This window comes from Apium graveolens, chromosome 3 (genome assembly GCF_009905375.1).
Source record: "Apium graveolens cultivar Ventura chromosome 3, ASM990537v1, whole genome shotgun sequence".
NCBI classification, from domain to species: Eukaryota; Viridiplantae; Streptophyta; class Magnoliopsida; order Apiales; family Apiaceae; genus Apium; species Apium graveolens.
In genome coordinates, this window is record NC_133649.1 from 13,316,444 (window position 1) to 13,388,532 (window position 72,089).

The window sequence follows — 72,089 nt, forward strand, 5'->3', positions numbered from 1 at the left end:
CCTTCGTCCCAAGCAAATAAGATCGAAACTTCTCAAAACCGTAGACAATAGCCAATAGCTCTTTCTCAGTAGTATAGTCTAGTTGAGCACCATTGAGGGTCTTACTTGCATAGTAGACCACATGAAATATGTTGTTTTTTCTATGTCCAAGAACTGCTCCAACTGTATAGTCACTTGCATCGCACATCATCTGGAAAGGTTTATACCAATCGGGTGCAGTTATGACAGGTGATGTGATTAAACTCTTCTTTAAGATCTCAAAAGCAACTAGACACTCATCATCAAACTTGAAAGGAACATCTTTCTCTAAAAGATTGCACAAGGGTTTAGAGATTTTAGAGAAGTTCTTGATGAAACGCCGATAGAAACCCGCATGCCCAAGAAAGCTGCGGACTCCCTTAACGGAAATTGGTGGAGGAAGGTTTTTAATGACCCCCACCTTGGCTTTTTCCACCTCAAGACCTTTACTAGAAACCTTGTGCCCAAAAATGATGCCTTATTGTACCATGAAGTGACATTTCTCCCAGTTGAGAACCAAATTGGTTTTAACACACCTTTTAAGAACGACGTCAAGATATTGCAAGCACTCATCAAAAGAATCACCGAACACAGAGAAATTATCTATAAACACCTCCACATTCTGACCAATCATGTCAGAGAAGATAGCCATCATGCATCTCTGAAATGTGGCAGGTGCACCACACAACCCAAAAAAAACCCTTTTGAAGGCGAAAGTCCCAAACGGACATGTGAAAGTAGTCTTTTTATGATCTTCTAGAGTAATGCAAATCTGATTATAGCCCGAATAGCCATCCAGAAGATAATAGTACTCATGCCCAGCCAATCTGTCAAGCATCTGATCAATAAAAGGAAGATGGAAGTGATCCTTCCTTGTGGCCTTGTTCAGCTTCCTGTAGTCCATGCAAACTCTCCACCCCGTGACCGTTCAAGTAGGAATAAACTCATTCTTTTCATTAGCTACCACGGTGATGCCTTCTTTCTTCGGCACACACTGAACTAAAATCAACCAAGAACTGTCAGAAATGGGATAGATGATCCCTGCATCTAGCCACTTAAGAATTTCCTTCTTCACAACTTCTTTCATGATCGGATTAAGCCTTCTCTGTTGCTCAACAGTAGGCTTGCTACCTTCCTCTAGCAGAATTTTATGCATACAATAAGAAGGGTTGATTCCCTTTATATCTGCTGTAACACCCCTAAATCCGGGGTTAAGGGATTTGGTCATCACTATGAAACCTCAATCCAAATTAACCTGTTTAATCAATAAATAAATGCCAGCGGAAGATATTTAGCATAAATGACCCCAAACTAATCCAAGATCTTTGAAGGTTACAGTTCTAGAAACAAGGTATCCAAATTCCATAAATAAATTTTTCACTTTCTTTTAAAACTCTTTTCAATAAATTCCAATTCAAAACCAACCCGCTAGTATAACTTCGAAAAGAAGTATACTAGGCCCAACTATAAAATAACACAATTATAATATAATATAATATAAACAACTTCATACAATAAAACTTACACTAGCCCGCAAACCCTGGACCAACCACCTTTCAAGAGCTTCTTCTTTGCTTACTCGAATTACGCGGCTAAATGGCGCAAGCTCATCCTCACTGGAGGTTAAATTTAAAAACAGGCAAGTATGAGCGGAAGAAATGCTCAGCAAGATCATTATAGCGAATATAGGGTCGTTTTGATATAAAACTGGCATCTGCATTAGAGCAGAACATTTAAAATCATAATTGCTGAATCATAAAATTTTAGTTGAGGAACCCCAAAATTGATTCCTTAATTGTATTCAAAACCATTTTGATATTTTTGAGCGAAATGCTTCAACAATACTTTGAATCTTGACGAGAATAAAACTTGTAAAACAGTGTTTATGGAAATATCGTAAACCACAATAACATGAAACAATGATTATGGATTGAATCATAAGCTTTACTCAAAACCGAACTCTTGAAATTAATACTTATTTTGCTGTCATATCAAATTAGATATCAATACGAACTTTGATGCTCACAACATCCCATACTGAAGTCAACATCAATCATCTATACTAATACCACCTTTGATATTTAACAACAACATAAGTATCAGCATAAATCAGAATCTGAATCAAAACTGCATTTTACCATTATTCCAAAATAGAAACAGTTGATAAATTATTTATTCTATGAATATCAAAAATGATATGATAATTTAGATTGGGATCATTGTCCAACGGATGTACTATCACATGTTGATCAGTCCGTGTGATAGCAAAGGTCATGATTCATAGAAACATGTCCCCAAAATACGAGTACTCAAACAAAAAGGCAATATACCTGCCTGTGGCAAAAATTGTGTCATAATATTGTATATGACACTTAGAAATAGCCCTCCGCTGGACCGTCCATCCCGGTCACTTACGCATTTATGATCCAATCTTAAAACCTTTTATTGAGAAGGGGTCATAATAATCGACACCCAAAATAATTTTTATTTCCCCCATTTACTTGGGCAGGAATATTCGCAACCAAATCACTTTTCTCAAAATCCAAAACATTTATACATCCAGTAATTTGATAAATAAAATCACTTAGCTATTCTGAACATATAATAGCAGAAGAGTGCTTGCATAAAAAGAATCATTTAACTCAACAATATGTAAAACATTTATCTATTCTGAACTGAGAATAGGAAAAGCAATACTTGCATAAGAAGATTTAAAATAAATATCACTTTAAAAATAAGTGATGATAGAGATACTTGCCTTTGGGTTTTTAGTAGTTAGTCACACTCGCAAAGACGCATCTATTCTGACATTCTGTCTCAAAACATCTCCGCCTTTATTCTACCAATCCTTTGGCCTGCTGCTCATGCAGTGCTGCAACCTAATATTCCATACTATTCAACTCTAGCCTTTATCCACTTTATCTAGTCCTGATCGTCTTGAAAGACTTGTATCTATAATTAGAAAATAACATTTTAATCGTCTACACGATAATTACTCGACGAATTGCGCGTCAAAATCCTATCGTCTACCCATACGATAGCCCACACATAGTTATAACAATCAATACAAGAACCTTGACCCACGTACGCACATAATTCATATATCATGTAAACACATATCACATAATTCATATCACATATGACTCAGTTCGTCAAAAGGTTCAACTCGATACGTTTAAAACTGAAATCGGGTCAAAAATATGATTTATTGATCAGCTACCGACTCAGAATGACTCACAAATCAAATGACCTTGTGATACAAAAGAAATTAGGTCTCGAAAGTATTTTTATTGAAAGCGGAACATTTTTCTGAGTCTAGACGCGTTCGTTTCGTATTAAAGGACGAACGGTTTATTTATTATAAATAAAATAAGAATAAAATAGGAATAAATCAATTAATAATAATATTAATTGATTTTTAAATACCAAAAATATAACTTTAAAGGTTTAAAAGTGATTTTTAGGAATTATTTGAATTAATTATAAATAATTATATTTTATTTAACTATTTATAAATAAAATTAATTGATTAAATGAATTAATCAATTAATTAAATCCTTAAATAATCAATTAAAATAAATTATAAATAATTAAAACAAATATAGATTTTTGAAAATAATAAAAAAATAATTTTTTTGAATTTAAAATAATTAAGAAAATAATTTTTAGAATTTAAAATAATAAGTAAATGATTTTTGGAAATTAAATAAATGGTTTTTAGAAAAACAAAATGAATTTTGAAATATTTTTAAATCAGAAAAGGCAGAAACAGAATTGGGAATGGGGGTTAGGGTTTTGAAGAATCAAAACCGGGTTTCAATATAAACTAACGGGTCGGGTTGGGGACTTCAACCGGGTCGCTAAGAACTCCGGTTGAATGTCGGCCGGAATCTGGGTTTGTCCCAAAAACCGGCGACTTCGCCGGAGTCCGGCGAATCCCCGGCGACACCCCAAACACCCCCAGAAACTCCGTTTCAATCAACTACCATCCCCAATACGTTCTGAACAAACCGAACAACTCAGTCACTTATTCAACAACAACAATTATTCAAAGATTTGATCAATCCAGCCAAAAAACCGAATAACCACGGCGATACTCCGGCCAGACTTCGAGTTTGTGCAAACGGAAACCAAAATTCATCATGTATAGCTCAAATTAAACCTTACGATCCTAGAAATTCATTCTTGTAATCACATCAATCCAACAACTAACATATAAACATAAAAATCGCTTAAAAACTTTCGAAGAACCCTTGAACTCGACAGCCAATTTCAGTAAACAAAAATTATGATTATAAACATGAATCGGATGGAAACCATATCAGGAAACTATTTACATCATTAAAAATAACATAAAATCATCCTACAAGAAACCCCTAATTCGGGACATGAACCCTAGAAAACGAAATTAAAATCTACCAATCCTCAGGTGATGATTTTGGTGTCAACATGACGGGCTCGATGAGAGCTTTAATTTGATATCAAGAACAGCGATAACGGATTCCTAAATCCTTCAAAATCAGAGGTTGAAGATGAAGAACAAAATCACACCCCCAAATTTTTGTTCTTGAATTTGTTTTTAATGAATTAAAAATGAAATAAAATAAATAATTTAGGCTATTTATATTTTCTGAAAAATAAATACCCCAAAATTAATTTAAGGTGTTTTTATTCCCATAATTAAAATAATTAAGCCCCAAAATAATAATTACGGGGAATAATTTTAAAAACAATATAATATAAAATTTGTATCAAAATTCCCCAAAAATTGCGAATAATTCTAAAATGCATAAATACTGGGTATCTGAAATACAATTGATTTTATAAAAATAAAAACGCAAATTTTGTGGGCTTTGACGTCCCGCTGGGGTACCGGTCCGTTTATTTTTGAAAAACTGAAACGATACCTAAATTAACAGAAAACCCCCAAAACACATAAAATATAATTAATTACACAAAAAACGAGATAAAATGAATAACGCAAATAAACACACGTCCAAATTACGGATCGATTTATATAAACGCATCTTAAACACGAAACAAGTATCTTATTGGATCATATCGGATCCGAAAATACATTACTTAGCCGTTAAGTAACTATAGAAATGATACAATTTAATATCAGATTTGGATAATTATCAAAATATGGCTTCTTATAAAACACTTTATACGAAGATAATGTAATAATATCCCGTCTTCCGAGAATACGGGTTTTGTTGATTTATCAAAATGTTCATCGTATCGAAAATTTTGCGTCGGGACGCGTACGGGTCAAACCGTAATCCGGATTGAAAAAAAAAATAAAACACGAAAAATGTCCGAAATTACCAGATTAGGTTAGGAAGGAGTTTTCGGTAGAGTTTCGGGTTGTAAAAACGTAAAAACGGTTGAAGTTGGACGATTCCCGACTTTATAAAATAGTTTTATAATTACTCAGAATATAATTTATAAATCCACAAATCACTGTAAATTCATATAATTACCCAAAAATTACTAGAAAAATATCACAATTATCTATATTTTATTCTGGACATATAAAAATTAAAATACTCAAAGAATATCACATATAAACATCCAAACATCACTTCTAATTATCATATAATTCACTAAAATTCACATAAAAATCACATAAACAACTTCAAATAATAATAATAATATCTGAAAATATTGGATATTACATCTGCTATAGTCCATCCAATTACCGACTTGAACTCTCTCAAAATTCTTAAGAGTTTTTCCTCATCACTACCTGAAAGGTCAGATGCAATAATAACAGGAAAAGTCGATGAATCACCTAAAAAACATACCTTAAGTATTCAGGAAATGGTTTAAGCTCAAGTGTAGGAGCTTCCTCAATAGATGACTTGAGGCGCTTTGGAGATTTGTTCAGCTCCTCCAATCCAAGAGATTCAAAAGGCATATCCAACCTTCGCTTCCAAGGAGAAATATTCAAATATTGCAACTGTTCATCACCTTCGTCATCTTCACTATCTGAATTTCCCAACAAGGCTTTCTCTAGGGCATCAGACCTTAGCATTTGATCAAGTTCTGAAGTAACCACAGAATTGACCAACTCCACTTTCAAGCACTCCTTGTTATCAGTAGGGAATTTTATGGCATTGAATACATTGAACGTCACATCCTGATCTAGTACTCTCATATTGAGCTCACCCTTCTGCACATCAATCAAGGTCCGGCCAGTAGCCAAAAATGGTCTTCCCAAGATTATGGGAATCTTTTTATCCTCCTCGAAATCAAAAATTACAAAATCAGAAGGAAAGATGAGTTTGTCCACCTTGACTAAGACGTCCTCCACAATGCCTCGTGGATATGTAATAGGACGATCGACCAACTGCAAAAGACAAATAAGTAGGCTTTGGATCAGGAAGTCCAACTTCTTGAAGATAGACAAATGCATCAAATTTATTCTAGCACCCAAGTCACATAAACATTTGTCAAATGACATTTTTCCAATGGTGCAAGGAGTAGTGAAGCTTCCAGGATCTTTAAGCTTCGGAGGCAACTTCTGTTGCAACACAACACTACAATCCTCTGTGAGAGCAACGGTCTCTAAGTCATCAAGCTTCACTTTCCGAGAGAGAATAACTTTCATAAACTTCGCATAGTTAGGCTTCTTTTCAAGAGCTTCAGCGAAAGGTATTGAAAGGCATATGGCATAGCCTATTTGTATATTCGAGGATATAACTCAACTCAAATAAGAATGTAATAAGTAAATAGTGGATCTATCGTCAGAGAGATCTCACAAAGTAACATCTGTCAAAGGGTTAAGAAACATTATTCATCTACAGACTTGAAGACTTAATTCACTGGAAGAAGCTCAAGAAATTGATCAAGCCTCAGTGATATAAATCAAGATTGTGGATTTAATCAAGTGACAGAGATCTCGTCAGGGTATCAATTAATTACAAGGATTTAATCTGAAGAAAATCAAGAGTATCAAGGTCAAGGCTTGAAGAAACGTCACGGAAGTTAGTCACTCATGAACCAGACAGTACATCGAGTGTCAACATTGAAGTGGTGGAATTGATTCATAATTGACAGTAATTTTCAGAAGATTTTCAGAAGAATGGTTGCTGCTCAAGATTAGTATTAATTCTCTATTAATTAATTAAGTCAAATAATTTAATTAAGAAAATAAATTATATCTGCAAAGATTAATTTATTGATTAATTGAATTAATTGATTAATTAATTCAGAATTAATATTAAGGATTTTCAGAATTATTATTAGATTAAAATCTATTAATAATTCAGTAAGACAATGTGATTTGAACTACTATGACAATCGGTATGACAATTGATAGTCATACCGAAAGTCTTGCTAGTTCATTCTGATTGTCTTGCTAGCTATTGGGATTGTCTTGCTAGTTCAAGAGGATAGTCTCACCGAAAGTCCTACCAGTTCAAATGGATTGTCATACCAGTTCATTTGATTGTCTTGCCAAAAGTCTTGCTGAGTAAACTGGATTGTTCTGTTTACTTAAACAACAAAAACACAGCAGAAGACATTCATGCAATAATTCAACAGAAAACACAAGTCAAGAACACAGCAGAAAACAAAGGCACAACATTTTATTTTTCATCTGCTTTATTCAAGATCAAAATTCTAGATTGAAAAGTTAAATCCAATCCACTAGAATTATTTATCTTGTTCTTTTGTATCAATCTAGCGGATTAAAATCCCTAGAACTTAATCTCAAATCACATTTAGCATTTGATCTTTTAATTGCAAAAATAGAAAAAGTTCATGTCGAATTTATTCTAGATTTGTAATAATTGATTTGAGATTAATCCCTTGTAACCGATACCGTAGTTGTAACACCTTTCAAGTTTAATAAAAGTTTTATTTAACTTGAATTTTGTTTCATATTTTTATTCCGCATTTTATTCGATTAAACGGTATTGTTTGCATTCAACCCCCCCTTCTACAAACAAATTGGGACCTAACAGGTATGTTGATATGAAGTTTCTTGAGCACCTGCAGAAACTTCGCAAACTGCTTATCCAACTTCTGCTTCTGCTGCCTTTTAGGAAAAAGAGGTGGAGGATAGATCTGTTTCTTCCCTGTATTACCCTCAGGAGGAGTGCGTTCCACAGTTTTCTTCCTTCATTCCACTTCTGCTTCCTTCTGCACTTCTTCCTCAGTCACAGCTTCATCTTCCAAAACTTGTGATTTTTCAAGAATTGCAACCTTCCCAGACCTCAATGTAATTGCCTTAACCTGCTCTTTTACTTCCTTCTTGCCTGGAACTTCCGTGTCACTAGGTAGTGAACCAGGTTAACGATTCAGCAAGGCATTGGCAATCTGTCCAATTTGATTCTCCAAGGTTTTGATAGAAACCGCTTGGCTCTTGCACATGAGCCTCAACTCCTCCAATTCAGATTTTTCATTCGACTTCTAAGCTGTAGTTGTTATCTTGGTGCATATTGCGGTTGCTGAAAATCAGGGAGGTTCCATTGCTTTGCAACGTACTGCTGATAAGGCTGTTGCACCGCATTCTGAGTATTGCTCCAGCTGAAATTAGGATGATTGCGGTTGTTGGGATGATAGGTGGCTGGAACTGGTTGCTGCGACCTCTAAAAGTTGCTCACGAACTGAGCTGATTCACTAGAAATAGCACACTGCTCCGTCTCATGCGCGCCAACACAAAGCTCACATATACTAGTAATCTGATTAACTCCATAATTAGCCAAAGAATCCACCTTCATCGTCAAATCCTTAAGCTGAGCAGCTATAGCAGTAGCTGCATCTACTTCCAGAATTCCTGCTACCTTGCCCTGAGGTAGTCTCTGAGTTGGGTTCTAGAATTCATTAGCAACCATCAGTTCAATCAATTCATAAGCTTCATCGTAGCTCTTAGCCCACAAGGCTCCACCTGATGCTGCATCAAGCATGGGTCTAGAAGTTGCACCCAACCCGTTGTAGAAACAGTTAATGATCATCCAGTCAGGCATCCCATGGTGAGGACACTTTTGAAGCATCTCTTTATATCGCTCTCAAGCCTTACACAAAGACTCTCCAGACTGCTGCGCAAATTGAGTAAGAGCATTCCTGATTGCAACAGTCTTAGCCATAGGAAAGAACTTAGTAAGGAACTTTTGAGCAAGATCTTCCCACTTAGTAATAGATCCTGGTGGTAGAGAGTGCAACCAACACTTAGCTTTATCCCACAGAGAGAATGGGAAAAGCTTCAACTTAATGGCATCTTCAGAGACATTGTTGAATTTGAAAGTGTCGCAGATCTCGATGAAATCTTTAATATGCATGTTGGGATCTTCAGTCGGAGAACCCCCAAACTGAACCGAGTTCTGCACCATCTGAATTGTGCTAGCCTTGATTTTAAAAGTGTTAGCCGTGATGAATGGTCTGACAATGCTAGACTGCATATCATTGATCTTTGGCTGAGAATAGTCCATCAAAGCCTTTGTATTCGCTTCTGGTTCACCCATTGCAACAAGCGCTTGTTTTTCTTTCTCAACTAAGTTATCTTCTTCAACTTTCTTCTCTGCTTATTCCAGTGTTCTCTTTCGAAGTTGAGAATGCGTTAGCATACACGCTCTCTAGAGTACCTGAAAAAGCAACAACAAACAAGTAAAATATCCGAGTCAATGAACTTTAACGACCACTGATGTCAAGCACATTAACTAAAAATAACCACGAGTCACCGGCAGCGGTGCCAAAAATTTGTTAGGACGAAAACACGTGCTAATATTCACGCAAGTATACGCGATCGTAAGTAATGTAGAATTAATTCTAGTTCGTTCCCACATAGATTGGTTTAGGTTAATTTTAATTAATATACTTATGCAACGATGGTATGGTTATTATTCAATGCTAAGATGATAACAAATTGAGAGTGATTATAACTACGAGATTATACTAACTAATATTAACTAAGAGAATTAAGGTTGATTAACTTATATAACACAAATATGGGATTCTAACTTCATTAAATACTTCATTCAATAGCCTTTTTGTTCTTAACCTTAGCATGCAATGGTGATGACACTAATCAGATAACACAAAACTAGTAAACGCCAACTTTCGTTGTACGAATACCCTACTACCAGACATCCACAAAAGAGATGGAAGCTGAATAGATACCAATTATATTGAGACCCTATATGTCTATAGAATTTGACAACATAACGGTTTAATGTGCAAGTTATTTATCGTGATTACATTGGGCAAGTAAGATGGTTAAAATTACCTACGAATCATGCATAGCAATACGTGAACCTATGCTTGCATGGCAAGTTCTAAACCTCTAAATTCACTATCACTTCATTAGAGATTAACACGCTATCTTAGAAGTTCGCAACGCTCATAAGATGAATAAGCACAGCCAATACTAGGACATCATACAATCACCACATACTAAGGTATCAAAACAATTTAACTAAAGAAATTTATAAGTAAATCCGTTAGATTCCCACGATAACGATTAGCCTATAACCAAATTCATCATCACCATGGGTCCTGATGAAAGCATGGTATAATAAACTAGGTCTTTATAAAATGAATAATAAACAAAGTACGTTAACAAGAGTATTAGGTTCAACAAAATAAAAAACGAGCATCCAAAATTACAACTTAAAATAAAGAATCACAAGAATAAACTTGATATTCTTTGCCCTGGTTAAATTTGTGCTATAGGTCTTCTCGATGTCTTCTCCTTAAGCTCTGTTGTGAAAAACGTCTTTAAGTTGTCATTATATTGCAGCCCAATTAATCCAAAATCCCAGAAAAGTAGTCTTCTAATTGAAACATGAATCTGGAATCCCAACCTAGCGCGGCCGTGTGCTTCACCAGCGCGGGCGCGCTGACATTCTGCTTCTCTGGCGCGGGCGCGCCGACCTTCTGGGAAAAATTCTTCTGCTTGTTTTATTTAGCTGGTTCTTAACGGCTTTGCACGAGCAATCTTTATGACACCTTCCTAACACCATTTTAGCATCAAAGCAATGCTAAATCACCTTGATCCCTGCTATATATGTATGAAATGCAAAACACTACAAAAAGACATCAAAAACACAAATAAATTGAGTACAAAACATCAATCCAAGCCTTTATAGAGCATTTTAAGTGGACATAAATGCCACTTAACAACTATATTCTTCAAAGACAATACTTTTACCTATATCTTCCCTCCCAAAATCAACATCCTCAAAAAATCTTGCATTATCAGTCTCAAAGAAGGTTCTAGTAGCGGGATCATAAAATTTAAATACGCGAGTACGTTCCGGATACCCAACAAAATAGCAACTGACCGTCCTAGAGTCTAATTTCTTTTCATTTGGCCTATATGGCCTTGCCCCATCAGGACAACCCCAAACATGTAAATGCTTAATACTAAATGTTTTCTTGGTCCAAAGTTTGTAAGGAGTTTTGACCAGTGCTTTAGTTGGAACCCGGTTAAGGATATAAATTATAGTCTTTAGTGCATCTCCCCAAAGTGACTCAGGCAAGGAAGAATGACTTATCATACTTCTCACCATATCTTTAAGAGTACGGTTTCGCCTCTTAGCAACACCATTCATATTTGGTTTTCCTGGCATAGTGTACTGAGGGACAATTCCCCACTCCTTTAGGAAGTTAGCAAAGGGTCCTGGACGTTGCTCATCTGATCCATCATATCTACCGTAGTATTCACCACCACGATCAGATCTGACAGCTTTAATACTATTGTTTAGCTGAAGTTCAACTTCAGCTTTACACTCTTTACATACGTCCAGAGCTTGTAACTTCTCATGTATCAAGTATAGGTAATCATACCTAGAGTAATCATCTATGAATGTGATAAAATACCGTTGACCGCTCCAAGAGGCCGTTGGGATGGTCCACATATATCAGTATAAATCAGTTCCAAGACACTTGTAGCTCTATTGGCACCTAACTTTCTGGAGTTTGTTTGTTTTCCTTAATGCATTCAACATAGACTTAAAAGTCACTTAAATCTAAGGGATCAAGAATTCTATCATTCACAAGCATCCGAATTCTCTGTTATGAGATATGACCTAATCGTTTGCGCCGTAATATGGCAGAATTCTCAGTTAACTTATGCTTTGTACCTCTTGTACTTGAGTGCAAAATTTCATTATTAAAAGCAACAATATCAAGCATATAAATATTATGAATCAAAGAACCAGTGGCAACCACATTTGAATTTAAAGAGAAACACACTTTATTATTTCCAAAAGAACAAGTGTAGCCATATTTGTCTAAACAGAAAATAGAAATAAGATTTTGTCTAAAAGACGGTGCAACAAATGTCTCAAATAAATCCAAATAAACACCAGTTTTTAATAATAATCTAAATGTTCCAACAGCTTCAACTGAAACTTTATTGTCGTCGCCCACGTAGATGAATCTTTCGGCATCAATTGGCGGTCAGCTCCACATGCAACCCAACATTGATACACTTATGTGAGTAGTAGCACCAGAATCTACCCACCAAGTATCCTTGGGTACAGAAGCCAAATTAACTTCAAAATAAACAAAGACAGAAGTCTTACCCTTCTTCACTCGCCAAGCAACATATTTGGAACACTCTTTCATCATGTGTCCAACCTTCTTACAAAAGTAGCAGGTTGTTCCCTTATCCTGCTTCTCTTGCAGCTGATGCTTGGGTTTTCCACTTGCAATATCCTTACCTCTCTTTCTCTTCTTATCATGAGAGCTTGATGCCAAGTGAGCACTCTCAGTCTTCTCTATTAAAAACCTCTCTTCCTCTTGCACACAGTGTGAAATAAGCTCATTAAGAGTCCATTATTTCCTTCTGAGTATTATAACACACCACAAAGTTTCCGAACTGAGGAGGCAGAGAAATAAGAACCAAGTGAACAAGTAACTCATCCGAAAGTTCTAACTTGAGTTCCTTGAGTTTGCCAGCAATATTAGACATCCCAATGATGTACTCCCTTATGTTCCCCTTTCCTTTATACTTCATGGTCACGAGTTTTGACAGAAGATTACTCGTTTTCGCTTTCTCATTCTTAGAAAAATTTTGCTCAATCTCGAAGAGGAACTTCTTGGCACTTGTGCTCTCAGCAATAGAACCCCGAAAGCCAGTCGGAATCGTTCGCTTCACGATCGCCAGACACATGCGTTTAGAATATTCCCATTTCTCAATTTGATCTGTTATGGGATCATCCGTAGTGGGAACGGGTTGCTCTTTCCTTAGTGCGAGGTCGAGATCCATACACCCGAGAACGATCTCAACATTCTTTTTCCACGTGATATAGTTTGTCCCATTCAATATTGAAATCATGCTCAATTGAGCGGAAACATAATGCTCATAACTAGTATATACAATAATGTGATAAATTTTAAATATTGACAAAACCATCACAAGATACCTATCCAACATTAAATTTTAGTCTTTGGAAGGAAATTTAATGCTTCAATAATGCTTCAATCAATTATAAATGTTTTAGCATTATTGTAAAGACATCCCAATGAAAATAATATGCCTTTCTTTGGACCGACTTATTATTCACATGAAAAACTTAATACTGTTACATACTTATTATCACAAGAATATATTAATTTTGGCCAAACGTTACCTTCCTTTGGTCTGATAAAATTTGCATAAATTAAATATTCAATCGTCACAATAATATTTTCAAATTAATTAATCTACACAAAAGAGGTCACTTTGGCGACATTGCTTCAATCAATTATTTTAAAAATATTTGACCACTTAAATAAATAAGTTAACAATAATTTGCCAATAATATATAAAGTTCACAAGTATAATTCTTATCTGTAAATCTAATTAGACTGAATCCATAATATTTCCCAAGAAGACAAACAGCAGCATACACGCAAAATATTAGACACGGAAATTTTATATCAATTGAATTAACATAACCCCATCTGACAAAACACATGTACATGACACATGTACATGGAAATACTTAAATATATTTTAACAAAGCAAGACACTTTATCAAAACCATATGTACTAAAATAAACATTCGAATTTAAAGTCAACACACCAACATCTGATTAGCTGCCTTGCGCTACATGTACTGTGTTAACATAATTGATCACCAAAATTGTATACAAACAAGACAATAATTGTTTGTGCTAAATTAAGCTGTATGCGCACCAAATAAAACGTAATATTGAGACCCACAACATCGAATAATAATTGTTAGTCGCTAAACACACGCTAATAATTCACGAAAGTATACGCGATCGCAAGTAATACAAAATTATTTCTAGTTCATTCCCACAGAGACTGGTTAGGTTAACTATGTGATTTATGCACTTATGCAACAATGACATGGCTATTATTCAATGCTAAAATGAATAACAATTTGGGTTTTGATTATACTACGATTAACTATTGAGAATTATACTAGAGAACATTAACTAAGAGATTAAAGAGAGTTGAATAATATATAACACAAACATGGGATTCTAACTTCATTAAATACTTCATTCAAAAGCCTTTTCATTCTTAACCTTAGCATGTAATGGCGATGACACTAATCAGATAACACGAAACTAGTAAACGCCAACTTTCGTTGTACGATTACCCTACTATCAAACATCCACAAAAGAGATAGAAGCTGAATAGACACCAATTATGTTGAGACCCTATTTGTCTATAGAAATTGACAACATAAAGGTTTAATGAACAAGTTATCTATCGTGATTACATAGGGCAAGTAATATGGTTAAAATTACCTACGAATCATGCGTAACAAATATATGAACCTATGCTAGCATAGCAAGTTCTAAATCTCTATATTCACTTTTGCTTCAATAGAGATTAACACGCTATCTTATATGTTAGCTACGCACATAAGACGAATAAGCACAACCAATACTAAATTATCATACAATCACCACGCACTAAGGTATCAAAATAATTTAATTAAAGAAATCCATAAATAAATCCGCTAGAACCTCACGATAACGATTAGTTCAAAATCGAACTCATCATCACCATGGGTTCCAATGAAAGCATGATAATAAACAATATAAGAGTACTAGGGTTCAAAGACAAATCGAAAACAAGCATCCAAGTATCGCCTAAATCAAAGAAAATAAAAGTCTTCTTCTTCAGTCGTCTCGTGCTCTCTAGGTCTTCTTATGGCTCTTCCAGGTCTTCTTCTTGTTAAAAACGTCTTTTTATTGATATATATAGGCTCCAAGATGACCAGGACTCTCAAAATCTTCAATTTCGACTAAAATCAGGATTCTAGTGCAGAAACCGGGCGCGGGTGCGCTGCTATAGGACGCGGGCACGCTGGAATAGTGTTTTCAGTGGCGCGGGCGGGCTGGTTCTGGCACGGCCGCGCTGACATTCTGGAAAAATTCTGATAATTTTTCTTTTAGCCGTATCTTGAGTTCTGCTCGTCAGAATTAGTCGATTCAACTTCCCACGCGAAGCTAACGAGATTCTCTACAACTTTAGAATGTCCTAAGATTCCAATCCTGATATCTTTTCAGCATATTTCTTTTAAAAAGATTCTTTCTTCATTTAACTGATGCCTGAAATGCACAAACACAAAAACACATCAAAAATACCAACAACTTGAGTCCAAAATACCAACTTAAGCCTAAAATGAAGCATTCCAAGTAAATATAAAATCCACTTATCACACCCCCAAACTTGAATCGATGCTTGTCATCAAGCATAAACAGATTCAAAACCACAAAACAAACCTAATGCATAAATGCAACTATGTGAATGCAACTAAATGATAATGCAAACGATCCCCTCAGAATAACCATAACCAAATGAATAAGCTAATGCCTCTAAGAATGCAACGACTCAAAACAGTGCTCGAAGAAAATCTCACAAACCAGAAACGTGCGTGTGTGGATGCTTAACAGATATACTCTCGATACTAGATCAATAACCATAACTTTATTATCATCGAAACAATCACAAGTTTATAAACAGAATAGATAATAAACGCATAATGACTCATAACACCTTCATCTTACTAGAGTTATACAAGGATTCATGTTATTATTGAACACATAACACATAACAAAAATGCTTATTTGATCGTGCAATGAATGAGGTTCACAAAAGACTAATGCATTAATACCCATGTAGCGAGCGTTAGGTTAGCGGATCCCAGGCTATAAAATTTTTAGGTCACTTGGCACAAAGTCCCCTAGAACTTAATAACTCGAGTATTAAAGAGCTCACTCTTGATCAATTATGCATAAACACATATTTTTTTTTCTTTTTTTTTTCTTTATCTTTTTTTTCAATAATTTCTGAATGAGTGTGTTTCGCTCTATCTCATTCAACCCTAGACTACTCATAAAACTATGAGTCGGCTACTAGCCATTTGACGTCTAGCCTTATTCACAACTAGCAATGAAATTCAAGTTTTTCTCCAGATAAAAAATTAGTGTTTTTATGTCATTACGAGAATATCACAAATTCTAAATATAACCAAGTGATTAAATCTCAACAACAAACAAGTATGATCATGATCTAGATCAAAAGCAACCCTATAAGACTTTGTGAAAATATTTGTTTCTGGCATGCAAATCAATTCATTAGAACTTAAACATCCCTCTATTCGTTATCACTACACTAACATCAACATCAACCAATCAATCAGAAATAGCTCAACCTAAGGGATCATGTTATATGCATGCAAATGCAACTACATGGACTCACATAATAACACAAACAAATATGTCCTATATGAACAATCATGCAAAAATATGAATGAAATACAACTAAACATGCAACATGAATCTATATGAATCTTCATGAACTATATGGACACACACAAACTAATCCTTACATTATCACCCCTAAACTTAAAATTTTCAATGTCCTCATTGAAGGCAATAATAAGGATTTAAGGCATACCTAGTATAACACCCTCCAAATCCGGGGTATAGATTTGGGGCATTATTAACAACAATTACCAACTATACCTGCACAAGCGGAATATAAATATAATAATTACCCCGAACTATCACTACTCAGGATCTTTTAAGGGTTGAGTTTGAAAACAAGAATCATGCACTACACTTTATTACAAACCCAACTAAATAAAACCTGTCTCAATAACTCTCTTTATTACAAACTTTATTCTATCTACAGTTTCACTACACAATCTTTTATTCAAACTACACAAAACTTTTATTCAACCCAACATTACTACTTATCCTGCTACACCTGATCTGGCAATTCAAAACTCTCTTCGAGAATAGGAAGGAACACTCTTGGTATAAGAGGGTCCCGCTGCTTGACTCGCTTCTTGACTATGCGGGTCCTGATGGGTTTGTTAGGTCCCAATTTGTTTGTAGAAGGGGGGGTTGAATGCAAACAATACTGTTTAGTTGAATAAAATGCGGAATAAAATTGTGAAACAAAATTCAAGTTAAATAAAACTTTTATTAAACTTGAAAGGTGTTACAACTACGGTATCGGTTACAAGGGATTAATCTCAAATCAATTATTACAAATCTAGAATAAATTCGACATGAACTTTTTCTATTTTTGTAATTAAAAGATCAAATGCTAAATGCGATTTGAGATTAAGTTCTAGGGATTTTAATCCGCTAGATTGATACACAAGAACAAGAGAGTGATTTCTAGTTGATTGGATTTAACTTTACAAGCTAGAAATTGTAATCTTGAATTAGCAGATAAGATGAAATATTTGGCTGCTTGTTCTCTTTTTGTTCTTGGCTTCTGTTTGATTGCTCTCTGTATGTGTGTTGGTTAATTGGATGCTTCTGCTGCTTTTTAATCAACACAGCCGAGATTAATGAACTGGTATGACAATCCTTTGTCCAATAATACTTTCGGTGTGACAATTTTTAGAGCTAGCAAGACAATTAAAATGAACTAGCAAGACTTTCGGTATGACTATTGATTGTCATACCGATTGTCATATTAGTTCAAATGAAATTGTTTTACTGAATTAATAAGTGATTTTAATCTAAATAATAATTCTATCAAGACAATTAACTGAATTAGCATGACTTTCGGTATGACTATCAATTGTCATACCGATTGTCATACTAGTACAATCAGTTGTCTTTTTAGAATTAAAACAGATTTTAACCAATTAAAATTCTGTAAATCCTTAATATTAATTCTAAATTAATTAATCAATTTAATTCAATTAATCAATAAATTAATCCTTGCAGATATAATTTATTCTCTTAATTAAATTATATGACTTAATTAATTAATAGAGAATTAATACTAACCCTGAGCAGCATCCATTCTTCTGACAATCTTCTGAAAGTCACTGAGACTTATGAATCAATTTCGCCACTTCAATGCTGACACTCGATGTACTGTATGGTTCATGAGTGACTAACTTTCTTGACGTTTCTTCATGTCTTGACTTTGATATTCTGATTGAATCCTTGTAATAAATGATACCTTGACGAGATCTCTGTCATTTGATTAAATCCACGATCTTGATTTATATCACTGAGGCATGATCAAATTCTTGAACTTCTTCCAGTGAATCTTCAAGTCTGCAGATGAACAATGTTTCTTTATTCTTTGACAGATGTTACTTTGTGAGATCTCTCTGATGATAGATCCACTATTTACTTATTACATTCTTATTTGAGTTGAGTTAAATACTCGAATAAACGAGTAGGCTATGACATATGCCTTTCAGGGTTTCATTCTCTACCTTAACTGTAAAACAATAGGAGTGACAATAAAAGAAATGAGCCAAAATTGCTCAACAAGCCTGCAACAATATATATATATATATTATAAAGAGAGAGAAATAAATGAACCAATAAGCTGCTGGTTTGAACAACTATCTGTATCTGTATATGATAATAATTTTCCAATGATGGCGAGTGCCAAATGAACAAGACTGGAAACAAGAACCAACATATGCACTATAATCTGCTGATCAGTCAGAATATAGTGCGAATCTATACCCAACTGCATAGACCCAACCAACATAAGGAGTACTCAGGCAACTATGGCCTATTAATTAATGGTCTGGGAAAAACCCAGCCTTTATAGTAACCATCCAGTCCAAGGCTGAGCATCCGGAACAATCGGTATGCTATTGATATATCCCAACACCAGGATATACCAGAGTATATGTAGGGTAAAAGAATTGAAATATGAACAGGGAATTCAATAAATTGGGTAAATCAAGAATTGAAATGAAACTGGAACAAGTAATAATAAATGGATAACAGTGTATATGAACAATGATTATCAAAGAGAATTGATACGATAGAAAAGAAATATAAATCACTATTCTGAATTTAGAATAGGGGAAAAACTTGCCTTGCGCGTACTTAACCTGGTTTAACTCACTGTCTTCTGACCCTAGCTTGCTCTGCCTTGCTAACACTGAACAAATCATGGAAAGATAGGCGTTTAGATAATTTACTATATACGCGTATCTTGAATTGATATCACGCAACCTTATCAGTCTACCCATGCGTTTCTATCTGACTCGCATATATATATATACATTTATACAACACATCTATTCACATAATCACATAAAGCACGTAGCACGTAAGGCACATAATTAATTTTTAGATTTATAATTATTTTTAGAATCAATTCTGGGCTTATACCTACATTACTAGTCGTATCTGATTTTATTATAATTTTTCGGGATTTATTCAACTCAGTTATACCCCTATTAGGGCCTACGAACTATTAATTATCACAAGATCACTCTCTTCCGGGAGAATTTATGACTCACAATTATTTTTATTGGATTCGTCTCATTTTTCTGAGTCTAGGGGTCTTCGTTTTGCTCAAATCGGACTAACGGTTTAATTATTATGAATTAAACAAGATTTAATTAATTAATAACTAATTATAAATAATTAATTATAATTAAATAATCCTTAATTATATTTTTAGATAATTATTTAATAAAATATTGCATTTTAAAATAATTAATCCCTAATTATTAGGATTAATTACAATTTACTACACTAATTTACTAATAATTAACGCTTACCCGATCAGATCGATTATTTACAAATAATCAATCGATACAATTAACTGATACGTTATTTATCAAATAACTACGAATTACTCGAATTATAAATCACTTAACGATTAATCACTCGTATAATTATGAGCTACTCGCAATTCTCGCCTAATTATCGAATTATTCTATTATTATTAAAACTCGTACGATTCGCTAAACAGATAATTACCGATAACTATTTATACGGTACGAATAATTATTACAATATTATTCGAATAACTAACGCTCCAATAATAATTCTAATTATCGAATCATTATTCGCACTATTAACTAATTATTAGATTATTAATTACCTCACTTAATTATTTCTAATCTTTATTCACTAATTAATTACCTAATTATTAATTAATTACCCAATTATTAATTAATTAGATAATTAATAAATAATTAGATAAATTATTAAATAATTAATTAAATAAATAAATTCAAATTTATAATTAAATAAAATAATTCAGAAATTATAAATACTATTTTTCATAATATAAAACTAATTTTTAATTAATTATTAGAATTATTAAAACTGATTTTTACTTACTAAAATATAAATAAATAATTAATTTATTTAGAAACACAAAAACATAACAGGATTTAGGGTTTTTAGAATTGAAACCGGGTCGAAACCGGGTTGCAAACCGGGTCGTCCCCGACCCGATCAGGTCGGGAAGAACACCGCCCGCATTCCCAGAATCCGACGCCGGCGGAGATTTTCCGGCGAACCAAACGCTCGATTCCAGGTTCTTCTCGAAGCATAACAACACAACGACATCTCCCCTTCTGCTTCCTGGCCTTTCCCCGTCCTCCTTCCTCGTCGAACACCGCCGGAGACGAAGAACAACGGCGGCGTCGCCGTTTTTTCCGACGAACCCAAAACCAAAGCCAAACACCACGAATCCGGTACCAAACTACTCCCTATTCGACGATCTACAACCTCATGGCAACGAAATCATTAAACAATCAACAGAAATTCAAACCCGAATTCGCGATTAAAACCCGAAAATATGAAAGTAAAATCAGATAATCAAACATTAAAACTAATTACATAATCAAAAACTACGATTCTTGGGCTTCAAAACGGATACTTACACTAACGATGTGGACTCCGGAATCACGATGAAAATTGCCTTTGATCCTCCTGCTCTGTTCTTCACAAAACCCTAACCCTAATTTCTTTTTCTTTTTCTTTTTATTTTCTGATTTTTCTGAATAATTAACTGATTTAATTACTAATAAATCGTGTATTTATATTTATGAAAATAATACCCCTAAGTAAAATTAAGGGTCTAATTACACTCCTAATAAAAATATTTGGCCCCAATTTTTATAATTTTTGGGTATTAATAATGAATTTTTAAATATCCAATAAATACAAAATAAATACTAAAAATTCCCAAAAATTGTGAAAAATACAAAAATACAAAGAAAAATGATATATGATAATTTCATGATCATAAAAAAATAAAAATGTGATTTTTGTGGGGTTTTTGGTACCCGAAGGGGTCCGGAAAAGTCGTTTTTCGTGAAAAAGGTCAATTTGTAAAACGTCTAGGGGTTCAAAATAGCGATATGGTATAGGGCATTTTTGGTAAAATAGGACCAATAATTTTATTTGAAATACGGGCTTTTAAAACACTGTTTGAGCTGTACGGATTTTGATATAAGATATATAACTTGCGATAAAACATTCAATAAATATCCAAAACACATTCGGATCATAACAGACAACACGTAGCACATAACGATTAGGGTTTAATGACTCAACACAGTTAATCACATAATAATACACACAATTTATCTTTATTATGATATAATACAAACGTAATTTCTCGGTCGTTACATTTTCCCCCCTTAACAGGATTCTGTCCTCAGAATCACATTATGCAAATATCTGAGGATACCTTTCTAACATTTCACTCTCAAGCTCCCAGGTTGATTCTTCAACCACTGGGTTTCTCCATAAAACTCTCACTAATGACACAGACTTATTCCTTAATACCCTCTCTTGTCTATCTAGAATTCTTATCGGCTGCTCTACATATGATAAATCTGCCTGAAGTTCTATCGGCTCATACTCTATTACATGCCTTGTATCAGGATTATACTTCTTAAGCATAGATACATGAAATACGTTATGAACATGCTGCATATGGGGTGGTAGAGCTAACTCGTACGCAACCTTCCCAATTTTCTTCAAAATCTCAAATGGTCCAATGTATCGTGGCTTCAATTTTCCTTTATTGCCAAATCTGGTCAATCCTTTCCATGGCGATATTTTGAGCAATACGCGTTCTCCCTCCTGATAGTCCACATTCTTCCTTGCTTGGTCTGCATATCTGCTTTGCCTGTTTTGTGTTGTCTCGATTCGTTTTCGAATGAGTTTAATCTTTTCTTTTGTCTGCTGAATTAATTCTGGACCCAAAATCTTGCGTTCTCCAACTTCATCCCAATGCACTGGTGATCTGCATTTCCTTCCATATAATGCTTCATACGGTGGCATTCCAATACTGGCGTGATAGCTGTTATTATAAGAAAATTCCACTAGGGGTAAATGTTCATCCCAACTACCTTCAAAATCGATCGCACAAACTCGTAACATGTCTTCAATCGTTTGAATTGTCCTTTCACTTTGACCGTCAGTTTGCGGATGATAGGTTGTACTCATATTCAACTTCGTTCCTAGACATTCTTGGAATTGTCTCCAAAATCTTGAATTGAAACGAGGATCTCGATCCGATACAATTGATACTGGTACTCCATGACGCATCACAATTTCTTTGAGATACATGTGCACTAATTTGTCGAGCGAAAATCTTTCATTAATTGGTAGAAAATGTGCCGACTTCGTAAGTCTGTCAATGATTACCCATATCGCATCATGATTTGCCCTAGTCCTCGGTAGTCCTACCACAAAATCCATCGCTAGATGTTCCCATTTCCATTCTGGAATATCTAATGGTTGCAATAACCCACTCGGACGTTGGTGTTCTGCTTTAACTCGCTGGCATGTGTAGCATTTACTCACCCATTCTGCTATCTCCTTCTTCATATTCGGCCACCAAAAGTTTTCCTTCAAATCGCGATACATTTTCGTGCTTCCTGGATGAATGGAATACTTCGAATTGTGCGCATCTCGCATAATTTCTTCTTTTAATTCTGCCACGTTAGGGATCCAGATTCTTGACGCAAAACGTAAAATTCCTTCATTATCTTTCTGAGTTGTAATCTCTTCTCCTGTTAAGTTGTCGTCTTGACTCATCACTTCTTCTTGACAACGGCGAATCTTTTCCAGCAATTTTGGTTGGAAAGTCATAGCGTAGATAGTTTTTGCAGATTCATTGGGAATACGAATTTCGATTTCCAATTTGTCGAATTCCTTGGCCAATTCTTCGCATGAAGTTAACCGATTCAATCTTTCTTTTCTGCTTAGTGCATCTGCTACAACATTTGCTTTTCCTGGATGATAACTGATTGTAACATCGTAATCTTTAATCAATTCCAGCCATCGACGTTGTCGCATGTTTAGTTCCTTTTGCGTGAAGATATACTTCAGACTTTTATGATCCGTGTAGATTTCACATTTTTCACCCTACAGATAATGTCTCCAAAGCTTCAATGCAAATACAATTGCTGCCAATTCCAGATCATGCGTAGGATATTTCTGCTCATGAGGTTTAAGTTGTCTCGACGCATATGCAATGACGTTACCATGTTGCATCAATACACATCCTAAACCACGATATGAAGCGTCACTGTAAATAACAAAATTTCCTTGCTCGTCTGGCAGTACTAATACTGGTGCCGTCACCAACCGATTCTTCAACTCTTGAAAACTTTCTTCACACTTACTATTCCATTCGAACTTTTCACTTTGTCGAGTTAACTTGGTCAGCGGTGTTGCTATCTTCGCAAAATCTTTGACAAATCTTCGATAATATCCTGCCAAACCTAAGAAACTTCGAACCTCTGTCGGCATCTTTGGTCTTTCCCAATTCAACACAGCTTCAATCTTTGCTGGATCAACTTGAATGCCTTCTCTGCTGATGATGTGCCCTAGAAACTGCACTTCTTTCAACCAAAATTCGCATTTGGAAAATTTTGCATAAAGCTGCTCCTTCCGTAATATCTCCAATGTCGTTCTTAAATGCGCTGCATGCTCTTCTTCCGTCTTTGAATAGATCAAGATGTCATCAATAAATATAATGATAAACTTATCCAAATACTTCTTGAATATTCGATTCATCAAATCCATAAACGCTGCAGGTGCATTCGTCAATCCAAAAGCCATTACAAGAAATTCATAGTGTCCGTACCTTGTTCTAAACGCTGTCTTTGGAATATCTTTGGCCTTGATCTTTAACTGATGATAGCCTGATCGTAAGTCGATTTTCGAAAACCATGCTACTCCTTTTAGTTGATCAAATAAATCCTCAATGCGAGGTAAAGGATATTTATTCTTGATAGTTAACTTGTTCAGCTCACGATAATCAATACACAGTCGCATACTACCATCCTTCTTTTTCACGAACAATACTGGCGCACCCCATGGGGATACACTTGGCCTTATAATTCCTTTGTCAAGAAGTTCTTGCAACTGCTTTGCTAATTCCCTCATTTCAACAGGTGTCATTCGATATGGAGCTTTCGAAATTGGTTCAGTCCCTGGCGTCAAGTCAATAGTGAATTCGATTTCTCGATCTGGTGGAAGTCCTGGTAATTCGTCTGGAAAAACATCAAGAAATTCACAAACTACAGGAATATCTTCAATCTTCAAATTTCCCTTTTCAACATCCCGTACATAGGCTAAATAAGCTTGACATCCTTGACGTAGAAATCTTCTCGTCTGCATTATTGATAGGAATTTCTGCTTTTGCTTCTCACCTTTAAATATTACCGTTTCATTTTCTTCAGTTTGCAATTTCACTCTCTTATTCGCACAATCAATTTGAGCATTATTACTAGACAGCCAATCCATTCCTAAAATAATATCAAATTCCCCTAACCTAAAAGGTATCAAATCAACTGAAAAATGACATCTCCCTATCTCAATATCACAGCTCGGACATACTCGATCTACTGCAATCTGATCATTATTCGCTAATTTTATGACTAACACTTCATCCAACCACTGAATCTCACAATCTATCTTAGAGATAAAAGCTTCAGAAATAAAAGATCTAGTAGCTCCTGAATCAATCAATACCAAAGCATTTACAGAATTTACAGGGAGTGTACCTGCAACCACATTCGGACTCTGTACCGCTTCCTTCATTGACATGTTGAAAGTCCTTGCTCTGGGCTGATTTTGCTGTGGTAGTGGAGGTGGAGGTAATGCTAAAATTCTTGGAATACTGGCAGCCATTGCAATTCCTCTGCAGTCTTTGGCGATATGTCCTTTTCTCCCACATTGGAAACAAGTAACTTCTGCCTTTCCCATTGGACATTCTCCAGAATAGTGTCCCCTTTGCTTGCACTTGAAACACGTAACATTTAGCTTGTTGCAAACTCCTGTATGCTTTCTACCACACGTTCTGCAGTCAGGTATAAGCGGTCGGATAAGTCTCTGCTGAATTGGGGCTGGAAGTCGATTTCCCATCCTCTGATTGTTCTGCTCTGGCCTTTTGAAATTTACTTTTCCCCGAGCTTGAAATCCCGGCCTTTTGTTGAAACGATTCTGAAAATTCCCTGGTCCTTTCTCTTTCTGAGCTGCTTCGCTTTCTCCTTCAATAATCATAGCCTTCTGAACAACAGCCATATAAGTTGTCAATTCAAACACAGCTACCCTGCTACGAATCCATGGTTTCAGTCCTTGCTGAAATCTCTTGGCCCGCTTCTCGTCTGTATCCACCTGCTCTGGAACAAACCTTGCCAATTCAGTAAACTTGGTCTTATAATCCGCAACCGATAAGTTGTCTTGTTTCAGCTCTAGGAACTTGATCTCCATCTGGTTCTTCATAAAACGAGGAAAATATTTCTCCAAGAAAAGATTAGTGAATCTGTTCCAGGTCACCACACCTTCTTCCAAAGCTTTCTTTGATTCCCACCAGTAATTAGCTTCGCCTTTTAGAAAATAGCTAGCGAAATCTGTCTTCTGCTCTTCCTCAACCTTTATCAACGAAAAAGCCTTTTCCATCTCTTTCAGCCAAGCTCTCGCTTTTGTGGGATCTGTGGAACCCATAAATTCCGGTGGCTTCACCGACTGAAATTGCTTGAAAGTAGTCGTAGGTGCTGCTGGTGGTATTTGATGTCTTGGATGAGCGGCTTGCTGTAACATCTGTTGCTGGAACTGCTGTTGCTGCTGCTGCATTTGTTATTGCATCATCAACATCTGCTGTTGCATAAGATTAAACATCTGATCCATCTGTTTATTATTGTTTTGGCCATCGGTGTTTCCATTCGATGAGTCGGGCTGCGCTTTTCTCTTAGGGGCCATTTTTCTGGTAAATAAATAATGGATCTTATTTAATAACAGTATATTAAACATATATTAAAACAGTCGATTTGAGAAAATAAAATAACTTATTAAATAACTGAATAGATAAAACAGTATGATATATTTTAAATTTAATTAATAATTTTTTTTTTTACAACATGATCGTGAATAAAACTACATTTGTAAATATGCAATGGTACTGAAATAAATATAAATGCTTAAATGACTGGGAATAAAATAAAGAAAACGTGCAAAAGATTATCTCATATATATATATAGGTAGAACACCAGCTACAGGTGTCAATGCTTGATACAAAAACCTATGATATAACAGTCGTACTGCTACTACTATCAGTCAGAGTCAGTAGCTACACTCATACAATACTATATTGCCTCTATCTACAAAATATACATAATACAACACTCATCGATCTGCTAATCTCAAAATCCTGGTGGTACGTGGCTCAACTCCTCCTGCAATGCCTCTAGCACTGCCTCGGTAAGTCCTAATGCTCTGCGATATGCTGTCTCCGCGCTAAGATCCTGCTGTCTCAAATCAGTAAGCTGCTGAAAACTATTCTGACGAATCTGATGTAGTCTCTCTCTCAGTATATAATCTGGTCGTAATGCTCTAACAGGACCATCTGTCTGCGTCTCATACAATCCAAGGATCTCTCTACACTGGTTCTGCCATCTAATCCTCTCCTCCCTCTCTGCCTGAAAGCGCTGGTAAGTCACTGTATGATGCTCATGAAGATCAGTGCTGGAAACTCGAGAAGGTAATGGTCCATCTACCATGATCTCATCTATAAACTCCGGCTGAGGAAACTGATAAACTCCTGGAACAGGTGCATAAATGGCTAATGGGGCAGGAAATAAGACAGGCTGCTCCATAGGCGCATAGACTGGCGGCTCTGCCTCTGGCTCCATATGTGGCAACTCTGGAATCTCGACTGGTGGCATAGGAATCTGAGGCTCTAAATCCTCCCACTGCAGAAGATCAACCATATCAGGAATATCGAACCTCGGGAACTCTAATGGTGGAAAATCTGGTATCTCTGGCTCAAAATATGGAAAATAATCTGCAAAACCTGGTACCTCTGGGGAAAGTGGTATCTCTGGTGCTGGCTCAGGTGGCAATGGAGGTAAGATCTGCTCTGACACTGGGGCTACTACCGGTGCATCCACGGGATCTGTCTCGGTCCTCTCCGTAGACGATGATAAAGAAGCCATCTAATATACATAAAAATAATAACACAAAAACAATCAAATCACAATCCTAAACTCATAACTTCTAATCACATAGACAAACAATCCTAACATTCTTAATCTCATCCTATCTCATTTTCCTATCTTATCTTAGCCCTAACGTTCTTGTTTTCAAAGCTCAAACCTAAGCTCTGATGCCAACTATAACACCCTCCAAATCCGGGATATAGATTTGGGGCATTATTAACAACAATTACCAACTATACCTGCACAAGCGGAATATAAATATAATAATTACCCCGAACTATCACTACTCAGGATCTTTTAAGGGTTGAGTTTGAAAACAAGAATCATGCACTACACTTTATTACAAACCCAACTAAATAAAACCTGTCTCAATAACTCTCTTTATTACAAACTTTATTCTATCTACAGTTTCACTACACAATCTTTTATTCAAACTACACAAAACTTTTATTCAACCCAACATTACTACTTATCCTGCTACACCTGATCTGGCAATTCAAAACTCTCTTCGAGAATAGGAAGGAACACTCTTGGTATAAGAGGGTCCCGCTGCTTGACTCGCTTCTTGACTATGCGGGTCCTGATGGGTTTCATTCTCTACCTTAACTGTAAAACAATAGGAGTGACAATAAAAGAAATGAGCCAAAATTGCTCAACAAGCCTGCAACAATATATATATATATATATTATAAAGAGAGAGAAATAAATGAACCAATAAGCTGCTGGTTTGAACAACTATCTGTATCTGTATATGATAATAATTTGCCAATGATGGCGAGTGCCAAATGAACAAGACTGGAAACAAGAACCAACATATGTACTATAATCTGCTGATCAGTCAGAATATAGTGCGGATCTATACCCAACTGCATAGACCCAACCAACATAAGGAGTACTCAGGCAACTATGGCCTATTAATTAATGGTCTGGGAAAAACCCAGCCTTTATAGTAACCATCCAGTCCAAGGCTGAGCATCCGGAACAATCGGTATGCTATTGATATATCCCAACACCAAGATATACCAGAGTATATGTAGGGTAAAAGAATTGAAATATGAACAGGGAATTCAATAAATTGGGTAAATCAAGAATTGAAATGAAACTGGAACAAGTAATAATAAATGGATAACAGTGTATATGAACAATGATTATCAAAGAGAATTGATACGATAGAAAAGAAATATAAATCACTATTCTGAATTTAGAATAGGGGAAAAACTTGCCTTGCGCGTACTTAACCTGGTTTAACTCACTGTCTTCTGACCCTAGCTTGCTTTGCCTTGCTAACACTGAACAAATCATGGAAAGATAGGCGTTTAGATAATTTACTATATACGCGTATCTTGAATTGATATCACGCAACCTTATCAGTCTACCCATGCGTTTCTATCTGACTCGCATATATATATATACATTTATACAACACATCTATTCACATAATCACATAAAGCACGTAGCACGTAAGGCACATAATTAATTTTTAGATTTATAATTATTTTTAGAATCAATTCTGGGCTTATACCTACATTACTAGTCGTATCTGATTTTATTATAATTTTTCGGGATTTATTCAACTCAGTTATACCCCTATTAGGGCCTACGAACTATTAATTATCACAAGATCACTCTCTTCCGGGAGAATTTATGACTCACAATTATTTTTATTGGATTCGTCTCATTTTTCTGAGTCTAGGGGTCTTCGTTTTGCTCAAATCGGACTAACGGTTTAATTATTATGAATTAAACAAGATTTAATTAATTAATAACTAATTATAAATAATTAATTATAATTAAATAATCCTTAATTATATTTTTAGATAATTATTTAATAAAATATTGCATTTTAAAATAATTAATCCCTAATTATTAGGATTAATTATAATTTACTACACTAATTTACTAATAATTAACGCTTACCCGATCAGATCGATTATTTACAAATAATCAATCGATACAATTAACTGATACGTTATTTATCAAATAACTACGAATTACTCGAATTATAAATCACTTAACGATTAATCACTCGTATAATTATGAGCTACTCGCAATTCTCGCCTAATTATCGAATTATTCTATTATTATTAAAACTCGTACGATTCGCTAAACAGATAATTACCGATAACTATTTATACGGTACGAATAATTATTACAATATTATTCGAATAACTAACGCTCCAATAATAATTCTAATTATCGAATCATTATTCGTACTATTAACTAATTATTAGATTATTAATTACCTCACTTAATTATTTCTAATCTTTATTCACTAATTAATTACCTAATTATTAATTAATTACCCAATTATTAATTAATTAGATAATTAATAAATAATTAGATAAATTATTAAATAATTAAATAAATAAATAAATTCAAATTTATAATTAAATAAAATAATTCAGAAATTATAAATACTATTTTTCATAATATAAAACTAATTTTTAATTAATTATTAGAATTATTAAAACTGATTTTTACTTACTAAAATATAAATAAATAATTAATTTATTTAGAAACACAAAAACATAACAGGATTTAGGGTTTTTAGAATTGAAACCGGGTCGAAACCGGGTTGCAAACCGGGTCGTCCCCGACCCGATCGGGTCGGGAAGAACACCGCCCGCATTCCCAGAATCCGACGCCGGCGGAGATTTTCCGGCGAACCAAACGCTCGATTCCAGGTTCTTCTCGAAGCATAACAACACAACGACATCTCCCCTTCTGCTTCCTGGCCTTTCCCCGTCCTCCTTCCTCGTCGAACACCGCTGGAGACGAAGAACAACGGCGGCGTCGCCGTTTTTCCGACGAACCCAAAACCAAAGCCAAACACCACGAATCCGGTACCAAACTACTCCCTATTCGACGATCTACAACCTCATGGCAACGAAATCATTAAACAATCAACAGAAATTCAAACCCGAATTCGCGATTAAAACCCGAAAATATGAAAGTAAAATCAGATAATCAAACATTAAAACTAATTACATAATCAAAAACTACGATTCTTGGGCTTCAAAACGGATACTTACACTAACGATTTGGACTCCGGAATCACGATGAAAATTGCCTTTGATCCTCCTGCTCTGTTCTTCACAAAACCCTAACCCTAATTTCTTTTTCTTTTTCTTTTTATTTTCTGATTTTTCTGAATAATTAACTGATTTAATTACTAATAAATCGTGTATTTATATTTATGAAAATAATATCCCTAAGTAAAATTAAGGGTCTAATTACACTCCTAATAAAAATATTTGGCCCCAATTTTTATAATTTTTGGGTATTAATAATGAATTTTTAAATATCCAATAAATACAAAATAAATACTAAAAATTCCCAAAAATTGTGAAAAATACAAAAATACAAAGAAAAATGATATATGATAATTTCATGATCATATAAAAATAAAAATGTGATTTTTGTGGGGTTTTTGGTACCCGAAGGGGTCCGAAAAAGTCGTTTTTCGCGAAAAAGGTCAATTTGTAAAACGTCTAGGGGTTCAAAATAGCGATATGGTATAGGGCATTTTTGGTAAAATAGGACCAATAATTTTATTTGAAATACGGGCTTTTAAAACACTGTTTGAGCTGTACGGGTTTTGATATAAGATATATAACTTGCGATAAAACATTCAATAAATATCCAAAACACATTCGGATCATAACAGACAACACGTAGCATATAACGATTAGGGTTTAATGACTCAACACAGTTAATCACATAATAATACACACAATTTATCTTTATTATGATATAATACAAACGTAATTTCTCGGTCGTTACACCTAGTCATCAGAAAGATCACCCTTTTCGGGTGGAGGATCAGGTGGCCAATCAACCTCGACACTAGTGTCTCGGGAAACAGTACTGAGAGCGTGTGTCAAATCCGCAGCAAAATGATGGTGAATGTCATGCATGGCCTCCATATGCTAGTCAATCGCCTGTACTGCTCATCACCAATATCAGTCCTATCAACTGCCTGCTGCACAGGAGAAAAACCCTCTATAGGCACAGGAGGATCCGTTCGGCCACCCTCTTCATCATCAAAAATATATCTCAACCCCTTGTCAAGGTGTGCACCTAAGAATGCATAACTCAATTGATCTGGTAGTGAGTTGAGATCAAGTGTGGGAGCATCTTCAATAGACGGGTTGCGACGCTTTTGAGAAATTTTCAGCTCTGCTAACCCAAGAGAATCGAATGGCATATCCAACTTCCTCTTCTACGGAGGTGCATTCAAAACCTGAAGTTGCTCTGCTCCTTCTTTATCATCAATAACTGATTTCCCCATTAAGGATCTCTCTAAGGTATCTGACTTTGGAAATTGCTCAAGTTCCGAATTTACTACAGATTCGACCCACTCTACTTTAAAGCACTCCTCTTTAGCTGTGGGTAACTTTATTGCCTTGAACACATTAAAAGTGACCTTCTGATCATGAACCTTCATCGTAAGCTCTCCTTTTTGCACATCGATCATAGTTCGGCCTGTAGCCAAGAATGGTCTTCCCAATATGATGGGAATCTTCTTATCTTCCTCAAAATCAAGAATTACAAAGTCAGCAGGGAAGATGAGTTTATCCACCTTAACCAAGACATCCTCCACTATTCCTCGCGGATAAGCGATGGAACGATCGGCTAGTTGCAGTGACATGTATGTAGGCTTTGGATCAGGTAATCCCAACTTCTTAAAGATAGACAAAGGCATCAGATTGATGCTAGCTCCCAAATCACATAAATATTTGTCGAACGACAAATTTCCAATAGTGCAAGGAATAGTAAAACTTCCAGAATCTTTAAACTTCGGAGATAACTTTTGTTGCAGAACAACACTACACTCCTCCGTTAGAGAAATGGTGTCTAAGTCATCGAGCTTCACTTTTCGAGATAGAATACCCTTCATAAACTTAGCATAGCTAGGCATCTGTTCAAGAGCTTCAACGAAAGTTATGTTGATATGAAGTTTCTTGAACACCTCCAGAAACTTAGCAAATTGCTTATCCAACTTCTGCTTCTATAGCCTCTTACAAAAAGGAGGTGGAGGATAGACCTGTTTCTCTCCTGTATTACACTCATGAGGAGTGTGTTCCACAATTTTCTTCCTAGATTCCACCTCGGCATCCTTCTGCACCACTTTTTCAGCCACGACTGCATTTTCTGAAACTTGAGATTTTTCAGGCTCATCATCTTGCTGAATTTGGGGGCTTGCGACCTTTCCAGACCTCAAGGTGATGGCGTTCACCTGTTCTTTAACTTCCCTCTTTCCAGGATTGGCTTTTGTATCACTAGGAAGCGTTCCTGGTGGTCGATTCAATAAGGCATTAGAAATTTGCCTTATTTGGTCCTCCAGAGTCTTGAGAGAAATAGCCTGGCTTTTGCATATAAGAGCCTGGTTTTTGCACATAAGCCTCAACTCTTCCAATTCAGATTTTTCATTCGAATATTGACCCCCACCTCCTTGAGTTTGTTGTTAAAGTTGGAGTTGTCTTGGTGAAAATTATTGTTGAAAACCAGGAGGATTGAATTGCTTGTTTTAAACTGCTAGAATGGTTGTTGCATCGCATTCTGATTGTTGCTCTAGCTGAAGTTATGATGATTCCAGTTATCAGGATGATAAGTGTCTGGAACTGGTTGCTGCGATCTCTGAAAGTTGCTCACAAACTGAGCTGATTCATTAGATATAGCGCATTACACCGTTGCATGCGAACCTGCACACAGCTCACAAATACTGGTTATCTGATTAACACCATAGTTAGCCAGAGAATCGATCTTCATAGACAATGCCTTTAGTTAAGCAGTGATAGCCGTAGTTGTATCCACTTCAAGAACTCCTGCTACCTTGCCCTATGGCAATCTCTGGGTTGGATACTGATATTCATTAGCAACCATCGGTTCAATTAGATCATAAGCTTCCTCATAGCTCTTTGCCCATAATGTTCCACCTGATGTTGCGTCGAGCATGGGTCTTGACTGTGCTCCTAACCCGTTATAGAAGCAATTAATGATCATCCCATCAGGAATTTCATGATGAGGACACTTCCTAAGCATCTCCTTGTAGCGCTCCCAAGCTTCACATAGAGATTCTCCCGATTGCCGCGCAAATTGAGTAAGAGCGTTTCTGATTGCAGCTGTCTTCGCCATAGGGAAGAAATTAGTAAGAAACTTCTGAGCAAGATCCTCCCAAGTGGTGATAGAACCTGCTAGTAAAGAATGTAACCAACACTTAGCTTTATCCCTCAGAGAGAATGGGAAAAGCCTCAGCTTTATAGCATCTTCAGAAACACCATTGAACCTGAAGGTGTCGCAGATCTCTATGAAATCCCTAATGTGCGTATTGGGATCTTTCATTGGAGCATCCCCAAAATGAACTGAGTTCTGCACCATCCGAATTAACGCTAACTTTCGTTGTACTACCCTACTATCAGACATCCACAAAAGAGATAGAAGCTGAATAGACACCAATTATGTTGAGACCATATTTGTCTATAGAATTTAACAACATAAAGGTTTAATGAACAAGTTATCTATCGTGATTACATAGGGAAAGATTACCTACGAATCATGCATAACAAATACATGAACCTATGCTAGCATGGCAAGTTCTAAATCTCTATATTCACTTTCGCTTCAATAGAGATTAACACACTATCTTATATGTGAGCTACGCACATAAGACGAATAAGCACAACCAATTTTAGGTTATCATACAATCACCACACACTAAGGTATCGAAACAAATTAACCAAAGAAATCCATAAATAAATCCGCTAGAACCCCACGATAACGATTAGTTCATAATCGAACTCATCATCACCATGGGTTCCAATGAAAGCATGATAATAAACAATATAAGAGTACTAGGGTTCAAAGACAAATCGAAAACAAGAATCCAAGTATCGCCTAAATCAAAGAAAACAAAAGTCTTCTTCTTCATAGCCGTCTCGTGCTCTCTAGGTCTTCTTATTGCTCTCTCAGGTCTCCTTCTTGTTAAAAACGTCTTTTTATTGATATATATAGGCTCTAGGATGACCGGGACTCTAAAAATTTTCAATTTCGACTAAAATCAGGATTCTGGTACAGAAACCGGGCGCAGGCGCGCTGCTACAGGGCGCGGGCGCACTGGAATAGTGTTTTTAGCGGCGCGGGCGTGCTGGTTCTTGCACGGCAGCGCTGACATTCTGGAAAAATTCTGACAATTTTTCTTTTGGCCGTATCTTGAGTTCTGCTCGTCAGAATTAGGCGATTCAACTGCCCACACGAAACTAACGAGATTCTCTACAACTATAGAATGGCCTAGGCTTCCAATTCTGATCTATTTTCAGCATATTTCTTTGAAAAGCTTCTTTCTTTATTTAACTAATGCCTGAAATGCACAAACACAACAGCACATCAAAAATACCAGCAACTTGAGTCCAAAATACCAACTTAAGCCTGAAATGAAGCGTTCCAAGTAGATTTAAAATCCACTTATCAATAATACCGAAATTTATGCCCAATAATAAATAGGAAAAGGCTCTGATGCCAATTGATAGAATCTAACAATTCTATAAGCATATAATTCTCTAAAATAGAGACAAGGACCGTAATCATCATATCTAATTATCGAGATTAAACCGAAGGTGGAAGCGTACATGAATCCATAAGGCTATAATTGTAACGTTATCTGAATCTGAATAATATTCTTGAGTATTGTCTTCCTCAACCAAGTACTCCTTAGGGTTTCTCAAATAGCTCTCTCTGATGGGTAAAAGATAAGCTGTTACATGTACTTGTTATTTTGGGGACTATAATCCTTTTATATACCACCTAATTAAATATCCTATTATAATTTAATTGGGTATTCTATTAGGTATCCACTTATTAGGTCCATACAATAAATTAAATCTAATCGGGTTTCTGATTTGATCACTTAATTTAACCCAATATAATAAATAGCAAATATAATTGATATATTTATATGTAGCCTATAAATTAATTATTATTATTATTAAAATAATAATAACACTGTTAACTCTTAACAATCAGCTCAATCTAGTAGTTAATCAGGGTCAGTCAAATCAAGGTATTGTCATTAGAGAAAATCATTCCCAGGACTTCATTGGTTCTCATACGCAGGTGGAGGTGCTAGGCAAAGGAAAATAAAAAGTCTCAGAAGATCTATCATCTCTTCCAGGCCCATCAATGGTTTATGGGGCGAATACTACTAATTTTGAGTTGGGCAGTACCTCTAATGTGATGTCGCAAGGTGAAGCAAATCGTGAATTAATAATAACTGAAGACTAAGTAATTGATTTATAAGCGGTGTCTATGGGCTGTAGTACCAAAATATCCAGTTCTATTAGTTTGGTATTAGTTCGATACTTGGATTTATGACTTTGATCTTCTAGTTAGAGCAACTCCAACAGCTACTTTATACATCTTTTTTTGTTATAATTTGAGGAGATTGAGACAAATCTAATCTCCAACAGCCTCTTTAAGCTTCCTTAAAATGTTAGGAGTGTTAAACTCTTTCTCAACACTGAGGAGCATCTTTCCTTTCCTCTTTTAGTTTTATATTAGAATATATTGTGATGCAATGAAGTCCCTGCAGCAGTCAATATAGTATATTATAATATTATATTCATATGCAATAGAAGATAAAACGTTATGAACACTGAGGAGACCTGTTGGAATGAAATTGTAGATTTGAGTCTTAATTAACTAAGAGCCTATATAATAATATATATTATAAGGAGAATTGTAACCTACTCTTGGAGTTGCTCTTAGGTTGTTAAGTGTTTTATATATTTCTTTGGGGTTAATTTCTATTCAGTGTCCTCTCTTTTGTAAGTGTGGTTTGGCGTGCTTTTATTAATATAATATGGCTTATCTAAAAAAAAATATAATGCTTTTTAATTAAATTGTGTGATTATACATGTACCTACCTCTTTGTGTAAATATGTACTTAGAGAAACTCCGACAGGTAACTTATAATGAATCCTTACATAAAATTTTAAGGATTGAATCAAAATTGACACTCCAACAGAATCCTAGTAATTCCCTAAAAGCTTAAGATCCACTTTTTCTTTCTTAAAGATGAGAAATGCATAACCATTCCTTATCTTATTTTCATTAATTAAATATTAATTTCCCTCCTTTTTCACCAGGGCTGTAATTCGAGCTGAGCTTTTTTGAGTTCGACTCGAACTCGACTCGATTAACTCGGCTCGACTCGACTCGAACTCGTTATCGAGCTCGAGCTCGAACAAGATTTTAGGCTCGATTAAAAATTTGAGCCGAGTCGAGCCGAGTTTTTTTGAACTCGACTCGAGCTCGACTCAATAAACTCGAACTCGACTCGACTCGAACTCGAACTCAGTTAATTTTTTTTATATTTTATTAATATTTTTATTTTTTATATATGTTATTACTTATGTTATTAATATTACTTAGATTTTTTCTATATTTTTATTTTTTCCATTAATATAACTTGATGCTATTTTTATTTGTTATTTACATGATTAATGATTTTTTATTTTACTTATATTATTAATATGACTTATGTTTTTCTATATTTGTTATTTAAATGATTGATAATTTTTTCTGGATATGTATATATATTTTGATATTGGTAGTCCTTTGTCACTTTGTGTATATTTGAGGGACCCCTTCCATACTTTTATTTGTTTGAAAATATTTGCATTTATTTTTTTTTTCAATTGGTTGCTTCAAAGTTTAGATAACTTCCTATATATTGTCCATTTTTCTACCCAAGGGTGTTTTTTTGGTCAACCTTAATATACTAATCATGTCTTCCATAACCTCATTACGATTCTACCATATTTGATTAACAAACTTAACTTAACATTGTAATCGTGATACATAAATCCTGAAATTTAGTCTATCAATTTTTCATGTAACATTTATTTTGTTTCAAAACTAATTTTGTTTTTTAAGTAAATATTCCTGGTCACATTTTTAGTCTATCAATTTTTCATGTAACATTTATTTTGTTTCAAAACTAATTTTGTTTTGAACTGAATTAGATTTGTATTGCATCAATTATTAATATTTTATAGAAAAATAAGAATGTATTAATTTGAAAGAGTAAAACAAAAAAGAATCAAGTTGGAGTTGAAGCAAATAAAATTGTTATCAAGTTTCGTATGATATTTTATTTTAAAATAAAAAGGACAGTTACGAATTTTACATCAAATAATCTATTCAATATAGGGTTTCTATTTTTTTGTTTAAATCATGAATCTATAGAATATTCCTTTATTTTTGATTCAAATGTTATCATTTATTTCAAAATCTAACAGTCATTTATAGTAATAATGTATTACTACTATATTGATATTTTATTATAAATTTGATTCATACTTTTGATAGTTGTCTAAATTCTAATTGAGATGTCAACTAATTAGATCTAAATTTATAATTTAGTGATAAGTTAATAAGTATATTATACAACTATGATATAAATTACATCAAAAAAAGTTTTATTATGATGTATTGCTATTAATTAAAATTTTATTTTTATAGTTGTTATTTATTAATGATTTAATGTATGTTGCGTACTTTTGTTTTAAAAAAGATAAAAATTACTTTTCTCCCCCGAGTCCCGACAATAATAAAATTATCATTTTACTTTATTTATCATATATATAGGATATACAATATAGAAAAATAAGTACATTTTTAAGAAATATGAAAATAGAGTTAAACAAAATTTAATAAAATAGATGATTTGAAAAATTATACTAACAAAGGTGTTGTTATTTGTTTTCTAGTTTATACATGTATTTGAATATGTTGTTAGATTTATCTCATAACACATGTATGTTATTTTGAACATTTATTTATTGTTATTAATAGTAAAACTAATGTTTTTAAATTATAAGTCAAAATTTTAAAAAAGAAATATTTTTACGAAGGTAAAAATAAAACTCGAATAACTCGATATGAACCCGATAACTCAAAAATATGTTAAAAACTCGATAAACTCGTAGGCTCGATAAACTCGATAAGGACTCGATAACTCGAAAATATGTGAAAAAACTCGATAAACTCGAAAACTCATTAAAAACTCGTTTAACTCAAAAACTCGTTAAAAAATTCGTTAAGTTCGAAAACTCGCGAACTGCTCGAACTCGACTCGTGTATTACCCGAGCCGAGCTCGAACACATAATTCAGGCTCGATTATTTTCAAGCTCGACTCGAATCGATAAAAAAAGCTCGAACTCGACTGTAAAAAATTCAAACTCAGCTTGACTCGACTCGAATTAAAGCCCTATTTTTCACCCTCTTTCTCGCTCATCTTTTTCTCTCTCTTATTTAAAAAATATGAATAGGATTTGAATTTATTATTATTATAATATTAAGGAACCAAAATAGGGATTGTTGTTGGAGTTGTCCTACCCTAAATGTCTTAAATAACTAGGATCCTATTTATTTATATTATTTTTAAGGAACACACAAGCACTCTGTTGGAGTTGCTCTTAGGAGTATTAAGATTTTACCCCCACAAATCTCAGGGGACCAGTAGGTGCTATAGCCCCCACTGGGCATATGGTGAGTATGCCTTTGTTTGGATCTATACCTAAGAGCAAGTCCAAGAGTTCCCTAAAAACTTGTCCTAAGTTAAAATTTGAGGCATTTTGGACAAAATGGTGCTCCAACAATGTCCTAATGGTACCTTAAAACACTAGGACATTTATCATGTAAGAGCAAGTCCAACAATGTCGTATTACATGCCTTATAAATATAATAAAATATAATGTCCTAATGATTTAAGACATGATTTTTGCATATTAACTCCAACAATATGCCTTATAATGGTGCCTTATTATTAGTATAATATTATATTTGAATTACAATTGGAGGGAAAGAAAAGATGTGTAAAAAAGAGGGAAAGGAATTTTTTATTGATATAAATTAAATAAGGCATGCGTAGTGATGCCTTAAAAATGAGGCATTTGATGAATGTCCTAGTGTTTTAAGGCACCACTAGGACATTGTTGGAGCACTCATTTATAAAAAAATGCCTCAAATTCTAATTTAGAACATGAGTTTAGGACACTGTTGGACTTGCTCTAACATCCCGATATTTTATAATTATTTTTAGTTGGATTATTTGATTTAATTATTTAATAATGTCAGTGTATTGTAGTTAAGATAGTTTGTGTAAGTTTATTTTTTTTCTTATCATCATAATATTGTTTTAAGAGTATTAGTTTTAAAAAATAGTAAGGCTTTTATATAAAAAAAGATGAGGATTTTAATTAAGAGAAAAGAGAAAGAAGGAAGAAAAGAGGAGAGCTAGGGTTTGTAAAAAAAGGGAGCTCGGGTTATTTTTTTTATGAAAGAGGGAGGTGAAGTGAGAAAGTGATGGAGAGAAGATGAGAGAGTGAAAGAGATAAAAAAGAGGAGACGAGAAGTTATGCCAAGGAGAAAGAGATGATTATCAAAACTTAATCAAAGATTTTGGATTTGGAGTTATAAGAAATTAGGGTTCTTGTGATTGGGGTTCTAAATTTATTGATTTTCATTATCGGTTACTAAGATCTCGAGGTACGGATATCTTTTTTGTACTCTTTATTTTCGTATTTTAATTCGTTTGTACGGATATTTTCGTTATACTATCAATCTTGTTGTACTTAATTGAATTCTTGAGCGTCAGTTCTAGTTATCTGATTTCCTGTAAAATTCGTAATTAATTCTCTATTTATTGTATTGTTGTGATTCTAAATTCGTTGGTAATATAATTTGATTATCTTTATTTTTCGTTCTTTTAGTTTTCTAAAATTATGCTTGTAAGTATCTTGAAATCTCCCTTTTCTATAATCTGGCGGGTTAAGTTCTGCTTGTAAGTCTTAACTTCCTAAATTCATTGTAAATTGATTATTTTTTCAAAAATTATGAGCAATACCATTCTGGAAATCTCTTTTCGACATCTGCATTTTTCTTTTACATTCCGGTGCCATATTCCACAATTCAGATGTCTTAAATTGTAAAATACTGAACTGATTAGAGGCTGATTTTGTTCTGCAGTCCGCATTTATTTGTTTTCTGAATTCGTTACTTATTCGTTTTGGACGTACCTTACCATTATGAAAAGATCTCTGAATTTCCTACGACTTTCATGTTTCGCACTTTTCCATGTGAATTCGTCTTTATGCATTTATTTGACATTCTTTGAAACTGATCAGATTTGTCATTACCAGTAATTAGATTTTGTGTGATATTTACATTCGTGACATTTGATTAGAGTGTTTTGAGATTATTTTGAAGATGTAAGATATCTGAATGTTTGATATTTGAGTATTTGTTTTGTGTTATATATGGTATTTGTTTCAATTAAAAAATTATTTCCTTCCCTTTTTAAACATCTCTCTCCTCTCGTCATTTACTTTCCCTCCTAATTATAATTCAAATTTATTACTGTATTATTTTTGTAATAAGATACAAATATAAGGCATATTGTTATAGTTGATATACAACTAATTTATCTTAAATTATTAATACACAATATTTTATTATATTTTTAAGACATTTAGTAAGATATTGTTGGACTAACTCTAAGTATTACATTTATCTGTATACTGTATAGTACATAATAATTACATATGGCGCCAAACTTTGAGATGATGTCGGGAATGAAATTTACATGTTCATTTTGAAAAATTATTTTACCAGAAAAAATGTTGGGTAAATAAGTTTATTTACCAAATATTATTATTAATTACAAAAAATGAAAGTATAGCCAAATATTAAAAAATTAAAAAGTCAAATTTTGGAAAAAAATCTATAGAAATAATTTTTAAAAGCTTATCTTTAAATTTGTAATGAAAGTAAAGATAGATAAGTAAACCCTCTAATTTTTACATAACACTTTAACTTTTGCATATATTTAAATATGTTTGACACAATAGTTAGAAATATATTTTTTTAACTTTTTTGTGAATTAAATATTTTTTGTGCATTTTTATTAACATAAATAAAATTTATAAATAATATTTTTAACTATCCAATTAAAATATATTTAAATTATATATAAAAATTAAAGATTCATATAAAAAAATAGAGGGAGTAACCGAGTAAGAGATAAAAAAAAATTAAAAAAATATGTACTAACGGGATAGAGAGAGAATTTTGCTCATGAGCCAAAACTATGAAAGGGTAAAGAATTAGCTAGATAGTACTCAATTTACCCCACTCCCTAAAATTTTAGTGAGAAAATTAAGATAATTATATGTTGGACCACGGACTTGGAGAGCCCAGGAAGACATTTTTTAAATATTGTAATCATTTGTAATAAAGGCCTATAAGCCCACTTTATAACATTAAATTGGTAAAAAGCCAGGGACTTCGGGCAAATACACAGTCATTAGCTCCCTTGTAAGCGTTGATAACCGGTACTAATCAATTTATGTACATATTAGTAATTAATTGACAAATCAGATTAATTAATTAGGATAAAAATTGGATATATTTAAATATTTAAATAGTATTTAGTATACTTACCTTATTTATTATGAAATATGTAATTTTAAAATAATTTATAAATATTAATCGGATTTTAAAAATTAAATTAGCCAAATATTTTTTTAAGGATTAACCAGGGATTAATCATTTTTGTATAACACTGCTTGTAAGGGTTAGATAATAAATTAAAAAAAGTTTTATATTATATTATATTTAAATTGAATATTCGATAAATTATTTGAGTACATCGTTAAAGTGCCGTTATCTCCCGCAAATGAACTATTTTTTGCACGTTTTGAATTCCGTGATTTGATAATAAGTAGGTATAGGGTTGTTCACATATAGAGCTGTTCGCGAACAAGTTCGAGCTCGACTCGGTAAAAACTCGGTTCGTTAAGAACTCGAGCTCGAGTTTGAACATGAAAATGTGTTCATTAACAAAAACGAGCTCGAGCCGAGTTTTTATATATTCGGTTCGGGCTCGGCTCGAACTCAACTCGACTCATTAAAACTCGAAAAGAATGTAATATTTTCAGAATATTTTTATAAAAATTATAGACAAAAATACACACATACAAATCAGCCTTGCTTTCTGACCCCTAGAGTAGTGCTCATTACCGAGCCTTACTTTCCCACCAAAAACATCACCAAAATCCCAACTAAGATCGAGCCGCCTTTATCCAAAATCATTAGGAATTTAGGGATTTAGAAGACATGAAAGGGGGTAAAAGAGATTAAGTCTCTGTTTGGGATTGTTGTTAAAAATTGTTGTACTGTTAGAAAAAGTGCTGCTGAAAAAAGTGCTGTTGTAAAAAATCAGATGACTGTTTGATAATTTTTTTGATACGTATATGTGTTGATGCAAAAAATTAAAAATAATGATACTTTTGGTAAGGTTTGATGGTGAAATCAACATCTGCTTCCCGCAATAGCTGAAAAACAGCTTTTTCTAAAAGCATGGGGGACTTGCTTTCTCTAACAGCAGCTTTTAGGCCAAAAGCACTTTTCCGAAAAGCAGTTTTTAAATTTTACCAAACAGTTTTTTAGCTGTTTTTCAGCGAAAAGCTGTTGTTGCTGTCTATAACAGCAATACCAAACACACCCTAAAAGTGAATGAACGTTATGATTCCAACCAACAGATATTTTAATAATTGGGTTGGGCTCAAATCAGTTGGGTTAGACCAATAAATGTTGATTTTTTTTTAATTTTTAACGAACTGCTCGGTTATGACTCAGCTCGATTTGGCTCGGTTCGGCTCGTTTTTGTTCCCGAACAAACTCGTGTTCGGCTCGTTAGTTAACAAGTTCGAACTCGAACACGATTTTATGTTCGATACGAAAGCTTGGCTCATTAGGAAAAAAATAAAACTCGACTCGATTCGGTCAAAATTCGGCTCGACTCGGTTCGTGAACAGTTCTAATTACGTACTTGGTAAACGATTGTCATCAAAATTTAAATAGTAAAATTTACTTATTTTTTCCTAAACAATAATGTACGTTATTCTTACAACTAGACAGTACTAAATAATATGGAAGCAGAAATAAAAAAAACTTCAGTAAACTCCCTGCTCGCATAGCATAAAAGCAATGGCTGTAATTTAATAAATATATAAACATGTGCTACAAATATTTCAAAATTTCATAAACTTTAACTAATTCAAAACTTATAACCACATTAACAGATTTTCAAAATTAATATATTTATTAAAATAAAACATGAACTCTTCAATAATCGCTAAATTTTAATGAAACTATTTTTTTATCGTAGTTAACCTGCATCCGCTATCTTTCGGGTGTGCACCGAGTCAACCCTACGTGTTCATATAATAGTCTGTAAACCACGTGAACCAAGATAAATCGCATATAAGCGACGGGCTCTAACTCATGAGGTATAATCATAAATTCTCTACCCGTGAGATTCGAACTTGTGACCAAGAACATAGTTATCCCCTCTTTAACCAACTGAGTCAACCTTTACGGACAAAAACTTTTCAACATTGTTTTATAGAAATTCCTCCCGATAATTACAGCTCTCTATCACTAAGAGTCAGAGAAAAGGAGAAGAAGGATTAATGGCGAATTGGACATTATGCGGACAACATTGTCCATGAAGAAAAGATATCGGTAAGAGCCGGAGAAAAGGAAAATGAGAATTAATGGCGAATTGAACGTTATGCGAACAACATTGTCCCGCAAGAGAAGATGTGAATGGATTTTTATGTCACATTTTACATGTTCTTTTCAAAAAATTATCCATTTTAGTAATTTTTTTTTTATATAACACTTTGACTTTCACTTGCGTGTTTTGATTGAATAATTAAAAATATAACTTTTTAAATTTCTTTATTAAATTAGCTAAATTATATGTTATTCCCTATCACCCTTCCTAAAATCTTAGTGACAGAATTAAGATGATTATAAATGCCGTATTCTTGCACGTTTGGAATTCGGGGATTTGATAATACTCCAATTACAGTAAAAGATTGTCATTGGAATTTAAATAGTAAAGTTTATTCTTCTTAAACAATAATGTACTTTATTCCTACAACTAGACAGTAGTAAATATACCATGGAAACAGAAATAAGACCAACGTATATTGACTTTTTGACCGGTCGCAAATTTACAACAGTTTCAAAAATAATTGGCGAGACTGATAATATTTTATTAAAATAAAAAAAACATAATTCAATTTAACAGTATATTTAAATGAAACAAGTAGGCGACGAAATGGAAGAAATGAATATTTTTGTGGCAACTCAAGCCTATTTGGGGTTATTATGTAATGTTAATATGTTATGTAGCATGCGTGCTTTTTATATTCTCCTATCCTCGTGTCGGAAAGTAGAAAACGTAAATGCCGAGCGATAACCCCCTTTTCATCTCTAATTCTCCCCTACTATATGTACTGCTGCTACTTTACCAGCTTAAACATCTCTCTCTCTCTCTCTCGTATCCACAAGCATACAGGCACAGCGATCCCTAATTCTTTTGTAGTTTAGTTTAATCTCTCTCTCTCTCTCTCTCGTGTACTCCAAACATAGGCAATTAGGCATGGTAAAATACACACATACAAGCATTGTAAGAGAGGAATCCGCATAAGTTGAAGTTGATAATTTGCCATTCACAATTATTGGTCATATATAATATATCTCAACTTGAAAAGAATTGTAAGTAAAGTTAATGGGGCAGAAGCAGCATCTTCACACTAGTGTTGCTATTAACTTTAGCTTAACAACTCAATCACCCTTATTGCTTCACTGCTTCATTTGTGTTCTTCTTCTCAATTTCTTCGGATGTGTTGCCCAGCTTTTGCCTCCTGAAGAAGGTTAGTTAGTGTATATAAAATTTATATAGTATATTACTCGTCGTTTTTCCGTACGAATTTTGTCCATCAAGTAGATTTGGTTAGGTGTGATTCAGTAAATTTACTTGAATTAACACATACACGCACGCATATCTATAATCCGCCAATTGAGCTATATCCCCGGCTTATTTTGAAACGGATGGAGTATTACATATACGATATGTATACGAAATAATTGATGTGCAGTATGTAGAGCAAGAAGTTGGATTTGTATTTTTGCAATTTTTTTTCTGGTACATAGTATTGATGTCGGCTGTGCACTGAATAATTGAAATCGACAACTTGTAATGTATGGACCACTTGCATGTATTACGTACACATAGGTGTTAATGGTATATGTCATCTATGCATGCATAATTGCACCTTTTACAATTGCAAGTCCGGTGCCTTTTTTCCATCCAATGAAATCAAGATATATAATAACAACTGTATGGATGAACCATGATAGAGACATAAAATCAATAATAACAAACAGTATAGTAATAGATAATGTGTTAGACGTTCTTATTTGATCTGCACGCAGACAAACTACTGTTATTATGTTTATTCTTTCAGAAGTTGAACTCTTGACATTTGTTAGAAAAGTCAAGACCTCAACCACTGCACTAACCATTTATTGGTATAATGTTTACTTAATCTTGAAGAAATATTACTTTTGTGTTTACAGTACAAACTCTTAAGGCAATAGCAACGAAGCTAGAAATTAAGCATTGGCGAGTTACAAGGAGTTCTTGCGGTGGGGATGGAGGATTTCAAGGTGGTTTTCTACCGAAACTTAGCAATGTGACATGCGATTGCACATTCAGTAACAATTCTGTTTGCCATGTCACCAATATGTATGTTCTTCATACTGCACCTTGCTTAATTTATCTTGCCAAGCTTGTACCATAGCAAAAGATTGTAGTATAATGCTCCGTATTTTTTTTTAATTTACTCTATTTACATTGCAGCCGGTTAAATGCCCTAAATTTGACTGGAGAACTGCCTTCAGAATTTTCAAAACTTGCCTTTCTGCAGGAATTGTAAGATATAATATATTCAGGCATTATTCAAGTACGGTCAAGTCTTGTTTGATGATGATTTCATTTTTATTTCTGCATTCTATGTTTAAATATGGTCTATATGCTGGTGACCATTACAGTGTGCTTACCTCTCTTATTATCTGCGATAAGTATAAAGTTTTTGTTTAAATTTCAACCTCTGTTATTTCATCCAATGGCAAATACTCTATATGTTGCTAACAGTCCTGTCATACAATATATAATGTATAGCTGTGAGAATCTTTTTTAAAAAAAAAAAAGAACTGTGAGGATCCAGAGCGTCTATATTATTCTGAAAAATTGTATTTATTCTTTTTGTTAACTTTTAAACTGTTTCACTTACAGAGATTTGACTCAAAACTATATAAATGGAACCATCCCCATCACTTTCGGTCAGCTTCGTCTCAAAAGTCTGTAAGTGCTTCTAATCTGGGTTAAGTTGTATCATTGCTTAAATGTCTTTCAGCCCATTAATTTGTAAGCATGCCAAATCAACTACTGGATTGTTTGAAGTGTTTGTAACTCGGAGATTGTACTACAGGGGCCTTACAGATAACCGTCTCAGTGGTTCGATACCCCCGGAAATAGCTGATATTGATACACTTGAAGAGATGTGAGTAGTGAAATATTCAAATAAATACATTTCATATAACTATACTGCTGGCTGAAACATGACTTACTGTGTTTATAAAAAATATTCCAGGACCATAGAAGACAATCAGATGGGAGGACCTCTTCCTCCAGAGCTTGGAAGATTGAGGAGTTTGAGGAGACTGTAAGCACTTCTATTCTTGCTTATAACTCTTTTACACCGTTTGAACCTGCACCTCTTTTTAAGATAAAGATATATGATCCAGTCAAGCCTTCCCCCTAACACCTCAAGGTTTTAGGATAATCGGTAACTTTACAACATCACTTCATTCTTAACAATATGGTCAATTTCTAGGGTTAATTAAAAAATTACCACGGTGAAGCTTCTCATAAGAGCGTGCAACATAGATGCACAGTTTCCTGATTTGAGTTTTTACTCTGAAGGCTGAAATCATATTGTAAAGTAGAAAATTAGAAAATATGGCAATTTGAACCTGAAACAAAATGGATTACACTATCGCACTAGTTAGTAGGTATCACTGAGGATCTTAAGAGTTCCTTGATTATGCTCACAGAAAACCTTGCTACTTGAATGCTGATCGTGATAATTCAGAATGATCGTAAAATATTTAAAATTGCTCTTCGATAGGGATTTAGTATTAAGTTTCCAAAGGTTTAAAATTTACAAAGATATAGATAGATACTGAGAAATTATGTAACATAAGAAAATGACATGTGCTGAAGGAAATGATAAGAATACTGTCCGAGTGAATGCCACAGGATTGTAACTGTTCAGTTAACGCTAAAGAATTCATGCTGGAAGACAAACTCATAGATCAAAATTCATTCTCTATCCAAAATTGCCTTCAATATTGCAATTTACTAATTTATTTTTGTGTTTTTCGTTTCTCATTGTTGTTTCATTTAAATTGACGTGTCTCATATGATTATTCTGTGTTAACTATTCCTTTTTATTTTAAGAAACATCTAAGATCTTATTGAATGTCTTTCTGTACACACTTCTATGCAGTCTTCTATCAGCTAACAACTTCACTGGAAGGATACCAGAGTCATTTGGTGCTCTAAAGAATCTGTCAGACTTGTAAGCCATGGTTAAAACTGTTTGTTGACAAATATTTGTTTACTGATTCTGAAAAGTATTGTTGGTTACAGTAGGATAGATGGAAGCAGTTTGTCCGGAAAAATACCTGATTTTATCGGAAATTGGACAAAGATGACGATATTGTATGTAATTTTTATACTTTCTAGTTTCTATATAGTACCTACTAATTTTCTGGTATTGCCTTAATGGTTTTTGACACAGTCAACAACTCATATATATTACCATTTTAATAAGCTTCAGTTAATATGTTGTAGGGATCTGCAGGGTACATCTATGGAGGGTCCCATTCCTCCTAGTATCTCTCTTCTGAAAAATCTACAACAGTTGTAAGCACAATCTGAAAGACTTTTGATCATTATGAGTGAATACACCTGAAACTGAACGTATGAAGTCACTTGACGTAATTCAGGAGAATATCTGATTTGAACGGATCTGCTTCAAGGTTCCCCAATTTAGAAGGCATGCCAAATATGACATACCTGTGAGTTGATCATCGATGTTTATTATGTTACGATGCATGATGTCTTTTAACTGATATTCTGCTGATGCAACATTTTTTTCCCCAATATTTGTCATGTAGGATACTGAGGAATTGCTTGATTACAGATTCAATCCCAGAATATCTGGCAAACATGAGTTTGAATACCTTGTACATTCATATTTACACCTACTCCTTTAATATAGATTTCTGGTCAATTTTATTTGTTATTCTATTCAGTGCTGATTCTTGAGTCCATATCAAGATTCGTGTTCCGCCAGCATTAGTAACTAAGCTATTATGTAATTCGGTTTTTCTAGTGTGTGCCCTGTAGTGCATGCTAAGTGCGGAAATTAATAAATTTAACTCATTTTAATTGGCTATTATTTTTTAATTATGGTGGACCCCCCTACATGCACAAAAACTAGACCAATCAAGATGAGCTAAACTCATAAATTTCCGCGCTTAGCATGTGCCCATAGGCAAACACTAGACAAATCCTGAGTAATTAAGTAACTGGACAATAATGTTGAGACTTAAATGTGCTCCACCAGCTTAATGTTAAGGACGACTATTGTGTTCGGAAAAGTCCTGCCATTATGTTATTGTGGATATGCTTTATTTACATATTGTCATCAAACTTTTTCTATGCAGAGATTTGAGCTTTAACAGGTTGTCTGGACAAATCCCGGATTCTTTAGGGTCCAGCCTGAACTTTCTGTACGTAGCTATATATTAGTAAAATGTAATATGCTAAATTGTTTATCAAGAAATGAAATTTATAATCCCCACTCAGTGATATCCATAAATCTATCACGGCACTTTCTTTCGACTTGTGTATGCTTTTTCTGTACTATTTATGTTTCACCATAAATAAATCTATATAATGCACTCAATGTTGTGACAAACATCTTTGGATGTAGGTATCTAAATAGTAACTTACTTAGCGGGGTAATACCAAGCTGGATTATTGACAGCAAAGATAAATTGTCAGTACACTCTCCAGTTCTTCTATTAAATTATTTTTACCATTGCATTGCGATAAAGCTTCTATTTTCAGTGTACATATAAATGTGGCGCAGTATTATTAATATCCTATCCACATTCGTTGCAGTGATGTGTCTTACAATAATTTTACACAGCCTCCATCACAATATAGATGCCAGGCATCTAGCGTGTAAGCCTATTCATGTTATGTTTCTTGATTAATTTCATGATCATATTAATTTACAGAAAAGCTTTTTTTGTTTTGCAGGAATTTAGTTGCTAGCCATTCATCTTCAACCAGCAACTCGTAAATTTTCCTATAAACATCTAATGTATTATTTTCACAATGCAAAGCATGATCAGCAGTAGGGCTACTAATATTTTCTTTATTAATTCTAGAACTTTGTGGTGCTTGCAAAAAGATCTCCCTTGCCCCGGGAAGGCCAAATGTAAGAAACTAAACATATATAATTCTTTAACGTAATGGTGTGGAAGTACCTTTTAATTTGCAGTAACCTAGAAAGAATGATAACAGTATCTGCCAAATTTGCAGATCATTCACTGTTTATTAATTGCGGGGGACCTAAAGTCAAAATAGGGGGCAGGGAGTATGAGGATGATTTGATTACAGAAGGTCCATCATACTTTAATCCTACAGATCGATGGGCTTATAGCAGTTCAGGTGTTTTTATATATAAAGATAGATCTAATTTTGTGGCAACAAAAAGCAATGTGACCGGAGAAGAATACTATCAAACATCCCGCCTTTCCCCTTCGTCACTCAAGTACTATGGCCTTTGCTTGCGAAAGGGTAGTTATAAAGTTCGCCTCCACTTTGCGGAAATACAATTCTCGGACGATGCGACATTTCAGGGCATTGGAAGACGCATTTTTGATGTATCCATCCAAGTGAGTAAGAGATCAAGTTTATTAGTAGAAAATGATTGTACCTCCGCATTAGGACTTTTAGGTATTCTGTTTAATTGATTTCTTAAAAATCGGTCTGGTATTTATCTTTAACTTGTTTTTCTCTCAACAGGGTAATGTTGTTCGGAAAGACTTCAATGTTGCAGAGGAAGCTGGAGGTATTGGAAAGGGTTTCACCTTGGAGCAGGATGTTTCTGTTAATGGTAGCACTTTGGAGATTCACTTGTACTGGGCAGGGAAGGGGACTACTGCAGTTCCTAATAGAGGTGTATATGGACCTCTAATATCAGCAATTTCAGTAACACCAAGTGAGTAGATGTTGAATTTTAGGCTCCCACTGATGTTTCTACTACCTAGTCTTTAATTAGAATTGCTTTAATTTGATAGACTTCAGTACGGGGGGACTGTCAAGCCTAGCTATTGCTGGCATTGTTGTCGCTTCACTTGTGAGCCTTGGCTTGATATTGGTTGTACTATGGATGAAAGGTTTCCTAGGAGGAAAAGACACTGAAGATGAAGGTGTGATTCTTACCACAATATTAAATTTGCATGAAACATTTTAACTCATAATTTGTTTTCAGAAATTTTGTGTAGTTATTTACCGGAGAGTGTCATATTTCTAACTTCCTTTTTCCTAGGAAGAGACCTTTATGTGTATTCATTTCAGATTTTAAAGGATTGTTAATAATCTACGGATTTTAAAAGATTTTCGTTGATTTCAATTTTTCGTGGATTTTGATGGAGTTGATCCAAAATCTTGTAGAGTCTTGCAGATTTTGTGGAGTTTTTTAGAAATCAATCAAAATCTCATGTATTTTGAAGAGATTTCAAGATATTAAAAATGTACTAGTATGTCCATCAAAATCCAAAACTTTTTTAAATAAAAGAAAATCCATGGACTTTTGAATACCATCAGATTTTGATGGATTTTTTAAAATACAAATTGAATACCACCAAATTTTGATTGACTTTTTAAAATCTAAATTGAATACACTCAGATTTTAAAAGACTTTTTTCAATCCTTGTTAAATACCTTCAGATTTTAAAGGATTATTTAAAATCCAAATTGAATACCCCATGATTTCTAAAATCCATAAAAATCTTTCAAAATCCCAATTGAATACACCCCCTTAGTGTATTACACAGGAAATAAGTTACTGATGTCCAAGAATGCTGAATCCACGACCTGTGTTGAGTTTTCACCAACCATATAATGCAAACTTGCAGCTTTTTAAGCGTATAGACTATTTTCTTTAACAAACTAAGCTCTGGTAACTTATTTTTGGTATCTGCAGTACCACAAAAGGGCATGCGTAAAAGAAACATCTCGGTATTAATTTAAAAAAAACAGAAAAGAATAATAATTTGCCTATCTATATGCTTCAAAGTTGAATTACGGTCTTCAGGAGTCGCAATAGCTACTGTATAATTGAAGTTGACATTTGACAGTTAAAGCAGGATTGACACAATGATGATGCAAACTAAAAAAAAAAATTACCAAATCAATCTCCTAATTAGAATTTAGCAATAAAAATTTCCTTTATTAAATATACTGCAGATAAGCATGTGCAGCTATGATACATCTCTTGATTGAGTTTCATGGAGACTGCCAGTTAACATCTTGAAATGAACATTTATCAAGATTTTGACCTGAATATTGTCTGAAAGAAAAGTTTATTTTTGTTCAAAAACTGCATCATGATCTTGTAAAATGATTATGTGTTATCTGTGCAATTTTGGCTATTTCTAATCCCTTAGTATTTGTTCAGAACTGCGAGGAGCAATAGAACAGCAGACGGGTTATTTTAGTTTAAGACACATTAAAGCTGCAACTGGTAACTTTGACCATGCAAATAAGATCGGTGAAGGAGGATTTGGACCAGTATACAAGGTAATTATCTTTCAAATGAAGTTTATTTCTTATCACATGGATATATAGGCATCCGGTGAACAGTTTGCTTAGATATACAGGTAGATTGTGTTATTGCCGACGAAGATGCAGACCATGCTTTTAAAATATGAATTTTGAACTTTGACTTGCCTATTTATCCAGGCCTGCAAGCTAACAATTATTAGATACATGGATTTTTTTTATAGGGTATACTACCAGATGGTCAAGAAATTGCAGTTAAACAGCTGTCCTCCAAATCGAAGCAGGGAAACCGTGAATTTATCAATGAGATAGGCATGATATCTGCTTTACAACACCCAAATCTTGTAAAGCTTTATGGCTGTTGCATTGAAGGAAATCAGTTGTTGCTAATATACGAGTACTTGGAAAATAACAGTCTTGCTCGAGCCCTGTTTGGTAAATAATGAACTGTAAATCTTTTGTGTACCTTATGCTTTATTATGTTGTCTCAAATTCTTTTAGTGTCACTGTATCACTCGTTCTTCCATCGTTCAGGTCGTGATGAACAGCGCCTAAACCTAGACTGGTCGACAAGAAAGAAAATTTTATTGGAAATAGCAAAAGGCTTAACTTATCTTCACGAGGAATCAAGGTTAAAAATAGTTCATAGAGACATAAAGGCTACCAATGTACTGCTCGATCGAGATCTCAATGCAAAGATATCAGACTTCGGTCTGGCCAAGCTTGATGAAGAAGAGAACACTCATATCAGCACTCGAATCGCTGGAACAGTGTAAGCCTTTGCAGATATATATTTTAATAATCCTAATGCTTTCCACTTATCCCCTTGAAGTGTTGGTAAAACTTAATGATGGCTGTTAAGTTGTAACCGCTCCATTTAAGTCAGAATCATGGATGAGATCTGCTTTTTGGGTTGTGGTGGGAGGGGATCAGCTATAGAAACCTTGATCATTTCGATCCAAGGTTTTAAACACTGACTTCTCTTGAAGTTACTAATGGTGGCTTTAGTCTCAAGTGAACTTACGTCCTACATATTTTTATGTTGCTATGCATGTTCACTGTAATTCCGTAATTTCTTCTTATCTCCTGATTAACTACCATAGATTAATGTTTATTTATATAAATATTAATAAACAATAATTTTGTAAATGCTCCACATTTTCTTCTTATCTCCTAATTAATTACGTGTGTTTCAGAATTTTTTTTCTCTAGAAGAACCTTAGTTTCTGCTTTCTTGCACATCATCCAGTGTTTAGCACCCATAAGAATTTAGGCTATGGTCCTTGCTTCTTATGTAAATGAAAATACTGTGTGTGGAACCTCTGAGTTCAGTTGGCATTAGGTTCTATTAAAGTTACAGTACTTAAACTCTTAAAATAATTATTTGTTTATTTCTCCTTGTCAGAGGATATATGGCTCCGGAGTATGCAATGCGAGGTTACTTGACTGATAAAGCAGATGTGTACAGCTTTGGGATCGTTGCACTAGAGATTGTTAGCGGTAAAAGCAACACAAGTTGCATGCCAAAGGAGGAGTTTGTGTACCTTCTTGATCGGGTAACATAGTGCTTCATTGACTCCAATATAGTTTGTGTGTGTTTGCTTTGCCTTCAGATAAAAAAAGAACACATTCCAGGAATCAGATTCAAGCCTTTGCGTGCAAAATCTAGGCGCCATATTCTTGCTGGCTAGATGAAAATCAGCAGCTAGATTGCGCAATTGAGCCACATGCAAACTGGCATTCAAACAGACCCACATATATAGCAAATGTGCAGTGCCAATCAACCACCATTAAAGAGCATCTGTAGTTAGTTACAGTTATTACAGGGGTTGCTCCATTGCTGTCACTTTTGGTACTTACACACACTACCTACTGCTGGAGCAGGGGAGCTAAGGTTTTAAGATTCATTATTGACACGAATTCACCTTTAATCATAGTAGTCACTAATCCACCTTGGAATTATAGATAATCAAGACATAATTTAGCTTATATACCCCGACTATGGAGCTAAACTGTATAAATTAACATCAACAATTTTTTTTAATTCTAATTATGTGTGCAAAGCTTAAGAACTAGAATCAGAGAATCACAACTTCACAAATGCAACCAAATTTCCAAAATTATTTAGCTTAAAGTTTTTAGTTTTTCATGCTAAATTCTAAGGAATGAGTTTGTTTGCTGTTTACATATATGTCTATGAGTGTCTGGTTGCTCTGCATAAGATTAGACAGCTAGGGAACTGTTCCATTTCCGAGATTTCATATCAATTCATCATGTAACATATAGCTTGTACATTCATGATACTTGTTCCTTAACCTTATAATTCGATCATTACTAAAGTCTGAATGTTAATGTTATGAAGGCCTACGTCCTTCAAGAGCAGGGAAAACTTTTGGAACTCGTAGACCCGATACTTGGCACAAATTACTCCAAACAAGAAGCGTTGAGCATTTTAAACATAGGACTGTTATGCTCTAATCCATCTCCTACCCTGAGGCCATCCATGTCTGCAGTTGTGAGTATGTTACAAGGAAAAAAGAAAGTTGAAGCACCCATTTTTACACGCACTGCAAATGAAAGCATGATGTTTAAAGCATTTGAAAGGTACTCACACGACAGCCACTCAGTGTCGTCAATGGAGGGGGCATGGGCTGATTCTTCCATCTCTGTACCAAGTAAAGATACCAGCAAGCTTCTGGAGGATATGTATGATGTTAATATTATGGAGTAACACATTACCCCATCATGTTTTACTTTAATTTGGCAGGTTTCATTATTTAATGTTCTGTAATAAATGGATCAAATTACTCCATTATGTTTTTGTAATCAAACTTTTTTAAATTTATTATAATTAAGTTTATTATTACAAATATTATTTTATATCAATTTATCGATATTTCATTATCTGTCTATATTATACTATCATATTAAAAACGAAAAATTGAAAATCTGGTTGTTACTCCGTATTTTAAGAAATAAACATATTTTATATAAAACACTTTTATTAATTATTTAATTTACATAATATAGATATGTAAATACAAATAGAATTATAATTTTTACACACTATTCATCTGGGTCTAAGTAAAATTATATTATTGAAATTAAATATTGTATTTTTCCTCACGAGACTTAACTTTAGCGGAATACATTTGATTTTGTACGATTATCCATAGAAATAAGTAACATAAATTTGATCATATAATTTATAGTTCTAAAGTGAGACATTACCCTCACCTATATTTTTATTAATGTGAGATTTATCTTTATTGTGAAATTTATATTCTTTGGAATATAGGTTGTGCACAACAATTAGGCACTGCCGATAAAATTATACGTTGAATCTGATGACTTTAGATTTGGGTTAAATGGCGTTTTGTTCACTCAAGTGATCAGTAACTTTCACTTGGTCATTAAACTCAAAAAACTGTCAGTCAACTGATCACACTCATAAAAAATTTCAATCAAGTAATTACCCGTTAGTGTTGTTAAGTTTTGGAGGGAAAGCTGAATCAGCAATTGACATGACTTCCACGTCATGTGACCGTTGTACCTGCTCAGACCATTTAAAACCCGTAAATTAAAACCCATAACCCATAATCTCTACTTCTTTTCTTCTTCAGTTTGTTTTCTTGCAATTAGGGTTCTTCCTTTTACCTTCTTTCTACCATGTCCACTTCCAAAACCTCCACGTCTCAAACCCTTATGGTAAACAATTCATTTAACTCGTATAGAAGCCATAAAAACAACTTCGGTGTCGATTATGAATATGGTAATATTAAATGTAAGTGTGTTATTGTATCACCCCTTCAAGAAACTTGGAAAGAAACTACTCAAGGTCCGGGTCGGAGGTTTTTGGCTGCAAGAACGATAGGGATCCCTGCAAGAAGTGCAATTTTTTTGTGGGTTGATCCACCCTACACTGATAGAGCCCGATAAGTTATACATGGATTGAAGGAAAAACTGAATATAAAAGATGTCGAATTGGCTAAAATGAAGCAAGAGTTGAGTTTCATAGAAAGTAAAATGGTATTAATTGATGAAGATCGCATGATAATGCAAAAAAAAGATGAATGACGTAACGGAAATGGCGAAGGAAAAAGCTCATTTCAGAATGAAAAAGATGTTATGCTTTGTTATCTTAGTTTGCTTTGTGCTTATGTTCTTCAAGTAACAATCACATGAATGTAATGTTACTGATGTAATGTTTATGTAACAATCACTTGAATGTAATGTTTATGTTTTTATGAATGAAATATTATCTTGCTTTGCTTTGTGTTCAAATGACAGTATAACAGTGAGATATTTGAAATAAACACAGTGCCAAAGTTATAAATTAAGACCACAAGATCAACCCACAATGCGTACATAAAGTTATACTACATAAATGGTAGTTCAATGTCACAAAAGAACTCAAATGACAAGAAGTCTAAAGTTAAACGCACTATCTGAAAAGGACTCTAATGGTTCTATAACTTTGGCTAAAATAATCATCTACTTTTTTTTGGGTGTGTTAGTCCTGCTACTCTCTTTCTTGGAGTTGATTTTCTCACTTGCCCCATTACACTTGTTGGAGGTTTGTTGCTAACTAATGGAGTGTTCCCATGTGGATTAGTCACAGGTGGAGTGGTCACGGGTGGAGTGCTCACAGGTGGAGTGTTGCCAGTGCTCACTTGTCCCATATGCTTCCTTAATCCCGAATTTAGCATCTACAATACAAATAAAAATGTATTAAACAATATATGCTATAAACTTATCTTAAACATTTATTGAGATAAATTAATGTAACTTACAAATTTCATGATATTGTCGGTAGTTTGCTTAGGCTGTGATTTCTGGATTGAGGCTTCCAGTTCATCGAGTCTTTATGTTTGTTCCTGTTCTCTAAAGATCTCATCCGTCATATCAGTTTCACCTGTTGTTTCCTCTCTCCCTTGCCTTTCCAGTTCTTCCACAACTTCATCTTCTGTAGTTTGTTCATTTTGTGTATTCTTTCCTATGTTCATCTTCTTTGAATTCTCTGGGAACTTATCTTTATTGGGACATTTATCCCTTTTGTGACCAGCTTCTCTGCACAGACCGCAATGCATAACTCTACCCTCATAGCTAACTCTTACCTTCTTACCACTGAACATAACACCCTCCCAACCCTCTCCCTTTCTCATCTTTTTGGGCCTGCCTTTCTTCTTAATTAGTGGAGGTAACACCAAGTGATCACCCTCCACATCTTCACAAAAATCTTCCCCTCTTATCACATCCAAACAGTATGAATATGTTTGTATATATGTTTCTTTTGAATAACATGAGTGAACATAATCAATGGGATTCTTTTGAGCCTCTTGATTTGCAGTAACTCCATGACAATACGGTATACCTTACAAATCCCAGACTCTACAAGAACATGATCTTTTTTGCATATTAACTGAACAAGATGTGCCCCTACACCTAATAACATAGGTTTCCCTCCCTTCCCACAGAACAGTAAACCCATATGATTCCTTAATGGCTTCATTTAATATTTGTTTAGCTTTTGAAACAATAACAATATCTTGTCTTGACATTCTATCTCTTTTTGATGAACTCTTGTCATAAGCATGTCATGGATATCTATAAGCATAATAATAATAGACATATATCTTACTTTCAAAATCCACAAGTTAAAACACTCAGTTTGCTTAAAGTCACTCTTACTGCTAAATACTATCCCAACTTGGACCCTTTTTAAGTCATCATGTAGGTATAGGTAGGGTCTACCACTACCCATTGAACAAAACCTCACAGTTTGCTTAAAGTCACTCTTACTGCTAAATATCATGCCATCTTTAAATTTAATATTGTTGGCAGGTGTGTTAACATTAAAGACACCATCTACACACTTCATTTTCTGTTTATCCGAGGGAGGGTTAGCAAAAAAAAAACTCCTCATCACTCTCCTCACTACTAGGATAAAAACCCTCATCTGATCCACTAGTATCATCATATTCCATTCCTGACATTTCATGTAAATTAGCTTCCCTATCCAGTTCATCCATTTTTAATTTTTTTTTCTCTATAAGCTTTCCTAATTTCTACATACTTATCATCACTACATTAATAATTATTCATTTCTTCATCAGATTCAGTGACACAACTCACATGATACACATACAACACAATATTATAAGCACATTCCTTACTTAATTCAATCAATATTGGCTTACTTTCAGTATTCAGTAAATAAATCTTTAATGTAGGAGTTCTAAAATAATGGGAATCAAACTCACCAACAACAGCACCAAAACACATATTTAAATCATTAATACTAAGGTTTTCAAAATCGATATGCTTATAAACCTTTTTGACATTACTTGTGTAGGAGGAAAACGGAACATGAACAAAATAACCTTTATAGTAAACTGTCAAATTGTACAAGTTATTCATGTTAAATATAAACAAATTAAGAACCCTAATTGAAAAAATGACCATATATTCAAAGCAAGAACATTTAGCCCTAATTAACTGTAAAAAGTTCAGATATAACATTACTTACATTGCTTCTTTATCGGTTGTCTGATTTACATCTTTACAATCCGTTTCAGCTTCATAACCCTTCTCTGTTTCATTGTCTCCGACATTATTTTCTCCATCTTCAATAAAAAAATTATCGGTATCATCGGTTGATTGAGTTAAACGAACCTTAACACCCGATTGAGTTCGAACCATTCTTGCGATTAGGGTTTGCGATTAGAGTTTGTGATTAGGGTTTGCGATCAGTTATATGTGTTTGTAAAAAGAGTGTGTGTGTGTGTGTGTGTATAAGGGGTAAACGGGTTTTAATTTAGGGATATAGGTCATAAGGGTCGTGGGTTATAATTGGGTCGGGTTTAATTTGTTGGGTGGTTTTAGGATTGGGCGGGTCAGTTATCTGATGTCGCAGCCGATGTGTTAAAATTTAACGGAGGGCCGTCTATAGTCAACGGAATTTAACGGTCGTGAAATTTTTAACGTGTGCAATGATTAATTTGAATACTTTTATTTGTTAAGTGACCTCATTGACATTTTTTTGAGGTCGATGACCCAAGTGAAAGTTAGTGGTCATTTGAGTGACCAAAACGCCATTTAACCCTTATGGATTTCTTCTTTAAACATTCCATAACGTCTTGTTACATATGATAATTACCAACTTGTTTGTCGTGCTAGTTTAATTACCCATATTCAACACAATATTGCGATAGTTTACATGGAGATGATAAAAAAAACAAGCCCTAAAATAAAAAGTCGAAACTAACCGCAAAACTAACCCAACCCGCCCCTTATTTCGGCCGATGGAGGCAAACTATCCAAAACCCGAATTTTAATTGGTTTAATTTTTTTTCAACCCGAATATAATGGGTTGGGTCAAGGTTAAAATAATTTAAACCCTTACTAACCCAACCCAACCCGATTTTATAATTTTAGTATTATTATTTGAAATTTTAATTTATGTATTTATTATAATAAATAATATATTCAAAATAAAATTATTATTTTACGGATAATACGCCATAAGTTATTGATTTTAAACTAGAATAGTACAATGTACTTATGGTATCCAATAATATGTATCTTCTGTTAAATTATGGGATGCATTTCAATTTTTGATTAAATTTATTTGTAATTTTGACTCCTAAAAATTTTAAATAATTTTATTCAAGTTCTAACTCAAACCAACCCCACCCGACCCAATGTATAACATGTAGAGTTGGGTTGACAATAAATTTTTTAGTTAACGGGTTCATTTTTTTATAACCGAATTAATTGGGTTGATTCAATTAATTACCTCTAACCCGGTCAACCTGACCCGCGTTCACCCCCTAGATACACCAAATACTTAGAATCTCAGCTAATATTTTTTTTTTTTTTTTGAATTTTTTTTTCAATTGACTTTTTTTTTGTAATCTCTAGTTTTAATTATAAATAAGTTTTTATTAAAATAGGGCCAACAATTTATATTGCACTAGCTATGGACAAATATTGATCATTAGTGTTAAAAACGTTTGGTTCTAAGTTACTCTTCAAAGTTCAAGACATTAACACTTTCCATCGGTACTGTAAATAACGGCCGGAATCAGATTTGGTCGGTTAGAGGCACCGTCCAAGAATTAAACGGGTAACTGTGTATTAGTTATCGAGTCATTAATCAGAACTAATTTAATATTATTTTTATTTATAAATAATAATATATGTAATTATTTAACTAATTTGATTATACGTATATATTTTTATAAATAAATTTAAAATATGAAATATTATTAAAGTAAATATGATTCTTAAAATCTAACTTATGAATTATCAATTTGAAATGAAAAATTAAGAAATTTTATTATTTAATCATTTAAAATAGTAAATATGGATACAAGATTATTATTTTTCTTAATATTTTTACAAATTTATAATTTTTTAATTTTTTTATATTTCAAATATTTTTTCAATTTTTTTACCAAATGGCCAATTTTCGATTAACCCGATTTATAACCGATTAATCCGATTTTTGACTGATTTTCGTAACAAATGATTTTGACTAGATTTTTACTTAATTAATTCAATTTTTTACCGAACAACTATTTTTTGAGAAACCAACTTTTAGAACAGTGCTTCTCAAAAATAAACAATAATTGCATATTGAAAATGAAGTTTTATAAAATTATGGTTTGAGATCGCCATGGCTTGCACATCTCAAATGTCTCTATTTGGGGACAAATAACCCTTAATGTCATTTTATAAAAAAGATGACCCAAAATGTCACTTCAAAACCTAATCTCAGTTCTCGTTTTTAAAAATAAAGAAAACGGCAGCTCGTATGCGTTTTTGAACTATAATTTATTTACTTTTTTGTTTATTTGATTACATCACTTTAAGCAACGTTAGTGGACCCTAAACAACACTTAATGTTATGTTTTTAACAATAAAACATAATTTAACGTAATGTTTTCATTTGTTTTCAATTAATATTTTATATTTTCATAATTTTTTAATAGGTTTCGCAAACATTAATTTTATATATTAAGTTTTTAAAATTCAAGTGTGGGTCCTAATTCAACAATTTTTAAATTTTTAGATTCAATAATCTCCATTTGAAATTTAGAAATTGAAAAAATTGAATAAAGAGACATCAAATTTAACAATTTTTAATATTTTACGGTTCACCAATCCCCTTTGAATTTTAAAAATATTAAAAATAAATTGATTAAATATACACCAATTTAGGGTTTTGGTTTTAGGATTTAGGCTAGAACCTAAATCCTAATTTAATGTAGGGTTAACCAACTATAAATGTAGGCCCTAAACCCTATGAATCAAACTCTAATTAACTAATTATTTTTAATATTTTAGGATTCACCAATCCCTCTCTAGTTAGATTTAAAAATACTAGTTTTATACCCGTGCGATGCTCGGGATTATCACTTTTTCTTTATGTTTTTTTGAATATTTATTCTTAATTTAACTAATTTATAATAAGATAATTTTATTTTCCAAATATATTTTATATTCTTCATAAATAATGTATTTTCAAAAAAAATGTACTTTTTGTGCTTATATTTTTAGTTATTATTATATTATTATATTTGACATTAATAACCTAAATATAACATATGTATTATAATTTATTTTACTTCTTCCATTATTTGAATTTTTCACATTATAAATTTGTAAATACAATATTTTAATCATATCATATAATATGTTAACATACTTATTTTTTTATATATTTTTTCTTAATCTTGTGCAGTTTGATAAAAAAAATTGGAAAGCTGTTTGAGATTTGCTTGTTAATATTTTTATAATTTTTGGTTCTAGTAATGATTTTGAAAAAAATATTTTACACTTAATTGTCATAGTACTTTTAATTATATTTTATTAGATTTGTATTTCAGTTTTGAATTGTAAAATTTTTTATATTATTATATTTCTTCCTAATTTTTATGTTTTATAGGATTCATGTGCTCTATGTATAATATATTTTATTCAATTTGTATTTCAATTTTGAATTGTAATAGTTTTCATTAATATATTTTTTCCTTGTTTCTAAGTTTTATAAGATTCATGTGTTCTAAATTGTTTAAAAGACAAACAGTAATTTTCTAACTAAATAAAATAAAACACATGTAATACGTATACTTAAATATAATTTAAATGTGTTCCTTATTTTATCAAAATAAAAATTACAATTATCTATTCACAAATATTTTATATCAAATTATTTCTTGTATTGTATATATATAACATAATACTTTTACTATTATTTTATATCATTTAAGAATATATAATTATAGTTCACATAATATATTTACGTAGTTATTTTTATTTTATTTATATATTTTATTTTCTTTAAATTGTGGAGTTTGATCAATTGAAAAATTGTTTTGTGTTTGAATCTTGCCAATATTTCATAATTTTTCAGTTTTATTAATAATTTTAAAAAATAATACTTATATTTTTTGTGATAGTACTTTTTTTATCACCTCGTGATAGTACTTTCAAATTTATTTTATTAGTTTTTTTTCAATTTCGAATTATAATGGTTTTTATGATTATTATAATATTTCTTCCTAATTTTTATATTTTATAAAATTCATATACTCTATTGGGTTTGTTATACAAATTATTAGCAATTATAATAGTATAATAGAATAAATGAAATATAAATATATTATATCTAGACTTTATCACCTAATAAATTATTAGACCTTCACTTTAGCACGTGCAACGTGTGACAACCAAATCATACCACAATTGTTATTATTATTATTATATTTTTTCTCATTTTTAAAATGATTCTACTTTAACTTTAACGTGATTAACAAATGATTTCTTAATTGTTACTTATATTTATTTTTATTAAGATAACTACAACTACCACCAAAATAATAAACTATTATACGCCTTTCAAAAAAATAAAATAAAATATTATACTTACACTTTAGCAAACATAAAATTATCTATTCAAAAATATTTTAAATCAAACTAACATATTTCAATTTTTTGTAAAAAAATATTTTACTTTAACGTGATTAACAAATGATTTCTTAATTGTTACTTATATTTATTTTTATTAAGATAATTTTTGTTGTATTAGATATATATATAATACTTTTATTAATATTTTGTATCATTTAAGAATATATATTTATAGTTCAATTTCTTAATTAGTTATCTATTGTATTTGTTATACAAATTATTAGTTATTATAATAGTATAATAGAATAAATGAAATAAATATATTCTACCTACATTTTATCACGTTTAACTACTACCAAAACAATGAAATATTATAACTACAGTTTAGCACCCGCAAAACCCAGCCACCTGTGACAACCAAACCTTACCACCAAAACCCTTTTACTCTAATTATATATAGGATATAAGTAAAATATTTATATATATAAAAATAAAATACGAACAAAACATTCCTTAAAATTGTATCTTTAAGTTTAAAAATACAATAATATCAAGTTTTTTGGGTTAAAAGGTAATAAAAAAAATTAAAAGAGACAATGCACCGTTGAAAACAGAATTAGGCTTGCGTTTTAACAGAAAAAGACAAAAACGGAACTCTGTCCTTTGTTTTCAACCCCAAACTCACTTTTTCAAGTTACGTTTTGAATTTTATTAAAAAAATTTAAAAAAATACACAAGACGAGGTTGCGTTTTCCTTTAATTTAAAAAAATAAAAAAGCTGAAAACGGAAGACGCAACTGAATTTTTAGCTTAAATATAAAACATTACACAAAATGCCGTCTCAAAATGATATTTAAGGCCAATTTTTCTCAAAATGATATTGATGGCCATTCTATTCCAAAAAGTGACAATTGGCCGATTCGGGTTAACACGTATACATTGAATGTATAATTATACTGACGGGGTGAGGAAAAAAATGTACACTTAGAAAAAACTTTAACGTGGTGCTCCCAAGTTTTTTTATGAAAGAAAAAAACGGAAAAGAAGATAAAAGAAAAAAATACTAAGTAAAAAATTTTCTTTAATATGTTCACAAGTTATTTCTTGTAAAGGAAATAAAATTTTAAAAATATTGATTTTGGGGAAATATATTGTAAAGTATGTGAGAGTTTATCTCCAAATCATCCCATTTTTGGGAAGAAACTTTTGGAGGGGAAATTTTGAAAATTGTCTCTCTTAATTTTTTCTCTTCTCTTCTGAAAAAATTCGGGAGTACAATTAAAGAAAAATTACAAAAATTTATTTTTCGTTATTTTCTTTTCTCTCCTGATTTTAACTCAAAAGCACAACTAATTAAATAAAAGGACAGGCCTATCAATACCTTGATATCAAGTGAGCTTCTAGTAACTAACACAGGCATACGTATCTATACTATATTATAATAGACGAAACATTAAAAGTTTGGTAGTCGGTCGGTCGGTACTTGGTGAAATTACTTAATTACCCTTATTTAATTATTTCAATTATAATTATTGGGTCGATCAATTCTAATTCTAATTCTAATTGATATTGAAGTCAAATTCCTCTATTATTTTACCAATTTCAATTCTATTTTATATCGAACTCTATATCATTATAATTTATATTAAATTCAACTTCTTCTACCAATTTATATTTTAATTCATATCGAGTTCTATATTATTCTAATTTGTTATTTCAGACTAAATTAATAAGCAAACTATTAAGATTTAGTTGATATGTCATGTGAATCGGGCTCAAATAAAATAATAATACTATAAGTCCTCCTTAAAAAATTATACAAATGAACCTGGATAAACAAAATAATATATTTTATTTATATATGATAAAAAATACATTATACAATTGATTCATACTAACACAAAACTAAAATAAAAATACAATTCGACCAACAAAAAAATAATATATACAGATTATTCAGTCTAAACAAAATTATCTTATTGATCCACACTTAAAAAAAATTAAACTAAAAATAATTAGTTTGATTTGGTCACTGTATTCTAAAATAAAATAATATAACAAGATGAATCAAATTAATATTAGAATAAGTATAATTCGTATCCTATTGATGTGAACTAAAAATCGAATTTTAATTAAAACATAAATATTATTTTATAAAAAATACACATAGAATTATTAATAAAACTATATCGTTCAGTTAGTAATATTGTCTTTTTGAAATATTTTTATAGAATTACTTAATCGATTAAGTAATCAACATGCTAAAATAATATTTTTTAAGGTCCCAACATAACGAATACATTATATTTTTACCCTCAATAAAAGAATAATTTCGTTATAATAATATTTCCCTACTTACCAATGCTATCACTTTAAATAAGTTTAAATGTTCTAAAAAGTTATGAACATCTACTAATATAATTATTATGAATTCATATCATTTAAAGTTTTAAATGAACAAAATTCAAAATTGAATTCAAAATTTTTTTAAAACGAAACATTAAAAGTTTGGTAGTCGGTCGGTCAATACTTGGTGAAATTACTTAATTATTTCAATTCTAATTATTGGGTCGATCAATTCTAATTCTTATTGTTATTGAAGTTAACTTCCTCTAATGCTTTACTAATTTCAATTCTATTTTATATCGAACTCTATATCATTATAATTTATATTAAATTCAACTTTTTCTACCAATTTATATTTTAATTCATATCGAGTTTTATATTATTCTAATTTGTTACTTTAGGCTAAATTAATAAACAAACTAAATATAATTATTAAGATTTAGTTGATATGTCATGTGAATCGGGCTAAGATAAAATAATAATACTATCAGTTCTTATAAAAAAAATTATACAAATGAACCTGGTTAAACAAAATAATATAATTTATTTATCGAGGATAAAAATACATTATACAATTGATTCAGACTAACACAAAACTAAAATAAAAATACAATTCGACCAACAAAAAAAATAATATATACTAATTATTCAGTCTAAAACAAAATTATCTTATTGATCCACACTTACAAAATTAAAATTAAACTAAAAATAATTAGTTTGATTTGGTCGATGTATTCTAAAATAAAAGAATATAAACCACTGAACCGAGATAAATCAAATTAATATTAGATTAAGTATAATTCGTATCTTATTGATGTGAACTAAAAATCAAATTTTAATTAAAATATAAATTATTTTTTTTAAAAAAAATACACATAGAATTATCAATAAAACTATATCGTTCAGTCAGTAATATTGTCTTTTTCAAATATCTCTTATAGAATTACTGTTAATTGATTAAGTGATCAACATGCTAAAATAATATTTTTAAGGTCCCAACATAATGAAGACATTATATTTTACCCTCAATAGAATAATAATTTCGTTATAATAACATTTCCCTGTTTACCAATGCTATCACTTTAAATAAGTTTAAATGTTCTAAAAAGTTATGAACATATATGTCTACTAATATAATTATTATGAAGTCATATCATTTAAAGTTTTAAATGAACAAAATTCAAAATTGAATTCAATTTTTTTTTAAAAAATTATACAATATTAAAAAATCAGTGCGATTCTTGCATCGCACGGTTTAAAGCTAGTATCTTCTAAAAACAAATTTTTACATTTTTTTGTTATTTAAATTTTGAAAATATATACAGATGTCCGAAAATTCATAAATTTAAAGATACATTTATAGAATATACTAAATATTCCGCCTGAGTTTAATTCTTGGATATCCTACCTAGGCTGTCAATGGATCGGGTTTGGATCGGATCGACCTAAGTCCATATCCATATATATTTATTTTTTCGGATTCAAATTCGGATTCAGATCGAATCGGCTCCGGATTTTTTATAGGCCGATCCATATCTGGATCCATTCGGATCACGGATTTCGTATCGGATATCCGCTCCATTTATGTATATTTATTTTTTTAACTTAACTTATTACAAAATTTATTTAAAATTTACAATTCTGAAAAATATTAAAATACAAATAAAATACAACGAAATTCAAAAATAAATTACAAACTAAAATTCATTTTTTGAAATAAACATACTGAGTTGTACAATATTTTAATGTTAACTATGAAAAAATTGATGTTGCGAAATGGAAGTGTTATATAAATCGAGACTTAGGGTTAAACGGCTCTAAAAGGTAAAAGAATTAGGGTTATAGAAATGAGGTTATAGAAATGGACTGTACGCTTTTTGACCGAACCGAACGAAATATAGATAATGGAACTTGACTCGAGGATAATACGTTTAAAATTAGAATTATTAAAAAAAAATTATTTTTATTTTTATTATATATATATATATAAATATATATAATCGGATCGGGTTATTAACGGATCAGATCGGCCTAAATCATATCCGCTCCATTTATAATCGGATATTTCTTATCGGATCGGATCCCGGATCGGAGTTTTAATAGGTCGATCCATATCCGCTAAAATGGCCTCGGATCGGATCGGGTCGGATCGAATTTTCGCTCCATTGACATGCCTAATTCTGACCCTGTTGAATGTGATTTTCACCGTGCATATATGGTTGAGATTTTGAATTGTGGGGGCAAGGATGAGAAATCTGTTGAATAAGGTTCCAAAATAAAACCAATACTAAAAATCCTTAAGTTCACCATGGATATGAAGGAGAAATACTCTGTGATTATTCTATTTAAACAAAGTAGCACATGTATTTTTTTATATTCAAACCCAGTATATGGGACGGTCATGTTTTCTTTTTTTGCTAATTACTGTCATTTTTAATTTGTCTCGCAACCTGTTCGTAGACCGCTGGGACATCGCAACAATTATCGTGGCAAGTCGGGTTTTTCAATTGTCCAATCACTTCCCCTTTTCCGTTCGTCGCCATCCTCTGCGCCAAAAAAAACCCAACCCCACACTAAACCCTAATCTCAAAACTCGAACCCCACTCAAAAACCACTTCGAGAGCCATGGCCCGACAAGCTCAAACCAGGCTTCACTCTTCTAGCTAGACTTGCTGTAGTTTTTTTTAGTACTGTGATTAAATTTGCATAACAGGGTTGATAGGCAAAAAATATTGGAGACAAGCTTGTCTTTGAATCAAGAAGATGGAGGGGGTTGATAAGGTACTCTTTAAACGTAAATTACGCTTATCGAGATGATGTTTTGCGAGGTAAGTTAAATTTTCGGACTTGATCTGAACCGTTAATGATTTCATCCAAGGGAAAAACTAAAAAAGGTGATCAGTTGCCTTTCAACTGGACCCAAATAAGTGAAAATGCAACTGTTAGAAGTGAAAAGAAAAAAAGAAGTGACACAACAAAGAACAAACACATGCATGTGTACTGTGTAGAGAAGAACAAGTCATTTTGCGCGTGTACTATTGCAGTAATTGTGTGGTCGAGGATGCTTTTATGTTCTCCATCTTCCTGTCGGAAAACGAAAATGCCGGGTAATTACCACCCTTTTCATATCTCCTACTAATACTACTACTACCACTTGTACTACTAGCTTACACACAATCTCCTACAATTATTACAACTTGAAAAGAATTGCAAGTAAATTTAATGGGTGGGCAGCAGCAGCATCTCCCCACTAGTATTGTTGGTACTAAATTTAGGTTCATAACCCAATCATCCTTCTTGCTTCGTCACTGCTTCCTATACTTTCTTCTTCTTAATTTCTTGGCATGTGTTGCCAAGCTTTTGCCTCCGGAAGAAGGTTAGTTTGTATATTCTACTCTTCATTTGTCTCTTTATTTATTTCTTGACTTTACCTTACGAATTTTGTCCATATAGATTTGGCTAGACATTATGCAGGGAATTTACTTGAATAAACACACACACAAGCACATATCTATGAATCGCAAGAGTAGAGCTCGGGCAATTGAGCTAAAACCCCTAGTGTGGTACAGTGGTTTTATACTGTGAGCAAGTCCAATGTTAGATGCAAAATGACTATAGCCATTGCTATAATTTGGCATTAAAAAGTATTTTTTGATGCTATAATAGAACTTCAACTCCAATGCTATTTGCATTTTGAAACCAAATAATTCCAAATTTAACTCATTTTGTCTTTCCCTCCTATATCTTAATTAAGTTTACCAATATCATGTCATTTATGGTTACTTGATGATTTGGCATGGATGCATAAATGCATCCTTGGTTTCAAATTTAGAACCAAGGATGCATAAATGCATATTTGCATCCAAGGATAGAACTTTTTGGAGTTGAAATTTTTAGCATTTGATTTTAAAATTATGGAAATGGCACCACTTATAGCATTGCATTGAACTTGCTTTTATAACTCTATGTGATAAAACTTATAGGAGATAAGTAATTTTCAACTTTTAAGTTTTTTTATCAGTTTCCATCAGTTTATTACTTATAAAGTTATATTATATAAAATCAACAATATAATAATAAATTACTAACTATTACTCCCTCTGTCCCTCCCATTTGTTTACACTTTCCTTTTTTGGATGTCCCTTCCAATTGTTTACATTTCAAAACTTTCCAAAAATAGTAAGGTTTTATAATTTTTAAAATAACTACATCCACTACTTCTCTCCACTATACCCACTTTATACATATAATATTAATCGGTCCCACTACTTTACTCACTTTTTTAACTTTCCTCCACTATTTTATCATTTTTCTTAAACTCCGCGCCCCACCCAAATGTAAACATTTGGGAGGGACGGAGGGAGTACATTTTTATAGTATTCCATATATTTTTATGAAGTCAAATTATAAAAAAATAAAATACATAGTATAGTAAGAGATTACTCCTCAACGTGTCCCATTGGGTTCTTCCCATTTGGGGGAGGGGGAGTTTGGCACACATTTTTTTTTTTTTGACTAATTTTGGCTTATAGCCTTACAAATGAGTATCTGTTCTCAACAATTCTCGGGGTGAGCCAGAATCGAACCCAGGATCTGGGACGACAGAGGATAAGCCCTTTACCACTTGAGCTATCCAACCGGTTTGGCACACATTTTAATGTTACTCTAAAGTATAGTTACATAAATTATTTTGATTTTTTTTCATTTAAATAAAAATATAATGTTTAAAGTTTAATACAAAAAAAGAATATTTTCAAAATAAATTATGGAAGTATACTTTATATTCACCTTAAAATGTGTGTTGAGTTTTGAAAAAACCTGTAGTGAATTGAGACGGAGGGAGTAACTGTTATGTATTGTTATGTATGGATAAACCCTTATAGAGTAAAGAAAAATAGTTATAGTGTAAGATTAATAAATGAGAACACTTGAATGTAATATATAAAGAATACTCTCTTGTCTAATTCATTTCTATACACTTTTCTTTTTCGGATGTCTCATCAAGTTATATATATTTCAAAAATTACGAAAATTACAAAATTTGATAATATAAAAATTAATTACATCTACTCAAATCCACTACTTTCTTGCACTACACCTACTTTATACATAAAATATTAATTGGACCCACCCACCACCTTACCTACTTTTTTTACTTTTTCCCCCTAAATTACATTTTTTTTCTTAACCTCCATGCCCAAACCATTCGTATTTAAATCAATAGGACGGAGGGAGTATAATTTGTTTCGATATTTAAACTACTCACTTTCATAATTCAAGATATTATTTTTGCGGTATCGAAACAACTCACATCAATCAAGGCACAAAATATAAATTAATTTTAATATATAATTAAGTAGTCTGGATAAATGCCATGTTCGCTCTGATCCGACCCAGCCCACGAGCCTCATATTTTAGGGGAAGTTCGGCCAACCCCGACCCGATTTTCAAAAAGTCCGGCCCGATCCATTTCTAAACAAATTGGGCTTTGAAAGCTTGGATAAGCCCAGCCCACTGGACTTTTTGTGGATCTCTACCTTAAAGGGACATGAAATCAATAATAAAAAATATTATAGTAATAGATTGTGTTTTAGACTTTCTAATTAGATGTGCACACACCAAACTAGTGTTATTATGTTTATTTAATCTTAAAGAATGTAACTTCTTTGATTACAGTACAAACTCTCAAGGCAATAGCAACGAAGCTAGAAATTAAGCATTGGCGAGTTATAAGGAGTTCTTGCGGTGCGGATGGAGGATTTCGAGGTGACTTTCCGGAGAAACTTAGCAATGTGACATGCGATTGCACATTCACTAACAATTCTGTTTGCCATGTCACCATTATGTATGTTCTTCTTAATTATTTATCTTGACAAGCTTGTACGGTTGTACCCTCCTTAATTTGTTTTTAATTACTCTATTCGCGTCGCAGCCGGCTGAATACCCTAAATTTGACGGGAGAACTACCTACTGATTTTTCAAAACTTGCCTTTCTGCAGGAATTGTAAGAAATAATATATTCAGGCATTATTGAATTATGGTCAAGTCTTGTTTGATGATGATTTCATTTTTATTTCTACATTTGAGTTTCTTATATGGTCTGTATGTTAGTGTTTTTTATTGTGCGGTTGTATAAATTTTTTGTTTCTATAATTCTATATGTTGATAAAAGTCAATAGAGGCTTAATGACTTTTTTATGCAATAAGGTTTACACCAAGGTCTCCATAAACTCCTATAGTTCAAAATCGTACATTTTTTCCTTTAAAGTAGCGAAAACT

The 72,089-nt window shown here is 32.9% G+C and overlaps 1 protein-coding gene, 2 non-coding genes and 1 pseudogene across 4 annotated transcripts; all 4 read left to right on the forward strand.

Annotated features, from left to right (window-relative positions):
• Positions 1 to 8,991: 8,991 nt before the first annotated feature.
• On the forward strand, positions 8,992 to 9,098 carry LOC141715406 (small nucleolar RNA R71). The gene has a single exon (XR_012572171.1). It is a non-coding gene; the product is annotated as a small nucleolar RNA R71 (small nucleolar RNA).
• Positions 9,099 to 33,715: 24,617 nt separating this feature from the next.
• LOC141716418 (small nucleolar RNA R71) lies at positions 33,716 to 33,822 on the forward strand. Its single transcript, XR_012573129.1, has one exon. It is a non-coding gene; the product is annotated as a small nucleolar RNA R71 (small nucleolar RNA).
• An 11,135-nt stretch (positions 33,823 to 44,957) lies between these two features.
• LOC141711730 (putative LRR receptor-like serine/threonine-protein kinase At1g53440) lies at positions 44,958 to 55,433 on the forward strand. Of its 2 annotated transcripts, XM_074514384.1 has the most exons (24): positions 44,958 to 45,489; positions 46,196 to 46,364; positions 46,479 to 46,550; positions 46,914 to 46,982; positions 47,110 to 47,181; positions 47,272 to 47,343; positions 48,190 to 48,261; positions 48,333 to 48,404; positions 48,537 to 48,608; positions 48,692 to 48,763; positions 48,863 to 48,931; positions 49,415 to 49,480; positions 49,684 to 49,749; positions 49,875 to 49,937; positions 50,016 to 50,054; positions 50,147 to 50,196; positions 50,301 to 50,656; positions 50,787 to 50,982; positions 51,062 to 51,193; positions 52,444 to 52,565; positions 52,772 to 52,982; positions 53,082 to 53,319; positions 53,953 to 54,103; positions 54,910 to 55,433. In XM_074514384.1, the coding sequence occupies exons 1-24, from the start codon at positions 45,345 to 45,347 to the stop codon at positions 55,276 to 55,278; spliced, it is 3,015 nt and encodes a 1,004-aa protein (XP_074370485.1). In that variant the 5' UTR covers positions 44,958 to 45,344; the 3' UTR covers positions 55,279 to 55,433. The 2 variants fall into 2 exon arrangements, with proteins under 2 accessions (XP_074370485.1, XP_074370486.1); XM_074514385.1 differs by lacking the exons at positions 44,958 to 45,489; positions 46,196 to 46,364 and having other exon boundaries at positions 46,495 to 46,581.
• Positions 55,434 to 68,215: 12,782 nt separating this feature from the next.
• The window catches only part of LOC141711731 (putative LRR receptor-like serine/threonine-protein kinase At1g53440), a 14,382-nt pseudogene continuing 10,508 nt past the window's right edge, over positions 68,216 to 72,089 (forward strand).

Bases quoted from the DNA above. Each gene is read 5' to 3' on its own strand.
- LOC141711730 (XM_074514384.1), top strand. From the start codon at position 45,345: ATGGGGCAGAAGCAGCATCTTCACACTAGTGTTGCTATTAACTTTAGC. The intron at 48,262-48,332 runs GTAAGCCATGGT...TGTTGGTTACAG, and splicing joins CTAAAGAATCTGTCAGACTT to TAGGATAGATGGAAGCAGTT. The intron at 48,764-48,862 runs GTGAGTTGATCA...TTTGTCATGTAG, and splicing joins ATGCCAAATATGACATACCT to GATACTGAGGAATTGCTTGA.